The following is a 57636-nucleotide window of genomic DNA, read 5'->3' as shown; positions in this document are numbered from 1 at the left end:
TGATAAATAATAGTGAATGTTATCAGGTTAAGGGATACTCCTTTCTCAAAAAAAGGTATTCCATTGTGAACAGTTTCTAAGATCTGTGGTTCGTCATGTAAGTTGAGAGGGGTGTATCTTGGCTATAAAAGATCTTTGTATTTTTCTGTAGTCACTTTCAATGGTTCATTAGAGATAGCGCATCATTGAAAGTCAAAAAGGCTATTGCAAAGCTTATTATTATAAAAGATGTTGTTTACGTATAACTCTGACTGATGTGTAGTTTGTAACATTTGGTAAAACAGAAAAATGCCACCACATTTGGCGATGAGGATGGGATGTGAATCTTCACTCGGTGACCGCTCCTGAAGATCTGGGCAAATCGTGCATGAGGGATCCCTCAAACTTGGGATCTCAAGGAAACCACACTTCGGGAATGAAGCAGATGGACCCACCTTTGATCTGAGAGGCAGCGAGCTGAGTGGATACCACATCTCGAACTTAGTGGATACCACATCTCGAACTTAGTTTTTTTAAGAAAGAGGTGAGCGAACCACACTTGAAGTCGAGTTTTTAGATAAGCCTCTGTTACGTAGGCTCTGAGTGTGTATTCCTTTGTGAGGAGGGCACCTTGGAGGCGTAAGCAGGGCCGAATCAGTGGGGGATGATCTGAGAGTCAATCGACTCAAAGACACCTATCATTGGTCGGTTGCGGGCGACCTAGAGCTGTCCTGACACTGAATTGATCACAGTGGGGAATGGTGCGGTCTGTGGGGGTGAGGGGCCAGGGTGACTGTGTGTTCTGTGTGAAACACAGTACTTGTGAAGCCCTATTGGAAGAAGGACCTTGTTCTGAAAGTGTTTGTGTGACTGTCTAAGTGACCCTCAGAGGTGGTGAATTCCAATTATTTTAAATGTGCTAGCCAGGTATGCCCTGGGTTACTATGTGTGAGTATTTTGTTTTGGGACCACTAGGTAATATTTTGATTACATTATGGGTTTCCCTGTACATATAGACAGGGTGTGAAATCCTGTGTGGGTAATCTTTGTAGGAGTGTTCTGTGTGAGCGCGGTAGGTTGACTCTGTGTGGGTAACCTTTTAATTATGTTCTGATGTTCTGTGTGAACATCTGACCAATCCTGTGTGGGTCATCCTTAAAGTTCTGTGTGATTACCTAAGAATTTCTTACGTTTTATATGGATTCTGTGAATATATGAAAACATGATAAATTGTATGTGTGTATAATCGATTACTAGTGATATTGATGAAAGTAATGCTGAGAATATAATTAGATACAATTTAAACCACCCATTCATAGACGTATGTAGGTTTTGAATTGGTATCTTTAATGGATAATTTGATAAAGATGAGGTTTTAAGCACTATTAAACTGTCTACAAAATCTGGGCAATTGTGCTCTAGAAACTGATCGGAGTGTGTACACTTTTGGTTAATTTACTGTAACGATGTAACTCTAAATGCTTATTGGATTATCTCCGTCTGGGAACAACATTTGAAATAAAAATGTTTTATTTTTTCTTCCCAGTATGAGAGGAGTTGCGGAATTTATTGAATAAACCGTTTTCCATAAAGTTAGCGCGAAGATGGAATCTCGACGTAATTTATAATGTCGTACAAAGCCTAGGGTATCCATCAAACTAATTACCATTGCCTGATTAATGTTATGTAGTAAAGTAATTGAAATAAGTTGCATGAGAAAACAATCTACTTTTATTCAAATGCACAAGATCGGTTTCCTCGTCAATGAATGTCGATTTTACTCTTTGACTGCTAATCTATTCATTTGGCATGTGAGAATCATCACCGGAGTAACGCTTGGACCTTTAAATTAGGGCTATTTTCTGGGAATTGTCTCGGTTGTACGTGCCTGATTATACGACTATAGATAATTGTAAAGTTGGTTTATTTGCGGGGAGTCTTAGTCATTCAAATAGCATCGCTGGTGTAGTGGTAGAATTCTTGCCTGCCAAACAGGAAGCCTGAGTTCGGTTCACAGCCAATGCACTGACTAAAATTTGAGTTTCTGATTGTAATTCAACTATTGGTATGTTTTGCCTGGAAAGATACGGTCGCTAGTGTTTGTTTAAGATATAAACTGAAAGTTTTAATAGCTTATTTGGTTCAAATTGAAAGACGAATTAATTCAATTTAAATAGCGAGGCGAGTTTGATGTGACACGTCTGTTGCCTAAATGGTCTGCTGAAATAACATATTAAAAATGGGAGTCATATTTAAATAACTGAATCAAGGAAGAGACAGTTACCTAAATCTAATGAATACATTTGGCGCTTTACATGTTATTTTTAAAGTCTTGAACATTTCATAAGTGTGAAGCCGAAAGAGAAGAGAAAGTTGTAAAGTTTGGTTTTAATCTTACGATAGAGGTAAGGCAGAACGTTGTTTGAGTAGGGATTATATTTTTACCCACTGGTAAAAAAAAATAAGAGGGTTGTGTGCGTTGGGTTATGTTGGGCTGAAAGTGATTCAGGTCTGAATAGTTGAATCGTAAAAGTTTTGTGATGGTTTCTGGTTATTGATTGTTGGTTTGATTGTTGAGGTAACACCAGTGAATTTGAACAGGAAGTTAATGTATTCTAACATTATAATCTGTTTCCATTACGTGGAACAATGTCATGTAATTAAAGTGGATTGCAGTTTGAGTTTATTTGTATTTTTACAGGGACAGTGCATATTAATCACAGTTGTGTGTGTCTAATGGCAGGGTGTTCCAGACATGGGAAGCTTTCACACTGAAAGCAGATTGACTAAAGGTGCTTTTCCTTAAGGGAACTATACAGTCATCTCTCATGGTGGATCTTGTGGATTTGTTGCCATAAGGTTTGGGTTATCTGTTTAACAAAAGTACTGAGTGGAGGGGGAGCCTGGACATTTACAATCTTCAATACAAGATAGTCAGTATATTGCATAAGACTTTTTCCAACTCAGGAGCTTATGCTTTCTATAGCTACAGACTGAATGGGTTTTAATGTTGAACAGCAAGCTTGGGCCAAACTAGTCAAGTAGTATGTTAAGTGGGGGTATCATACATTTGAAATATAGTTCTGTTACCTCTGTAGTTAAAACAATTTCATATGTTTTGGAAATTAGCTAGGTTGAATTTGGTTATTTGAGGGGTTTTTTTTCATTTGCTTTTTAAAAGAGAGGTTGGAATCAAGTATGATGCCATGGTACTTAAAATCAGATACCACCTGGAGCTTTTCACCTGATACATAGACATCTGTCTCGGGGGCATCAGTTGTTCTCTTTGTGAGGAACATGCAGACTGTTTGTTTTATTGAGATGCAAATGAGTCTCTGAACAACTTTGTCATCTAAACCATTACAGTAGTGAGTTCTTGTGTAGCTTGTTGTTTGTTATTTGCATGCATTTATCACTGCATCATCGGCATACATTGGAACTTCAGACCCTGTACAGACAGAAGGAAGATCATTAATGTACGAGCTGAACAGTATTGACCTTTGGGGAATGCAAACATTGTAGATATGAGTGGAAAAAAAGTTAGTTTTGATTTTTACGCTGATGAGACAGCGCCCACTTTTGAAAGATTTTAGATTTGTTAAGAATCAGCATAGTTTTTACTAAATTTATGCAACAAGTTGAAATGATTAGATTGGTGGAAAGGGGTTATGGGTTTGTTTATTTGTTTACTGTTTATTGTTTATTTTAGGTGTTGATTTAACTTAATTAAACATTGTATTATCTGATGTGTTTGAGTAGGTTTCTTTCTTCCGGGACGGATGGAAGTAACTTAAAGTATGTATGTTAAAGGAGCCATGGGAGAACACATCTCAAACAACATTTTATTAAATGCCTGGGATTAAATATCACTTATCCTTCCTTACGCTGAGAAAGGTACTATATTTGCGACAGAGGAAAAAAAAACATTTAGATAGTAATGATACCAGGATAATTGTATCTAAGGGTAGCGTATGTTCAATTAAGCATACATATAAATTGATGTAGATTAAAACTAATGATTAATGATTTGAGGTACAGTGGAATTATCATTATTATTAGGTTTTGTTTATAGTTAACTTTTGTGTTTCTGAATCGATGTAGTATAATGAATGCTAACAAAGTGTTTTGTGTTTATTCTGGGAAAATGGGGGTGTCATTGTCTCTTTTTGAAATATTTCCTGGGACTATAATCTTGGAGAGAGTGAGTGAGATTGAGGCCGTAAACTATCCAATTTGAAAAGGGCCTGGAAGTTTTTGTGTTTTTACCTTAAGGTTTGCAAATACACACACACAACACATTTTTTATGACAATTTGTTGGTGTTTTTAAAATACTATGTTTGATTTGTTTTTTAAATTTCCTTTGGGTTTGTTGAGTTTTACATTTGTTTTAGTGCCAAGGTATCTTAAAGGGGCATGCATGCACATGGAATTTGTATGAGTTTTTATTTTCTGAGTTTTAAATAAACATGTGAATTCTTTTGATAAAGGAATGTTCTGGGAACCTGGGATACAACATGTAGGAAATGGTTGACTATTTTTTAAAGTTGTCTAATATAGTAAGAAACACTTCTTTGAAGGGTTTATATGACCCATGTGTCACGACTCCCCTTCCTGTTCGGGTGGCGCTCGGCGGTCGTCGTCACCGGCCTACTAGCTGCCACTGATCCTTTCTCCTCTTTCTGTTTATTGGTTTCACCTGTTTGTGTTTAGGCTGATTAGTCGGGCTTTATTTGCCCGCCTGCTCTGTGTGCGGAATTGTTTGTTGTAACTTGCGTGCACGTCTGTGGGTTATGTGTTTCCCATTTCGTGGGTTTTGCTGGACAGTTTAAGTCCCTGTGTTTGGGGCATTTGTTTTGTTGTGCGCTCTGTGTTTTCGTGGGGTTGGCTTATGTTTGCCGTTTTGTGCATGAAATTTTAGCACTACCCTGAACTCTCTGCTTCCTGCGCCTAACTTCTCACCCACTACACCCAGAACGTTACACTATGACCTCTATCATGACTTTCCGTTGAGGCTTTATCACCCTCATTGGAAAGCCATTTGGATAATGAATTTAAGGTCATTTGTAATACTGATTTCAAGGTCATTTGTGTAATTGATAAATATGATGGAGTTTATAGTTCTTTGCCATATTAACTAAGGGTAGGCTGCTTAACTAAGTCTATTTTCCTATGACCATATGGGTAAAATTATTTTTGTATAATTTTTTTTATTTGAATTTGATTAGGTTATTTGAAATGTTGTTTTATCTTCTGTACCAGTAGTAGATTTGTTTTATATATTACTCTCATGGAGAGTTATGTGTTAAAAATGGGGGAGGATTCAGTTCTTTGAGGTTTTGGATTGAAGTTTACACACCTTGAGTGATATGTGAAGGGGTGTATTGTTGTGTTGTTTGTTCTGTCCTATTCACGATGGGTTATAGGTCTAACTTCCTGATCCTTTGGCTCGACGATGGAGTTGACAGTGTGATGGGGAGTATAAGCCAATTTGAAAGAATAGTTTCAATAGAATGTGTTGTTATGTTTAGACATTTGTATTAAGAATAATTGGTAAAAGTAATAATTTATCATGTAGTTAATGAACTGAACTAAACTGTTGTTCTGATCTGTTCTTTTGAGGTTATCATGAAATGTGACATCAGACGGTATCTTAATGCATGGAAGAGATAATTGGACCGAACAGTGTGTGCACCTCAAAACCCCCTCTAACTGGGTGAAGAAGAGTGACAAAGGCGTTGAATAAGGCCCTGTCCGAACCACTTCTACCGAGAGAAGGGAACCAAGCCAGAAATCGGTGAACAGTATACGATCTAAACTATCAACTGCTTTTCTTTCATGTTTTTCTCAGGAGTGTGAGAGGAGTCCAAGTGGAGTGAGCATGGAGAGAAATCTGTTCTAAACTTCTCTTATGTTGCTGGTATACTGGTTGACGAATGGACAAGACATGATGGTAAATGTGAGACAATGAAATTGGGACATTATCATGGGACATCCACTTTGAACTGTAAAGCTATCTGAAGAAGAACGAAGAGGACGCCAGAAGAATCAGTGCCTGAAGTAGGGGGTTGAACAAATGTGCCCAAATATTGTTTTAGAATTTTGGGGTATCAGGTTGATTGTAGAGGTCTACACCACATAAGTGGTATAGTAATTTAGATTAAGAATGCATGGAGATACTGATCTGTATTTTAATTGTGATTTTAAAAAGTTAATCGTAGAATTATGGGATAATTATACTGGATGCTAATATAAATGAACATTCTGCCAATGTTGATGTGTGTTAAATTGAGTTTTTTACTTTGAGTGATAAGACCAATTTAAATCACTGAGCAATGTCATTCTAAATTTAGGTTGGATAATTACTTGGGTTCTAATTATGATTTTATTTGGAAAAGGAATGATTTTTAAAACTGAAGGATTGTTGTTATGAACTGAAGATGTTGATGCTATTATAAGCATTCCATGGTGAATGGAGAGGGTGAACTCTGATTTAGAGAGTGAAATTGATGCTTCTCTTGGGTCATGTTCATTAGCTACCAAGGAGATACATTTTATTTTAACTAGGAGTCATTACCTGGATTTGTACAACAGGATATGCTAATTTTAGTTTCTGGAATGGAAATAGTCATTTCCAACATACTATGCTTGGAGTGTAATAGATAAACTAAAGATTATTTTATTAAACTCCATTGTTGCATGCACTGTATTATGCATTAAACATGTGCTTTTCACTGTCTATGGAAAATATAGCTTTGAATCTCATAAAATGTATGCATTTTTTTGTTTTTCTTCGTGGGTTCATGCAGGTGACTGTGGATCCTAACCTTCCCAGACAAATTGCTAGAGTGCTTAGGAAATGTGTTGGGGATTGAAATAAGAGACCGTGCTGAGTTTCTTGGAATGAAGCTGGTCATGTGCAGGAACCCCATGCAATGAGTTATTGTTTGTGATTTTTGGTTTATGTAGAATATATGTATTTTCTATGTAAATGAATGTACTCTTAAATCTTGTAATTTTCTTTTAAATTGAGAATATTCTCAAAATGGGGGAGATGTCGTGGAAAATTGCAAGATTATGTTATAATGTTTGTATTGCATTGTAATGGTTGTTTTATTCGACAGAATAGAGTATTGTGTGTGTGTTCCACTGAGGATGGGCCTCTATGAGATAGCACTGACAGAGGAGATTTACGATGTCTTTGGGTGATAAAACCTAAAGACACACCCGGACCGAGCGGCGTGGTAACAGGCAGCGACAGCAGGAGCAGCGAAAGGAGGAATGGACATGGGAGGACGTTATGGACAGCAGGAGTATGGAGTATACGACTTGGGAGGAAATAGACAGGTGGGCGGTCGACCCAGAGAGAGTGCCGGAGCCCGCCTGGGATTCGCTGGAGCAGTGCGAAGAGGGCTATAGTAGAATGGAGTCGAAGAGAAAGACACGGCGGCGCAGAAAGAAACCCGAAAGTCAGCCCCAAAAATGTATTGGGGGGGGGGGCTCAGGGAGAGAGTGGCAGAGTCAGGAGTCAGACCTGAGCCAACTCTCCCTGTTAATCGTGAGGAGCAGCGATCAAAGGACTTCTGGACTTGGGAAGAGATATTGGACGGAAAAGGACCCTGGGCACAGCCTGGTGAATATCGACGCCCCAAAGAAGAACTGGAGGCGGCGAGAGCGGAGTGGCGCTGGTATGAAGAGGCAGCACGGCGACGCGGATGGAAGCCTGAGAGTCACCCCCAAAAATGTATTGGGGGGGGGCTCACAGGGAGTATGGCGATGCCAGGTAGGAGACCTGCGCAAACTCCCTGTGCTTACCGGGGGGCTAAAGAGACCGGGCAGGCACCGTGTTATGCTAGTGAGCGCACGGTGTCTCCAGTGCGGGTGCATAGCCCGGTACGGTGCATACCAGCTCTTCGTATTAGCCGGGCTAGAGTGGGCATCGAGCCAAGTAAGGTTGGGCAGGCTCGGTGCTCAAGAGCTCCAGTGCGCCTGCACGGTCCGGTCTATCCAGAGCCACCTCCACACACCAGTCCTCCGGTAGCAGCTCCCCGCACCAGGCTTCCTGTGCGTGTCCTCGATCCAGTACCACCAGTTCCAGCACCACGCACCAGGCCTTCAGTGCGCCTCGCCTGTTCAGCACAGCCAGAGCCATCCTTCTCTCTAGCGCTGTCGGAGCCTCCCGCCTGTTCAGCGCAGCCAGCGTTTTCCTCCTTTCCTGCGCTGTCGGAGTCTCCCGCCTGTTCAGCGCTTCCAGAGCCTTCCTCCTCTACAGCGCTGCCGGAGCCTCCTGCCTGTTCAATGCAGCCAGAGCTGCCAGTCTGCATGGAGCAGCCAGAGCTGCCAGTCTGCATGGAGCAGCCAGAGCTGTCAGTCTGCATGGAGCAGCCAGAGCTGCCAGGTTGCATGGAGCAGCCAGAGCTGCCAGTCTGCATAGAGCTGCCAGTCTGCATAGAGCAGCCAGAGATGCCAGTCTGCATGGAGCTGCCAGTCTGCATGGAGCTGCCAGTCTGCATAGAGCAGCCAGAGCTGCCAGTCTTCATGGAGCAGCCAGAGCTGTCAGCCTGCATGGAGCAGCCTGAGCTGTCAGTCTGCATGGAGCAGCCAGAGCTGCCAGTCTGCATGGAGCAGCCTGAGCTGCCAGTTTGCATGGAGCAGCCAGAGCTGTCAGTCTGCACAGAGCTACCAGTCTGCATGGAGCAGCCAGATGGGTCAGTCTGCATGGAGCAGCCAGAGCTGCCAGTCTGCATGGAGAAGCCAGAGCTGTCAATCTGCATGGAGCAGCCAGAGTTGCCAATCTACATGGAGCAGCCAGAGCTGTCAGTCTGCATGGAGCAGCCAGAGCAGCTAGATCCGCCAGTCAGCCATGATCTTCCAGATCTGCCAGTCAACCAGACTCTTCCAGATCTGCCAGTCAACCAGACTCTTCCAGATCTGCCAGTCAACCAGACTCTTCCAGATCCGCCAGCCAGCCAGGATCTGCCGGAGCCAACTACCTGCCTGAGCTTCATCTCAGTACTGGGCTTCCTCTCAGTACTGGGCTTCCTCTCAGTACTGGGCTTCCCCTCAGTACTGGGCTTCCCCTCAGTCCCGGGCTTCCCCTCAGTCCCGGGCTGCCCCTCAGTCCCGGGCTGCCCCTCAGTCCCGGGCTGCCCCTCAGTCCCGAGCTGCCCCTCAGTCCCGAGCTGCCCCTCAGTCCCGAGCTTTCCCTCAGTCCCGAGCTTCCCCTCAGTCCCGAGCTTCCCCTCAGTCCCGAGCTGCCTCAGTCACGAGCTGCCCCTCAGTCCAGTGGGGTTCTGGGTGAGGACTACGAGGTCATGGTCGGCAGCGAGGGTGGACTATCCCAGGACGCAAGGGGGAGGAACTAAGACATTTATGGAGTGGGGTCCACGTCCTGAGCCGGAGCCACCACCATGGACAGACGCCCACCCGGACCCTCCCTATGGTTTTGAGGTGCATCCTGGAGTCCGCACCCTGGGGGGGGGGGTTCTGTCACGCCTTGGTCTTAGTATTTTTGTGTTTTCTTTAATTATTTGTTCAGGCCAGGGTGTGACATGGGTTTATTGTGTTGTCGTATTGGGGTTTTTGTAGGCATTGGGATTGTGGCTGATTAGGGGTGTGTCTAGCATAGGCTTGGCTGCCTGAGGCGGTTCTCAATCAGAGTCAGGTGATTCTCGTTGTCTCTGATTGGGAACCATATTTAGGTAGCCTGGGTTTTACTGTGTATTTTGTGGGTGATTGTTCCTGTCTCTATGTAGTGTTCACCAGATAGGCTGTAATTAGGTTTTCACGTTTCGTTTGTTGTTTTTGTATTTATTTAGTTATTTCATGTATCGCTATTTTTTCATTAAAGAACATGAGTAACCACCACGCTGCATTTTGGTCCGACTCTCCTTCAACAGACGAACGCCGTTACAATATGTTGTTTAAGTATAACTCTGACTACACCTTATGGAACAGCGGCGACTGTGAATGGACACACACAGAGGTACAAACACAGGCATACACCCATAAACACTAGCACACTCACTCTACACACACATACATTGTAATATTGTTGTATGGTGGTATTATACATTTTGTATTGTAGATATGTAATAATGTATTTTGTTGTTATGTGTAATGTAAGTGCCTTAATGTGTTTGGACCCCAAGAAGAATAACTGCTGCCTTGGAAGCAGCTAAGGGAGATCCCTAATAAATTCAAATAAGTACATTGACTGAACTGTGGGCCTACTGAACCGTTATCAATTGTTTTGTTATCTATCAAATAAAAGTAGGATACACTATATTTATTACATGTAGACATTATCCAGTATCTATGCTGCAATTTTTCATGTGCCGGGGGGCTAGGGTCAGTCTGTTATATCTGGTGTAATTCTCCTGTCTTATCTGGTGTCCTATGTGAATTTACGTGGTTTTTATTTATCATCTCTTATAGTGGAGAGATGTTTCATCATGTGTTTCTAACTATCTGGCTCTTTATTACTGTAGGAATGTGCGGTTTTTAGCGATTACAACTTTATAAGGATTCTGCCTTTAATTTTCTTGGCTCTTATCATTGATTCAAATCAGGAAAAAAATGTGCGAAACATATTCTTATATTTTTCTAATCTCCGTCAGTACCAGGGGCACAAGTGTTTTCATGCAAACTTAGTATTCGTTACCTCCTATATTATTATCTATCTGTCTCTATATCAATTTAATTCAATTCAAATGGCTTTATTGGAATGGGAAACATATGTTGACATTGCCAAAGCAAGTGAAATAGATCATTAACAAAAGTGAAATAAACAATAAAAATTAACCGCAAACATTGCACTCACAAAAGTTCCAAAGGAATAGAGACATTTCAAATGTCATGTTATGGCTATATACAGTACAGTGTTGTTACATTGTGCAAATAGTTAAAGTGCTATATCCCTGTTACTGAGAGGATGCGTGCTTACTCTCATTTCACAAGATTCTGACATCTTCCTCTTTTCGGCTGATTTCTATCCTCTGTTATCATGGAGTCTTAATTTGCATGGTGCAACATGCTGAATAAGATATCTGTGAAGACATACTGCAGACCTGTTCCGTCCTACACCAAGTGTCCCAAAGGAGTATACAATGCAAAGGGAAGGGATCATTGCCGCTACCTCAATTTCCAACCAAGGTGCATGAATTGAGGAGCAAACGAAGGTAGAGATGGGTGTTGCTGAATCTCATCTCTACCAAGGGAGTATCAATTGGTAGAGCATGATGCTTGTAATGCCAGAGTTGTGGGTTCAATCTCCATGGGTAGACCAGTATGAAACACATGTACACACTCATTACTGAAGGTGAATTATTATGCAGCAGGAAATGGGAATTATTATGCAGATTATAATTAATGTAGAGGGTAATACATTTTACATAAGGGAAAATCCTGACTGAAATTTCAAAGCGGAAATTGCAAAGAGGCCTCCACATGGAACTCAAAATGGTTCTACCTGGAACCAAAAAAGGTTTTCCTGGACAGATGGACAGTCGAAGAACCGTTTTGGAACCCTTATGTCTAAGAATGTGAGATCATGAATGTCATTGAACAGATGATCTTACTCTGTCTCTCTTTCTTTCAGGAGGAAAAAGCAGAACTTAAAACTGACATACAACATCTGCAAGTCCCGCCAATTCAACATCAGTGAAGTAGAAGTGATAGTATCCCTGTAAAGATTGAGCATGGAAAGGATTTTGCCAGCTATAATCTGGAAAACAACTGCTTTAGTGTGAGGTGTGAGTGTCAAACCTCAAACCTCATGTGGGATGGTGAGTGGGATGGTGAATTAGTAAAAACAATACAATAAAGAGCAAGTTTACCTTTAAAAACATAGATCAAGATGAAAACATGGGATTAAGCTACCTGTTGCTATTTATCACCTATAAAGTCCGCACTTGAATATCTGACAGATGCTGGGATCAAAACTGTCAAATAAAGCCATTCTCTAAATCTCAGCAATAATGTGAATCATATTCTATTCATAGCATTCTCTCTCCCCCAGCTTGTGTCTGCTGTGCTGGGATCTTGTCCACTCATGGAGTCCAGGCACTGTGGGGTGTATTGTGTAATAATGGGCCCCAGATGTGGCAGCCTTTAAGGCATGAAGCACCAAACAAGCCTCGTGTCTGTCTCTCAAACGTCTCTGGATCGCAATACGATCCCAAGTATGTTTGTTCACGACAATGGAAGAAAGTATGTGTTACTGTGCACTGCATGTTTACATTTAATGTTCTAATTTCAATAAATATATCCTGTGTTTAATTTAGATGTACAATACAGATAAATGCTTGTTTTTGTTCCTGCACTGTTTTTATGTTGGAATTTGTAAAAGCTCAGGTTTCAGTACCCCCTCCGCTCTCACCCTTTCTTCTCCTCCACTCTGTTATTCTATAGCTCAGCATCGAACACATTGAAGGCAGTCTCAGTATGAAGAGGAGCTCCCACCAAGCATGCTGCTTAAGAGAGTAATGCTTTGAAGTTGAAAAAATTCCAGGAGTTTCCTGTAACAACGTTGGAGTATAATGTGAACCAGGAGCCGTGGAGTATTCCTCCTTATCCCCAGTCAAGCCAATCTGCTTGGGAGAGACATCATCACTTCAGCTGTGTGCTGCGTCTGCTTCAAGGCAGTTTCCCTGTGGATTATAAAGTGACCACCACCCCACCAAGGATGTCTAGGTTGCTCTGTGCTCTGCTTGTCCTTATGTCTCTGTGTAGTCACAGTCTAGGGGTTTCTGCCTCACAGCCAGGGAAGAGAAGACATAAGACCAGACCTCAATATAAAGAACCTGCTGGTCTCCTGGCTCCGGAGGATGATCATGGCGGAGAGGGAGACCATGAGACCAGGACAGTCCTTGACCCAGAACAGGAATTCCTGGCTGATTTTGCAGGTAAGAAGCGTTTGTGGGTAATCACGGCCCCGTCGCACAGTGACAACTACCTCCGCATGATGGAGAAACAGATTCAGGACATGGAGCAGGAGGGGCTGAACTGTCGCCTGGCTGAGAGGGACACCTTCATCGTCACCATCATCCAGAATGCCATGATGGAAGGCAGGATCCAGAAGACCACCTTCCAAGGAGAGGCCACCATGGAGAGCATTGACTCAGACATGGTCACCAAGCTGCTGCATTACCTTGAGCTGGGGGATCAAGGCTTCTCCATGCTAGTCATGAAGAAGAACCTTAGGGTGAGTGAGCGGTTCCCCTACCCTGTCCGTGTGGAGGCCATCCTAGAGGTCATTGATCAGTTCCCCTTGCGCAAGCTGGAAAAACTCACCAGGAAGGGCTCCCCTCTGAAATGTAAAATCACCAAGAAGAGGCTGATGAAGAAAAAGATTCCTGTGAAAAAGAAGGTGTTCAGTCCCCATATGCAGGGAAACGTTACCTCTGTCACCCAGAGGAATACTGTGGCCAAGAAGGCTGCACTGAAGAGCAAAATTCAGGACATTCTCAGTGGTCGCTCCAGGTTCATCATTCGAAAGACGACCACTGATTCAAAAGGAACACAAGTATTCATCGCAGGGAAGGCAAACTCCAAAGCTGTGAGAAAGGACAACCAAAAGAAAAATGGAAATGTTTTTACAGAAATAAGCACATATCCTTCTACTGTAGAGAAAAGAGAAAGAAAGACTTTAGCCAACTCTAGAGATACTAAACCAGAGAACGTTGGCGGGGGAGAAGAATCCTTGGAGAAAAGCAACTCCCCCAAAAAAGGCAAGGGAAAGAAAGATGGGAAGAAAGGGAGAGGGAGAGTGAAGAAAAACCACAGAGAAGTGAATGAGAACAATAAGAAAGCACTGATGGACTTTGTAGAGCATTTGAAGGGGAAGAGAAGACTTATGGTATGTGCTTTTATAGGTCTCTTTTAAGTATATCAAATAATCTGTTTGTTTGTGATAGATGTGTTCATCCATTTGTGATGCAGGTGATAGCCACGCCCAGTGCCAGCACACCTCAGTATGTCCAGCAGAGGGAGGAGAACGAGCTTCATTTCTGTGACCTTGCCCTGAGAAAAGTTACTACGGCAACCATCCTGAGCTCAGGGCCTGACACTACCCTCACCCTGCACCACTACCAACTTGGTACTACTATGTGTGTGTCTGTGTCTACTGACTCCATCTCCCTTAGATAGATCCTACATTGATCCTATATCATATTCTCTTCAGAACTATAGTGTCATTGTAGTCTTAAAGAGATTATCTTGTACTTTTAAAAATACTTTTTATCCAGTAGTTCTGAAAGTAGCCCTCACAAGCCAAAAGTGGAACCCGAAAATTGCATAATGCATCACATATGTGCAGATATCTATATGTGCACCATTTCATTGCTCTCTCTTTCTCGCTCTGCTGTGTGAGCATATTTCTAGCTGTCACTCAAATAGCGAGGGGCTGAAGCTCATTGACTAGAACTTGAATTTCTAGGGGGTTGGCCCATGTGGTGGAAAATGTAGGGGAAAAGGCGTAGCACAGCTTCCAGAAAACAGTCACTTTCAAACTAGGGATTTCGTAGATAGTTGAGGTAAGACAGTAATAGTGTTCATATATACATAATCTATGAGCTACACATTGACACATTCAGCCCAAAGTGGGAGGTTTCAAAAATACTTGGCAGCCGCCAAAGTTGCAGATCATGTCTTCAACAAAAAATCGAGTTCCTCTTTGGGCTTTCATACAGTAAATATACTGCATACTGCATTTCTATATTCCAGATTCTGAGACGCCATTCACCTCACTACCAGAGAAGTTTACTGACCCAGATCTCATCTCTCAACTGATGAAGCAGTATGGGATGTCCTCTAAGGTTTTCTCTATGACTATGACTGACTATGACCTGAAACCCAATGTAAGCATAATCTCTATCTTGCCAGTGATTATTTGATAACACAGATCACTTTCCTCAGAAAAGTGTATACATTTTTCTTGTACTTAACATGCCAATTATAAATGCAGCATGTGGTATTTGTATCCTAATTATTTATATCCATTTTAGAAAGTATTTGATGTACCTCCACCCTCATCTGCATTGATGGAATATGTTGACACCTTTCCATCGCGACGATCTGAAATGGAGAGAGAGAGAAAAACTCCACTGGCCTGCTCCAAATCCCAAGAACAGGGCGGGGCATTGTTGAGGTATGTGATTAAGACTACACAGTATCTGTAATGACACCATAGTACTTAAAAACTTTAAAGCTGCAAAAAAGCATTGTAGTACTTGGCAGCATGTAGCCTAGTTGTTAAGAGTGTTGGGCCAATAAACAAAAGGTTGTTGGTTCAAATACCCTTACCGACTAGGTGAAAAATCTGTCGATGTTCCCTTGAGCAAGGCACTTAACTCGAATTGTTCTGCATTAAATGATTAACTAAAATGTAAAGGAAGTGGTTATAGTGCTTTATAATGCAGTGCACAGATAATAATGTTTCAAGTGTAGCATACAGATAATAATAGAGCCATTTATCCCCACCAGGTTCATGTCTAAAAGGAGACTGCTGATCATCTCTACTCCATCTGAGGACGACTACTCCTTCCAACAGCAGCTCCAGGGGCTGAGAGGACAGGCCTGTCCCATGGGTTAGTATTAGGCTCCCTGTTAAACATCTCCAACCAGACTAGTCTAAAAGTTATTGTGGGTTAACCTCAGCAACATTATGCTATTATCACAATAGTTCTCAGTCACAAGTAATGGAAGAATAATTACTAAATTCTTACATTTCATTGTTGGTCTTTCCAACAGGCGTCCGTCATTTTGCCTTGTTGAAGTTGATCGGAACAGGACCAACCGCCTCAGGCACTGTGGAACTGTTTCCACTCAATGGTGAGTTGTTTTGTTTTCTCTAAAGATGATACTGTGTACTGACACAATGTCAACAGTTAATGTCAACATGTCATGCATTCTGTGTTGTTGGGCAGGAAATGGAATCCAACTCCCTTTGAATGATCTAACCATTCCTATACACAGACCTTTTCCAAGAGATATGGTACAGAAAAACAATCTGTCTATGCTGCCCTACCAAGCAAAAAGGCAGTAACTGCTCATTTGGTCGAAAATTAGTTAATGTCATTTTTGCGACATTAAATACATGCTTAATCATGTGGACAAGTATATCCTTTATTGTATTGTGTTCTGGAGACATTTTGGTTTATGCTAGCAGTAATTGCATAAAGTTACTGTGAAACCAGGGTAAATAAAAGCCTTTTTTTCAGTTCAACGCTATGAGCAGTTACTGTCTTTTTGCTTGGTAGGGCAGTATGTTCTTCTGTCATGTCCCACACTGATTCATACTCACTCTAATATATCGACTCTGGATTGATAATTTGACCAGTTCTGTCATTTCTTGATTTCTTGTTTAGATTGATTTATTATTTGTATTGTATTTGATAGATGTCCTCCTTCACTGTTGGAGCTAGTAGCATAAGCATTTAGCTGCACCTGCTATAACAGCTGCAAATCTTTGTACGTGACCAATCAACTATGATTTGATTTATTAACAGTCAAATGGTGATGGCAATAATGGGGAAATAGCATGACAAACACCTTTCCTTTATCCTTGACAGGAAAGAGCCAAGCGGAGAACGAGCCTTTGTCACGGGACGTGGTCACTGGTCTCCAGGACCAGCTGAAGATCAACCGGGAGTACTTCAGTATGCTGGTGGTGGGGAAGGACGGGGACGTGAAAGCCTGGTTCCCCTCGCCCATGTGGTCTCTGGCCAACATCTATGACCTGGTGGACTCCATGGAGCTGCGGCAGCAAGAAGAGAAGCTGCAGAGGACTTTAGGTATTCACTGCCCTGAGGACACTGGCGGTAGTTACCAAGGTTATGATGAGGAAGCAGATTACCACAGGTCAGAGGAGTAAAGGACAGTAAACAGCCCAAAGGCCTCAAAGACCCCATGGCAGCCAGCTCAAATGAATGGTTGTGGGTAAAAGTTTGACACAATAACAGATTGAACCATGAAGGGCTTTTTATTTTAAATGTTTTTGCAAACATTTATCAGAGGCGTGGCATTTGTAGTTAGAAATGGCCGACATTACATAAAATGATCTACAATTGAAGAGTTGCATTCCAAAACGCTGTATTTCCATTTTCAGAAATGTTGGTAAATTAGCTTTTATTGTTTAATGTAATATCAAATCATGACATGGGGTTGTTCAATAACAAACATGTATTTGTTTAAAATCTATCACTTGATCCTTTCAGAGAGGCAAATAATCATGTTTTTTCACAAAACGCTATATACCGGCCTCACTCTCAGAGAAATAAGTTGTACTGGTTTTACACAGTGAAATGTTACAAATAACTACATTTGTAATAAAGAACAATACAAATTATACATTTATTTGAAATTTTTAAATGTATAATTCACTACAGTAATATGAGATCTGTATGGAAAACATTTACATTTGACATTTTAGTCATTTAGCAGATGTTCTTATCCAGAGTGACTTACAGTTAGTGCATTCATCTTAAAATAGCTAGGTGAGACAAGCACATATCACAGTCAGATATACAGGATACAAACTTTCCATTCCAGCTAAACAATGGACATATACTGTTTTACCCCCAAATAAAGAATCTAACATCAATAAATAAAAATCAGAGAACAGTAATATTTTACACACATTATGGTACCCATAAGCAATCATTGCTGATTAAAAAACACAAATGCAAAAAATTGATGGATGTAACGTTTTGGAAATAAACTCTTCAAATACTTAATATGTTTCTTGAAATTAAAAAAAGGTTTGTTTTTATAATTGTGATGTTGACATCTGTTTCTTTCAAAATTACAGACGTGGAAAGCTGTAAAAAAGAAAGTAATGAAAAACTATGCCTGAAGGTGTGCTTCAACAACTCCCCTATCACACATGTCTACATTGTCATGGAAAATAACTCCAACTCTTACAGTTTGTTATAGACTAATATCCAGGTAGTAGGATCGGAATTGGTTTGACAAGAGAAGGTCAGGTCATTAGCTGTAAGCTAATAGTAATCTGTGTTTCATCGTGACCTACAGATGTAAGATCTTAATTTAATCACCCTGTTGTAGGTGAACTTTTCTGCATTGCAGGAAATGCAAAACGTATAATGTATTCAAGGATTAAAAAGGCTTCTGATTTTTGTAATTCCCACTTTCAGACTTGACTTTCCCTTGTGAGAAATGTATCAACCCCTACAAAAATGTCCATTAGTTATAACCCTGTTGCGTCAGGATTATTTTCCTGCTGTAGCAAACTGGCTCAAATTAAGATCCTACATCAGTAAACATATAATAGGAATAAGATGGGTCTAAGAAATGTGGTTGTACAGTATTTGACCTGGATTTTGGGCTGTTGTTTTTCTGCTATGCTGGGAGCAATTAAAGTAGGATTTGTGGGGAGAAAAAAACATGTGTTCAGCAGCTTTGAAATGGACGCTGATAACTAGGTGCAGCACATAGTAAAAAAGAAAGTTACAGCACGCCGGGAAAAATTTGCAGTAATAACTGTCAAAGACAGACCTTCATCTTTCCATTATTTCAGTTTGGACAAATCAGTTGTTCATTTCAGATCAATCTATTTCATTAAAGATCTTGGCTAGGTACTATCTAAAATTTCACACAGCATTCATCCAGACACTTTTCATTTCATTTCCACAGGCTCTTTCAACAATGACAACAACAACATCAACCCTTCATTCACATATTGGCGAGCCCTCAGATTTGACTGTATTGGCCAGTGGACTTTCTGTCTTTGTGTCTCTGATCCTCTTGTCACATAATACAGTCAATTGTATTACAGGGTTTTGTATACTAGTCCATGACGTACACTACCGGTCAAAAGTTTAAGAACACCTACTCATTCAAGGGTTTCTCTTTATTTGTACTATTTTCTACATTGTAAATAATAGTGAAGACATCAAAATGATGAAATAGCACATATGGAATCATGTAGTAACCAAAAAATTGTTAAACAATTATACATATATTTTCCATTTGAGATTCTTCAAATAGCCACCCTTTGTCTTGACATCTTTGCACACTGTTGGTATTCTCTCAACCAGCTTCATGAGGTAGTCACCTGCAATCCATTTCAATTAACAGGTGTGCTTGTTAAAAGATCATTTGTGGAATTTCTTTCCTTCTTAATGCATTTGAGCCAATCAGTATTTTTGTGATAAGGTAGGGGGTATACAGAAGATAGCCCTATTTGGTAAAAGACCAAGTCCATATTATGGTGAGAACAGCTCAAATAAGCAGGGAAACAACAGTCCATCATTACTTTCAGACATGAAGGTCAGTCAATCCGGAAAATGTCAAGAACTTTGAAAGTTTCTTCAAGTGCATTGGCAAAAACCATGAAGCGCTATGATGAAACTGACTCTCATGAGGCCCGCCACAGGAATGGAAGACCCAGAGTTACCTCTGCTGCAGAGGATAAGTTCATTAGAGTTACCAGCCTCAGAAATTTCAGCCCAAATAAATGCTTCACAGAGTTCAAGTAGCAGACACATCTCAACATCAACTGTTCAGAGGAGACTGTGTAAATCAGGCCTTCATGGTCAAATCACTTAACCAGCATGGCTACCACAGCATTCTCAGGCGATACACCATCCCATCTGGTTTGGGCTTAGTGAGACAATCATTTGTTTTTCAACAGGACAATGACCCCTGTGTAAGGGCTATTTTACCAAGGAGGAGAGTGATGGAGTGCTGCATCAGATGACCTGGCCTCCACAATCCCCCGACCTCAACAAAATTGAGATGGTTTGGGATGAGTTGGACCGCAGAGTGAAGGAAAAGCAGCCAACAAGTGCTCAGCATACGTGGGAACTCCTTCAAGACTGTTGGAAAAGCATTCTAGGTGAAGCTGATTGAGAGAATGCCGGGAGTGTGCAAAGCTGTCATCACAGCAAAAGGGGGCTATTTCAAGAATCTAAAAAAATATATATATTTTGATTTGTTTAACACTTTTTTGGTTACTACATTAATCCATATGTGTTATTTCATAGTTTTGATGTCTTCACTATTATTCCACAATGTTGAAAATAGTACAAATAAAGAAAAACCCTTGAATGAGTAGGTGTTCTAAAATCTTTGACCGGTAGTGTACGTCCAGAGGAGGAGACTGACATACTTATGCCTCAACAGGAGAAGTTGTTAAAAGCACACAGACACTGAGATCACAAATGCTTACACACACACACACACACACACACACGATCACTGTCTCTCACACACAAACATTCAGTACACACAGAGGAACTCATTCACATGCACAAACAAAGACACTCCTCTACCCAAGGGCCACCAGCCCACGTACAGACTAGATAGATACCCTGGGCGCTGACTGTACCCACTATGGTGAGTACCAGACTTGCAATCATATCATTGTGAGTTGGGACCCTGAGAAGTAAATGGTACTGTATCTTTATTAGCTACTGTATAACTAGCTCCAACTTTGAAAGTTTATTTGCCATGTGCACAGGATACAACAGGTGTAAAACAGTACAGTGAACAGGAGGGTGCTGAGGGGAGAACCTAGACCACTCCAGTATCCCTGTACATTGAGTACAGGCAATGGCACTGACCTACATATACTTGCATTCTCATGTTTCTTTAACTCTCATCGTTGTTCTTGTATAGTTTTTATTCAGACTTATTTAAAAAAATGTTATCTATGTTATCTAAGTTATTATCTATGTTATTATTATCATTGCATTGTTGGAAAGATCTCTCAAGGTTAGAATTCCACTGTACCACAGGAGGTTGTAGGCACCTTTAATTGTGGAGAATGGCTCATAATAACGGCCTGAACGGAGCAAATGGAATGGCATCAAACACCTGTAAACAATGTTTTTGATGTATTTGATACCATGCCACTAATTCCACTCCAGTCATTACCATGAGCCCATTCTTCACAATTAAGGTGCCAACAACCCCCTGCCCAATATCCTGGCATTTGGGACTGCCTCAGCCAAACCCAGTCAGCCTCCTAGGTTCAACTTGGAAAAGTTCAAGAAGGGCATAGAGGCTTGTACCGATGGTAAGTGTTCTATCTCAAACATAACTAATAAGTCACATGAGGCCAAAATCTGACAACTGAGAGACAGATTAGAGCTGTTGAATTTGCTTTACAGCACAGTGTTGCTTTATATAAGCTCTGTTACATAAAGAATAAGTGAAGTTAAACACGGAGCTGCCCTGTAATTTAACGTCAAAATGTAAAACCAAAGATGCAGAAATGAATGCTTCCCCTAAATAAGTTCCCTCTAGTTTCTCTTTTTTCTTCCTCCTTTCTACAGCTGATGTTTGCACCCTAACTGGGAAGTTCGTCTTTAAACAGGCACATATTCAAGTGAAAGGTTTCAGGTTTGGATCCACATGGGGATATGGTTTTGACTAAAGACAGATTTCAGCATGGTTTGCATGCATTACTGTTAGTCAGCAGAGAGAAGAATCCAATGTGAATTCCACACTCCCCCTGGTGAGAATGTAGGCCAAAGCTGTTACAGACACTATTTATCGATTTGAGTAATGATTGTTGCCTACATGCAGGTTGAAAATCAACATATTCAGTAACCAGGTATCCAATAGTACAAGGGTCATCTCAAACTCTGCTATTCTCCCTTTCAACTACAGAATAACATCCACAGAACAAGTTGGACTGAGACTTGATTCAAATAAAATAATTTGTATTTGTCACATAGTTTTGCACATGTTATTGCGGGTGTAGAAAAATGCTTGTATTCAATCACTATATGTAGGTGATTTGAAAATGAACATGTTCATGCAATTTCCTTCTTTACTGTATGCGTGAGGAGGTCATCTAAAGGCCTGTATTGTCTCCCCTGAAGGTCCTGCTGGGTTAAAGAAGGGATCTGTTCCCCCAACCCCTGCCTCTCACCCCATGGCCCCTAGCCTGCCCCCGCGACCACCAGAAGCCATGTGAGTGCCGGACTCTGAGGACGATATTTGAGAATACCACTACTGGCATTGAAGTACATCACAGGAGGCTGCTGAGGGGAGGACGGCTCATAGTAATGGCCAGAACAGAGCTAATGGAATGGAATCAAACCCATGGAAACCATGTTTGATACCATTCCACACCAGCCATTACCATGAGCCCGTCCTTCCCAGTAAAATGCACATACGGCTCTAGAGACACACTGTACTTGCTTCAGAGCATAGAAAGAGCACACCTTCCCTTTCACAAATCCCTGTTTTTTTGTTTAGATCCTACTATTCATTATTTCCTTCAGTAACTTTCACAGTTGAATCCCACTGGGCACACAGTGGTTGAATCAACGTTGTTTCCACATCATTTCAAATAAATTACAGTGAACCAACATGGAATCGACATTGAATTGATGTCTATGCCCAGTTGGATACTTGTCCACTGATCTTATTTCCATTGTGTTGTGCTGAGTCATTTTGGCCAGTTGACTGACTTTGTGACTCTGCCTCCAGAATCCAACCTGACCCAGAAGAGAACTATGATGATGTTACGTACGCCTCTAGGAAGAGGGAACGCAACACCCTGCTAGAATTCAACTCTCCGTAGAGTGAAAAAGGTATGGGATTGTGGGTGCGAGTAAGGATGACAAAAGCAGAGAATTTATTCCTTCACAAGGTAAAATTGGGGAAAAGGGGCTGTAACAGAACCAAAGCAAAGAAAGTAAATGTCAAAGCCTTCTCTCCTACCTTACCTGTCTACCCACTACTTACCTAACCTACCCTCTCCTACCTTACCTGCCTGCCCACTACTTACCTAACCTACCCTCTCCTACCTTACCTGTCTGCCCACTACTTACCTAACCTGTCGACCCACTACTTACCTAACCTACCTTACCTGTCGACCCACTACTTACCTAACCTACCCTCTCCTACCTTACCTGTCTGCCCACTACTTACCTAACCTAACCTCTCCTACCTTACCTGCCTGCCCACTACTTACCTAACCTACCCTCTCCTACCTTACCTGCCTGCCCACTACTTACCTGTCTACCCACTACTTACCTAACCTATCCTACCTTACCTGCCCACTACTTACCTAACCTCTTCTACCTGCCCACTACTTACCTAACCTACCCACTCCTACCTTACCTGTCTACCCACTACTTACCTAACCTCTCCTACCTTACCTGCCTGCCCACTACTTACCTAACCTACCCTCTCCTACATTACCTGCCTGCCCACTACTTACCTAACCTACCCTCTCCTACATTACCTGCCTGCCCACTACTTACCTAACCTACCTACCCACTACTTACCTAACCTACCCTCTCCTACATTACCTGCCTGCCCACTACTTACCTAACCTACCTACCCACTACTTACCTAACCTACCCTCTCCTAACCTGTCTACCCACTTACCTAACCTAACCTCTCCTACCTTACCTGCTTACTCACTACTTACCTAACCTACCCTCTCCTACATTACCTGCCTGCCCACTACTTACCTAACCTACCTACCCACTACTTACCTAACCTACCCTCTCCTAACCTGTCTACCCACTACTTACCTGTCTACCCACTACTTACCTAACCTCTCCTACCTTACCTGCTTACTCACTACTTACCTATCCTCTCCTACCTTACCTGCCTACTCACTACTTACCTAAACCCTCTCCTACCTTACCTGCCTACCCACTACTTACCTAACCTACCCTCTCCTACCTACCCGCCTACCCACTACTTACCTAACCTCTCCTACCTTACCTGCCTGCCCACTACTTACCTAACCTACCCTCTGCTACATTACCTGCCTGCCCACTACTTACCTAACCTACCTACCCACTACTTACCTAACCTACCTACCCACTACTTACCTAACCTACCCTCGCCTACCTTACCTGCCTGCCCACTACTTGCCTAACCTCTCCTACCTTACCTGCCTACCCACTACTTACCTAACCTACCCTCTCCTACCTACCCGCCTACCCACTACTTACCTAACCTACCCTCTCCTACCTACCCGCCTACCCACTACTTACCTAACCTACCCTCTCCTACCTACCCACTACTTACCTACCCTCTGCTACATTACCTGCCTGCCCACTACTTACCTAACCTACCTACCCACTACTTACCTAACCTACCCTCGCCTACCTTACCTGCCTGCCCACTACTTACCTAACCTACCCTCTGCTACCTTACCTGCCTGCCCACTACTTACCTAACCTACCTACCCACTGCTACATTACCTGCCTGCCCACTACTTACCTAACCTACCTACCCACTACTTACCTAACCTACCCTCGCCTACCTTACCTGCCTGCCCACTACTTACCTAACCTACCTACCCACTACTTACCTAACCTCTCCTACCTTACCTGCCTGCCCACTACTTACCTAACCTACCTACCCACTACTTACCTAACCTACCCTCTCCTACATTACCTGCCTGCCCACTACTTACCTAACCTACCCTCTCCTACATTACCTGCCCGCCCACTACTTACCTAACCTCTCCTACCTTACCTGCCCACTACTTACCTAACCTCTCCTACCTTACCTGCCCACTACTTACCTAACCTACCCTCTTCTACCTGCCCACTACTTACCTAACCTACCCACTCCTACATTACCTGTCTACCCACCACTTACCTAACCTACCCTCTCCTACCTTACCTGCTTACCCACTACTTACCACCTGGTGCGCTAACCAAAATACAGGGGTGGTCCGCCCAGGTCTTATCTAGTGTGTATAGACAGTAAATACTACGGCCAGTTATGTATGCCTGCAGGCCTCTTGCCTAAGCACTCCCTTGGGGGCGGGGGGGTTGCGGCAGACGTGCCTTCCCCCTGGGAACAAAAACAGAATACAAACGGAAGTAAACGATTTCAATAATCAAAAACACACATACCTTAATTGCAGTGGCTAAAAGTACTTAACAATAACATTAAACTCACTCTCACTCTCATCTCTCTCAGGCCATTCTCACTCTCACTCTCATCTCTCACTCTCACTAACCAAAATACAGGACATAAACCTCAGCTCTCTGTAGCAACAGATGTTTTAAATGAGTTTTGCTTATATAGAAGGAGTCTGTAATGGGATACAGCTGTATCCACTGAAGAGGGGGCAGGGTCAGCACCTTTATTAGCAAAAAGGGCTGACCAATCAGCTGCGTTGGGGGAATTTCAGGAAGCCATCCTGTCAAACACACATACAAAAAAAAAAAACACAACACAGAAACTGGGAACGTAACAGATTATATGGGGTTAATGAACAGCCCTCCAACCCCTCCAGTATTCTGACTGCATCTTTTCATCCAATAGACAGTGAAAGTGATGAAATGTATGAAGATCTTGATGAAAGATGGTGATGTAAAAGATTCCCTGCCAAGTTTTATTCAGTGTCGGTGTGTGTTTTCAAAACCAATCTGTGAAATGTGTAACAGGCTTTAGACATAGAGACAGAGGACTAACTATAGCGCCCAAAAGCTGATGAGATGTCTGAGACAAGTCTATAGTTTTGACATATAAAACACTGCCCTCTAGTAGCATTAACACCACTGACACTTATTTATTATCAGGGGGCATTGTTGGAATCAAGGAGCAGGAGAGGAGAGAGAGAGGGAGGAGAAAAGACGTCAGGAGTGTGGAAAGACAGAACAGAAAGAATATGGGACAAAATAATAAGAGACCAAAAGGAAATTCAAAGTAAGTGTTCCCAAAAGCCTGCTGTTCAGTAGTTCCCCAGATCTTGTTGTATTGTAGAATCCATCTAGACTATAGAGAGAATAAAGTAGACTGATTTATGACCCTATGTCCGGATGACGCGTACATACCCAAATATCAGTATCCACTGACCCGCCCTGGGCGAGGGTGCAACCGCCAGAACATCCTGTTCCTGTTGTCACGTGTTAGAGGGTGTGTTAATTTATATCTATATTGCATCTATACCTTTTTGGGGGGCGGGGTTGCGGCAGAGCGCATTATAAATAAAGCCCAGAACAACACATGCGGCCCCAGAACACTAAACAAGATTTTAAAAATAAAACCCAGAACATTAAACAGAAAAGTATGTCTCCTAGGCCAATTCTCGGGGTACTATGCATCTCTTGTCACGAACCCAATGATAAAAGCATTGAGGACGTTTTGTGTGAGGCCCCTGAATGTTTTAAATGAGTTTTGGATACGAGTGATGGACATATGTCTTACATATTCCAACCTGAGGATTCTACTGTTAAGATATTCACAGACAGCGGCCCCAAACACCTTTATCATGCAAAACCCGGGAGTTTTTCTCCTGCGCTGCGTATGAGAGAATGGCTTAAGATAAGGCTAGCGCTCTGTCAAATTGAACAGGCCCTGAGCGGTACAACCCTGCCAGGATGTGTAATGGAAGAACTTGTGTGCGGCGCAGTGATTTGAAGGCCCTAAGAATCGCTTCAATAGCGTATAGCCCCAACTCTAAAGTGACAATTTTAGCATGTGAACAATTTGAAAGTACAAATGCGACGAAGTCTGTCAGTTCATATGTATTTTCCAAAGCCTGCAAGGATGTAAACTTTTTATGCCAGTGTTTAGCTTTAAATGTATTGATTACCCTATATACATAACCCTGATGAATAAGCTGGACAGCCTTTTCCAAAACGTGAACAATTAAGGCGCTGACTGTTAAACAGCCTTAAAACATACCCAGGATCTACATGCCAGACGTTTGATCTAACCCTGGAGTGAAAACTTACAGAGCCTTAATCGGAGAGTGTGTGGGATATGTGTGGGATATCCTGAGCCACTTTAAACAATGCATGTCTTATATGGGTGAATTGGAGACGGATGGGGTTCAGGGCTAATATGCCCCTTTATCTGTAATAAATGAATAGTAAAAAGTTAAATTAATTATAACATGTTTTACACTGTATGTACTAAATATAATGAATTAAATAAATGGTTTTAAAGAGGTATCTCGCCTTATCGAAGGGGCTCTGTCTTTTAGATCTATCATCATGCATGTCTCTGAGAAAAATAATTTCGGAAAAGATGTGTGACAGTAGTTTTTGTGAGGGCGTCTGCGTAGATTAGTGTCGGTGTGTGTGTTTCAAAACAAAGGGGGTGGGGGTGTGTGTTCAACAAAGCCATGGCATTTGCACTAAAAGGCTCTATTTCTTTCTGTCAAGATATCTGGCTACCCCCAATCAAAAAAGTGTGTGGGGTTGTGTTTGTGCGACTCTTCAAATGGGCACTTTCGACTCATTTACCACACAAGCCTTTCAAATACGTATTTATCTCATCCCCAAGGACGTGGGGGGCTAAAACGTCAAACACCTCGGCAGAATATATCTTGTCTAGACAACCTCCTACAGTTTAAAACATATGTTATTTGTAATCAGTGCATATACAAACGGCCTCCCACCCAGGTCCATAAATTTATATCAGACACTCCCCAAAGCTGCTACCCATGATGTTGTAGGAAATCAAAAGGAAATACAGGCAGACAATATGTCGTGACAACCACCTGTGGTTTGGGGGTCTCTAAACATTCAGAGGTCCTGCCACCCGAAAAAACTGTCATCCCCGCTCTGTAAGATCATTACAGAATATCTCTCCTTTGAGACAAGTCCGCGGAGCGAGGCTAGTGAAACAGATACTATCCCCTCTGTACGAATGGCCAAAAGCTTAACTCCAGACACCAGGCCAACAGCCCAGAACAGCTAAAAGATCATCCGTGAATCCGTCCTAATGGAGCTTTCTGAAGGTGAGTTAGTGAAAATAACTAAGTGAAAATAATATATTTCATTTGAAGGCTAGGTATTTTCAGGGAATGGTATGGATATTATTGATATTATTGGAATATTAAACCGGCGTGATATGGGTTTTTAAACGGGGGGCAATGATTTTTTAGGAAATATGTCAAATGCACGTATTCTTATAATTTAAAATGTATATATAAATCGGATAAATATATGTTAATATTATCTAATGTTTGTAGGGTATCCATCCGTTACGCAGTTGCTCAGGGGAATAAATGATCTGGAACAGCCTTTGTTAGAAGGGGGTTCAGAGGAGCAAAACGCATGCAGCCAGTCCCCATCACGTTATTGTAGACGTAAGTCCAAGAATAAAATACCCCTCCCACCCCCTCGCTCCATATTCCAGACCCAAACAAGCAATGCACAACTCGTGCGCAAGTACATTGAGCAGAATCACCCCAGACCAAAAAGTGTTACTGGGCAGGGAACTTACTGCTTCAAGAAACGGCGCTCCATGGACACGGTATGAAGCCATTATATATATATTAACATATATACTGCTCAAAAAAATAAAGGGAACACTAAAATAACACATCCTAGATCTGAATGAATGAAATATTCTTATTAAATACTTTTTTCTTTACATAGTTGAATGTGCTGACAACAAAATCACAGGAAAATTATCAATGGAAATCAAATTTATCAACCCATGGAGATCTGGATTTGGAATCACACTCAAAATTAAAAGTGGAAAACCACACTACAGGCTGATCCAACTTTGATGTAATGTCCTTAAAACAAGTCAAAATGAGGCTCAGTAGTGTGTGTGGCCTCCACGTGCCTGTATGACCTCCCTACAACGCCTGGGCATGCTCCTGATGAGGTGGCGGATGGTCTCCTGAGGGATCTCCTCCCAGACCTGGGCTAAAGCATCCGCCAAGTCCTGGACAGTCTGTGGTGCAACGTGGCGTTGGTGGATGGAGCGAGACATGATGTCCCAGATGTGCTCAATTGGATTCAGATCTCTGGAACGGGCGGGCCAGTCCATAGCATCAATGCCTTCCTCTTGCAGGAACTGCTGACACACTCCAGCCAAATGAGGTCTAGCATTGTCTTGCATTAGGAGGAACCCAGGGCCAACCGCACCAGCATATGGTCTCACAAGGGGTCTAAGGATCTCATCTCGGTAACTAATGGCAGTCAGGCTACCTCTGGCGAGCACATGGAGGGCTGTGCGGTCCCCCAAAGAAATGCCACCCCACACCATGACTGACCCACTGCCAAACCGGTCATGCTGGGGGATGTTTCAGGCAGCAGAACGTTCTCCACGGCGTCTCCAGACTCTGTCACGTCTGTCACATGTGCTCAGTGTGAACCTGCTTTCATCTGTGAAGAGCACAGGGCGCCAGTGGCAAATTTGCCAATCTTGGTGTTCTCTGGCAAATGCCAAATGTCCTGCACGGTGTTGGGCTGTAAGTACAACCCCCACCTGTGGACGTCGGGCCCTCATACCACCCTCATGGAGTCTGTTTCTGACCGTATGAGCAGACAGGTGCACATTTGTGGCCTGCTGGAGGTCATTTTGCAGGGCTCTGGCAGTGCTCCCCCTGCTCCTCCTTGCACAAAGGTGGAGGTAGCGGTCCTGCTGCTGGGTTGTTGCCCTCCTACGGCCTCCTCCACGTCTCCTGATGTACTGGCCTGTCTCCTGGTAGCGCCTCCATGCTCTGGACACTACGCTGACAGACACAGCAAACCTTCTTGCCACAGCTCTCATTGATGTGCCATCCTGGATGAGCTGCACTCCCTGAGCCACTTGTGTGGGTTGTAGACTCTGTCTCATGCTACCACTAGAGTGAAAGCACCGCCAGTATTCAAAAGTGACCAAAACATCAGCCAGGAAGCATAGGAACTGAGAAGTGGTATGTGGTCACCACCTGCAGAACCACTCCTTTATTGGGGGTGTCTTGCTAATTGCCTATAATTTCCACCTGTTGTCTATTCCATTTGCACAACAGCATGTGAAATTTATTGTCAATCAGTGTTGCTTCCTAAGTGGACAGTTTGATTTCACAGAAGTGTGATTGACTTGGAGTTACATTGTGTTGTTTAAGTGTTCCCTTTCATTTTTTTGAGCAGTGTATATTATTAGATATACATATTTAATTATTTATACATTTTTTTGATGATTGAATATGTTAAAACAATGACAAATAATGTTTTTTCAGACTCCAACGAGACGTGCCCGGCAGAATCTGAAATACCTGGTGAAAAAAGTCAAGAGCCCCTGGTTTGCGCGATTCGTCAGAACAGCCCTCGTCAAAAAAGCAGAGGTAATTTAATTATGTATTGTTAATATATAGTATTATACCTGAAATGTATTTGACATTTTGTATAATTTAAAAAAAAATCATTAAAAAAAAACGTAAAGGTAATTTTCATTTTAAAGGTAATCTTGTTGTTAATCCCACCAAAGTGTCCGATTTTAAATAGGCTTTTCAGCGAAAGCACTACAAATGATTATGTTAGGTCTCCACCAAACCACAATAAGCACAGCCATTTTCCAGCGAAATATAGCATTCACAAAAAGCATCTTCATCAGATGACACTCATAGGACTTCATGTTACACAATACACGCATGTTATTTTTGATAAAGTTCATATTTATATTTAAAAATTAGATTCACTAGTTCCAAAAACATCAAGTGATTTTGCATAGCCACATTATTTCAACAGAAATACTCATCATAAATGTAGATGATAATACAAGTTATACACATGGAATTATAGATATACCTCTCCTTAATGCAACCGCTGTGTCAGATTTCAAAAAAAGTTTACGGAAAAAGCAACACATGCAATAATCTGAGACGGTGCTCAGAACAGAAGCCAAATTAGCCGCCATTTTGGAGTCAACAGAAACCAGAAAATAAATGATAAATGTTTCCTTACCTTTGATGAACTTCATCAGAATGCAGTCCTAGGAATCACAGGTCCACAATAAATGAATTTGTTCGAAAATGTCCGTTATTTATGTCCAATTAGCTACTTTGGTTAGCGCGTTTGGTAAACAATTCCAAAGTCACAAAGCATGTCCACTATAACGTGACAAAATGTCCAAAAGTTCCGTAACAGTCAGTAGAAACATTTCAAACGATGTACTGAATCAATCTTTAGAATGTTGCATACATATCTTGAATAACGTTCCAACCGGAGAATTAGAATGACTTCAGATGACCGGTGGAATGCAAGTCCTTCCCCTGTGAAAGCGCTTGGTGAATGCATGGTCAACTCGTGGCAGTGGTGACTATTTCCTGTGTCATTCGACCCCCCTTCACATTAGTGTCATCAGACAAAGTTCTATTGACTGTTGATATCTAGTGCAGAAGACCTCACACATGAGCATGCGGAGGATTTCGGCTCACCGGACATTCACAATGAAACAACGAAACCAGAGGATTTCATCATTTTAAATGACATTTCAGAGGTAGACGGCCTGTTATTATGGGAGGCGGCCAACCTTATTGATTCCTCCAATTCTTTGGTGGAAACACCCAAACCTGAAATAGAACAAGCTAGGTTTTTTACAGCCTTTTCCAGGGCTCTAAAATCCCGAAAGGTTTTGCTCCACAAACGAATGGGGGCTTTACTCGAGCGACAATACCACCAGGATCTATCCTTCTGGCATAGAATAATGCCACGTTTGTTAAACAGCAATCCGATTAAAAAACGCAAATACAGGCTCTAAAAACATATAGGTAACATGTATCCTTCTAGAATACCACAAGAACACACATCATTAATTATCCAAATGGCTGAGCCAACAGACATAATTGAGACAGTTGAAACCCTGTTATCCCAGATGCCGCCCGAACTCCAAGCTATAATTAACCATATGAATCAGGCTGGGGTAACAGACATAATGAAGATAGATGAAACCCTGTTATCCCAGATACCGCCCGAACTCATAGAAATGATTAATCGTATGAAAGAGTCAGGGGCGACCGATGAAAACCTGTTAACCCAGATCCCGGACGCCCGCATATCGTTAATTAACCAGATGAATGAGAGTCTAAGATCTTCCACACCGGACCCCCCACAAACCCTGCCATTAACGCCCATGTCCGAAGAGTCTGAAATGCAATACGATGTTTTTGAGGAATTGGAAAATGTTCTAATATATCAGGAGGGAGATGGTATTGATAGAAGTGTCCGGGTTGTGTACCGAAATAAATTCAGCAATACAGAGATTCGACAATTTTTCATTTTCACATGGGTGAATCAGAATCTTGACTATGTGGTGTTTTATGTGATGATACTGGATACTCTGAATGAACTGTTTGACAGGGCAAGAGATTATGGCAAACCTCATGATGTCTTTGTCACGAGAATTATGTTCTCAATGTCCATAAACCCAATTGAATTAATTACTCAGCCTGAAACCCAGAACTTGTAAGAAACTGGTTGAAATGAATCAGACGGAGGACCAGCTACAATAGTCAGAAAATGTATTTACGAGAGCACACTAGCCTGTTGTACAAAACAATTCATTTTATACTGGCTTCTCACGCACACATTCACACAAACATACGCTCACACATTCACACAAACATACGCACACACATACTTCCACACAAAACAGAAGTTATCCTACGCACATACTGTCTCACTACTCAGCCGACAGAGATTAGGGAGACCTTGTCCTTGAGATGTCCCGTTCACAGTCTGTGTTTTTTCACGGGAACGTTCTGGCGTGCACAGTACAAGGACCTTCATTTTATAGCGACACTATAATAGTCATATTGTTTGACTGACTAAAACTACACACATCATTATTAATTATAATTTTATGATTCTAGTCAATTTCTACAATTATATGGTTTCTGAGTGGAGTATTCTAATCATTCCTTTAAAGCTAAATTCCATCAACAGTCGGAAATTTGTGGAGATAGCCTGCATAACACTATCTCTTATTTTACCCAATGGCGAAGCAGATCTTGAACAATTTATACCTCTGCTGGAACTACTTGTTCAGTCAAATTTATCCGTCATAGCCGATAGGACCCTCGAGCTTGTAGTGCAAATAATACGTTAAACCCTGGGTGGCGGGGGTCAGAGAAGGAAACCAGATAGCCTAATGCAATCAGAAATCATAAGCAATAAAAGGGCATATCTCATAAACGTTCACAATCCTGGTAATAAGCTATGCTTTGCAATAGGCCTAGCACATTTACTCAACCCTGGGTGTGCAGATCTAGCGGCGTTACACAAGGCTAGAGAGCTCCAAACGGCCGTGGGTCTGGGTATACAGGATGCGGTGGCTTTCTCGGACATAGTCAAATTTGAAAACTCTCTGAACATCAAGATTGTGGTTTTGTACCACAGTAGACCTTATGCAGCTCTCTTGAAATTCCAAAACAACCCCCAACCTCATCCTCAGATTCTGTACTTTTATGTGCAAAACGCCCACTATTATGCTATTACCAACATCACCGCGTTTTTAGGTGCACCATATGTGTGTCCATCCTGCCATACCAGCTACACCCGAAATGGGGGGCACTCGTGCCATTATAACTGTTCAGTATGTCTGGATGAAAATTGTCCGATGCAGCCCTTAAACCTGACACCCTGTGCGGATTGTCACCGCACATGTCGTTCGGCCTACTGTTACGAAAAACACAATATTGAAACATGGCACCCCAAGACCTGTAAATCTGTAAGCAGTTGTGACATTAACAAGAAATGTCCAAAATGCCATTGCAATTACAACCTTAAAATAGATAGCCCTAAAACTCATGTGTGTGGAATCATACATTGCCCAATCTGTAAAGGGCCTTTGAAAAGCAGAGACGCTGAAGTGGTTCAAGAAGTGCCACACGAATGTTATATTCAGGCCTTGGCTGAAGATGAACATTCAGAGAAATACATATTTTATGATTTTGAGACAAATCAGCAATCAGGGGTTCATTTGCCTATTTTTGTATCTATCATGACTTTCAAGGGTGAAAAGTGGTCGGCAGAGGGGCCCAATTGTGCACTGCTCTTTCTAAAACACTTTAGAAAACCCCAGTACAGAAACTTCACGTTTATAGCGTACAATTCTAGAGCCTATGACTCCTACCTTCTTCTGAACCCCTTGATACAGCAATGCGTTGCATCCAGTGTCATAGCACAAGGTAGTAAAATCTTGTGTTTTGTAGACCCCGCCTTCAACCAGAGATACATTGACAGTTTAAGCTTCTTACCCATGAGATTGGCTCAGAGGCCTTGGGGTTTGAAAACTCTGTGAAAGGTTGGTTTCCCCACTTCTTCATATCTGAGGAGAATCTACATTATATTGGTTCTTATCCCAGCCCCGAAATGTACGGGTGTGATCAAATGTCTCCCAAAGAGGGAGAGAGATTCATGACGTGGTACGAGACAGTAAGACATAGCACCTTTGATCTCCATAAAGAGATGGAATCATACTGTGACAATGATGTGGTTATACTTCGTGAAGGATGCCTCAGATTCAGAGAAGAGGTAATCAAAGATGCAGGCATTGACCCCTGGAGTTGTACAACTATTGCATCGACATGCATGAAAACCTATCGTACACACTTTCTACCTATAGCATCAATAGCTATCTCCTCGCCTGACAACTACCGACTCCAATTCAAGTCATACTCTAGTGGGTCCATTCAATGGTTGGAGTACTTGGCCCAGGATAAAGACATTTTTATTTAACATGCTTTGAATAGGGGTGAGAAGGCGTTTGGGTCTTATCATGTAGATGGCTACACACAGATTGACGGTGTTGAGACCGTGTTTGAGTACAACGGTTGTTTCTTCCACGGTTGAACATCTTGCTTTGTTCCCCAGGCCACGTGTGTCCTAACCCAAAAGACTTTTGGGGAAATGTGCTAAGAGTTTCAAGACAAATTTGATTCTTTACAGGCTACTTACAGGTTAAAAGTGAATGTGATGTGGGAGCAGGAATGGATCGCAATCAAAAAGTCTGATCCTCATGTTCGAGCCTTCCTTTCCAGCTTTGACACACCAGAACCCTTGGAACCACGACAAACTTGTATGGAGGCCGTACCAATGCTTTGACATTGAGGCATGTAGCACAACCCGACGAGACAATAGGATATGTCGATTTTACATCCCTTTATCCTCATGCTATCCTAAGGGGCATCCTGAAATTATTCACCGCGACTTTGACTTACCCCAAAACTATTTTGGTCTGATCAAAGCAACTGTCTACCCTCCTAGGGGTTGTTTATACCAGTATTGCCTTGCAAGGGACCTCATGGAAAACTTTTCTTTCCCCTTTGTCGCACCTGCAGTGAAAACAACAACCAGGAAAACCCTTGTGATCACTCAGATCAAGAAAGAGCCCTGATAGGTGTATGGGTCACAGTTGAATTCTCTAAGGCTCTTGATGGGGTATCGTGTGGTCAAAATCTTTGAAGTGTGGAACTTTTCCAGCAAATCAGACACTCTTTTTAAAGAGTACATCAAGACCTTCTTGAGCAAGCAAATGGCTTCAGGCTATCCTGCATCGGTCACAGATCAAGAGAGCAAAGACAAGTACATTCAAGACAACTTCTTGACCCTGACAGAATAGAGGTCAACAAAACCAAAAGAAATATGTCGAAATTGTACTTAAACTCGCTTTGGGGGAAGCTTTCGCAGAGATGCAATATGCTAACAATGTCGATCATTAAAGACCCCAAAGAATTTTGGGAATTTGTTTTTTTCTGACCAATTTTTCATTCTTGAGTCAAGACATTGCCCTGGTGCAATGGAGGTGTAACAAGAAGTGGGTTCTACCCCCGGGTAATGTAAATGTGTTTCTTGCAGCATTTACCACGGCCTATGGCCAACTTGAACTGTACACCCTCATGGAGCAGCTTTAGAGGTGGGTTCTTTACCACGACACAGACTCTGTGGTCTATGTAAGCAAACAGGGTGATTGGAACCCCCCACTTAGCAACTATCTGGGTGGTTTAACGAGTGAACACGGATATGGTGACCATATCACAGAATGGTCCTCCTGTGGTCCCAAAAGCTATGCTTTTAGGACTAAAGACAATCACGTGGTGTTGAAAGCCAAAGGCGTGACTCAAAACGATGAAAATGCCCCACGTGTGAACTTGGAATCAATCACACGCTTGGTTGAGGGGTTCATAAACGACCAGAATAGTGTCTTGGAGATTTTGAGCTCCTACAAAAAAATTGTTAAGGATAAAAAGGGCTTTGATCTAAGGAATTCCCCACTTACTAAAAGATTCAGGGTAGTCTATGACAAGAGACTGCTTTTGCCTGACGGGACCACATTGCCCTTTGGCTACTGACTTATGCTACAAGCTCCAGTGTGTCTTAAAGCTTAAACTATCTCCACCCGGCACAACCAGAAGAGGAGTGGCCACCCCTCAGAGCCTGCTTCCTCTCTAGGTTTCTTCCTAGGTTCCTGCCTTTCTAGGGAGTTTTTCCTAGCCACCTTTCTTCTACATCTGTCACGATGTTCGTAATAATGATGGTCGGACCAAGGCACAGCTTGAGTATAGTTCCACATCTTTTAATGAATAAGTGAAACTGAAAACAAAATAACCAAACTTACAAAGACCCGTGACTACGTAGTGTTCAAACACACTATACATAAACAATATCCCATAACGTAGTGTTCAAACACACTATACATAAACAATATCCCATAACGTAGTGTTCAAACACACTATACATAAACACTATCCCATAACGTAGTGTTCAAACACACTATACATAAACACTATCCCATAACGTAGTGTTCAAACACACTATACATAAACACTATCCCATAACGTAGTGTTCAAACACACTATACATAAACACTATCCCATAACGTAGTGCTCAAACACACTATACATAAACACTATCCCATAACGTAGTGTTCAAACACACTATACATAAACACTATCCCATAACGTAGTGCTCAAACACACTATACATAAACAATATCCCATAACCCACAGGTGGACAAAATGCTACTTAAGTATGATCCCCAATTAGAGACAACGATAACCAGCTGCCTCTAATTGGGAATCATACAAATCAGCAACATAGAAAATCAAACCTAGAACCCCACATAGAAAATATAAACTAGAACAAAAAACCCTAGTCACACCCTGACCTACTTTACCATAGAAAACCTGTATTTTCTATGGTCAGGACGTGACAACATCTGCATTGCTTGCTGTTTGGGGTTTTAGGCTGGGATTCTATATTGCACTTTGCGATCACTTTGATCAGCTGCCACTGATCTTTTCCTCCCCCTCCTTGTCTGTTTATTAGTTACACCTGTTGTTAATTAGGTTTATTAGTTAACAAGTCCAATACCTCAAATGAAAGATAAACATCTTGTTCATCTACCCATCATGTCCGATTAAAAAAAAAAAAATGTTTTACAGCGAAAACACAATATATATTTATGTTAGACCACCACCAAATCAAAGGGAAAACGCGGCCATTTTTTCCAGCCAAAGATGGAGTCACAAAAGCAGGATTAGAGATAAAATGAATTACTAACCTTTTGAAAATCTTCATCAGATGACACTCATATGACATGTTATACACAATACATTTATGTTTTGTTCGATAATATGCATATTTATATCCACAAATCTCAGTTTACATTGACGCCATGTTCAGAACTGCCTCCAAAATATTCGGAGGAATTATAGAAAGCTACGCCAGATAAAACAGACATACTCATTATAAACTTTGACTAAAGATACATGTTCTACATATAATTAAAGATACACTGGTTCTTAATGCAACCGCTGTGTCAGATTTTTTTTAAACGTTACGGAAAAAGCCTAACATTGCAATAATCTGAGACAGCGCTCAGACGTAAAAGTATTTCTCCGCCATGTTGGAGTCAACAGAAATACAAAATTACAACATAAATATTCCCTTACCTTTGATGATCTTTCATCAGAATGTAGTGCAAGGAGTCCTAGTTCCACAATAAATCGTTGTTTTGTTCCATAATGTCCAATACTAGTGTCCAATTAGCTGCATTTGCTATCACTTTCAGCTCACGTGCCCAAAAACTGACTGCTGGTCCAGGATAACTCGCACGAAAACTTCAAAAAGATATATTCCAGGTCGAATAAACTGGTCAAACTAAGTAGAGAATCAATCTTCAGGATGTTATTATCATATATATCCAATAACGTTCCAACCGGATCATACGTTTTCAGCTGCAGCCAAATGGAACGGTGGTGGCACCCACAGAGAAATGCGCCACAGGAAAATGGCATTCTGTCAGGACACTGACTATTTCCCCTCCCATTCGGCCAAAGTTCACAGCAAATGCTCCATTCCACTTTCTACTGAATGAGGACATCTAGTGGAAGGCGTAGGAAGTGCTACCAGATCCATATCTTGTTGGGAAAGGAGGGGGCGATGACGTCAAAGTTGCCCCACATTCAGAATTTCACTTCTTGTTTGGAAGATTGCCTGCCCTATGAGTTCTGTTATACTCACGGACATAATTCAAACAGTTTTAGAAACTTCAGAGGAGTGTTTTCTATCCAATAGTAATAATAATATGCATATATTAGCAATCTAGGACAGAGTAGGATGCAGTTCACTATGGGCATGCAATTCATCCAAAGTGAAAATACTGCCCCCTATCCTCAACAGGTTTTATGGGGCATTTGTTTTGAGTGGCGTCTGTTTTCACCTGGTTGGTGAATAAAGAAGTAGCGCTACTCTGAACTCTCTGTCTCCTGCGTCTGACTCCTTCCTCCACTACACCCCGGGCATTACACATATTATGCAGCCTTTGGCCCTGCAGGATTGCTGGAGGATATGTAGTTGGTTGTGCAGGATTTTCAAAATTTCTGTAGGACTAGTCATACTCATGCAAGAGACACCTGCACAATTCCTTCACAAAGAATCACAGGAAACCTGCAGAAGCTTTTGTAAGCTACTTTTTGTAAACTGCTTAATGAAAAAATTATGCGAAACATATTCGTATATTCTTATTTTCTCCATCAGTACCAGGGGCACAAGTGTTTTCATGGAAACTTAGTATTCTTTACCTCCTATTTTATTGTCTGTCTGTCACTATATCAATTGAATTCAATTCAAATGGCTTTATTGGAATGGGAAACATATGTTGACATTGCCAAATCATGTGAAATAGATAATTAACAAAAGTGAAATAAACAGTCAAAATTAACCACAAACATTACACTCACAAAAGTTCCAAAGGAATAGAGACATTTCAAATGTCATGTTATGGCTATATACAGTACAGTGTTGTTACATTGTGCAAATAGTTAAAGTGCTATATTCCTGTTACTGAGAGGATGCGTGCTTACTCTCATTTCACAAGATTCTGACATCTTCCTCTTTTCGGCTGATTTCTATCCTCTGTTATCATGGAGTCTTAATTTGCATGGTGCAACATGCTGAATAAGATATCTGTGAAGACATACTGCAGACCTGTTCCGTCCTACACCAAGTGTCCCAAAGGAGTGTACAATGCAAAGGGAAGGCTGCACTAAAGAGCAAAATTCAGGACATTCTCAGCGGTCGCTCCAGGCTCGTCATTTGTAGACGACCACTGATTCGACCACTGTAGTCAATTAATAGCATTCTCACAAAGGTGTTCCTTTTGTCCAGGTGTGAAAGGGCAGTGCAGAGTGCAATAGAGACTGCATCATTTGTGGATCTGTTGGAGCAGTATGCAATTGGAGTGGGTCTAGTGTTTCTGGGATAATGGTGTTGATGTTAGCCATGACCAGCCTTTCTAAGCACTTCATGGCTACAGACGTGAGTGCTACAGGTCTGTAGTCATTTAGGCAGGTTACATTAGTGTTCTTGGGCACAGGGACTATGGTGGTCTGCTTGAAACATGTTGGTATTACAGACTCAGACAGTGAGAGGCTGAAAATGTCAGTGAAGAAACCTGCCAATTGGTCAGCGTATGCTCAGAGTACACGTCCTGGTAATCCATCTGGCCCTGCGGCCTTGTGAGTGTTGACCTGTTTAAAGGTCTTACTCACTCCGGTACTCACAAGCGGTACCGGAGTACCAAGTCTAGGACAAAAAGGCTTCTCAACAGTTTTTACCCCCAGGCCATAAAACTCCTGAACAGGTAACCAAATGGTTACCTGGACTTTTGCATTGTGTGCCCCCTCCCAACCCCTCTTTTACGCTGCTGCTACTCTCTGTTTATCTTATATGCATATTCACTTTAACTATACATTCATGTATATACTACCTCAATTGGCCCACCAACCAGTGCTCCCGCACATTGGCTAACTGGGCTATCTGCATTGTGTCCCACCACCCGCCAACTCCTCTTTTTACGCAACTGCTACTCTCTGTTCATCATATATTTATTTATTTATTTTACCTTTATTTAACCAGGCAAGTCAGTTAAGAACAAATTGTTATTTTCAATGACAGCCTAGGAACAGTGGGTTAACTGCCTTGTTCAGGGGCAGAACGACAGATTTGTCAGCTCAGGGGTTTGAACTTGCAACCTAGTCCAACGCTCTAACCACTAGGCTACCCTGCCGCATAGTCACTTTAACCATGTCTACATGCACATACTACCTCAATAAGCCTGACTAACCGGTGTCTTGCTACTCTTATTTTCAAATGTCTTTTTACTGTTGTTTTATTTCTTTACACACACACACATACTTTTTTTTCTCCACACTATTGGTTAGAGCCTGTAAGTAAGCATTTCACTGTAAGGTCTACACCTGTTGTATTCGGCACACTGATTTGATTTGGAAAATAAATCCAACTCTTACAGTTTGTTATAGACTAACGTTAATATCCAGGTAGTAGGATAGGAATTGGTTTGACAACAGAAGGTCAGGTGATTAGCTGTAAAATAATAGGAATATGTGTTTCATGCAAACCTACAGATGTAGGATCTTAATTTAATCACCCTGTTGCAGGTAAACTTTCCTGCAATGTGGGGAATGGAAAGGAAATAGAAATGGGGAGAAACCTCTAAATGTATTCAAGGTTTAAAAAGGCTTCTGAAGTTTGTAATTTCCAATGATTTTCCCTTGTGAAAAATGTATCCACCTCTACACAAATGTCTAAGACATTTCATTATTTCTTTAATCCGAAAAATTTCTAGAGCTTTGAAAGTTTCTTCAAGTGCAGTCGCAAAAACCATCAAGCTCTATGATGAAACTGGCTCTCATGAGGACCACCACAGGAATGGAAGACCCAGAGTTCATTTGAGTTACTAGCCTCAGAAATGGCAACTCAAATAAATGCTTCACAGATTTCAAGTAACAGACACGTCTCAACATTAACTGTTCAGAGGAGACTGTGAATCAGGCCTTCATGGTCAAATTGTTGCAAAGAAACCACTTTCTTAAGGAAACCAATAAGAAGAAGAGAGAAACATGAGCAATGGACATTAGACAGGTGGAAATTTGTCCTTTGGTCTGGAGTCCAAATTGGAGATGTTTGGTTCCAACCGCCGTGTCTTTGTGAGACGCGTTGTGGGTAAACGGATTATCTCTGCATGTGTTTTTCCCATTGTAAAGCATAGAGGAGGTATTATGGTGTGGGGGGTTCTTTGATGGTGACACTGTTTGTGATTTATTTAGAATTCAAGGCAAGCTTAACCAGCATGGCTACCACAGCATTCTGCAGCATTCTGCAGATACACCATCCCATCTGGTTTGGGCTTAGTGGGACTATCATTTGTTTTTCAACAGGACAATGACCCAACACACCTCTAGGCTGTGTAAGGGCTATTTTACCAAGAAAGAGAGTGATGGAGTGATGTATCAGATGACCAGGCCGCCACAATCCCCCGACCTCAATCAAATTGAGATGGTTTGGGATGAGTCGGACCACAGAGTGAAGGAAAATATGGTTAATATGTAATGAAATTAATTATATGTACACATGAAGACAATTGAAAGGGTGAAATGAGAAACGTCATTGTTTGCCAACTGATCGACTTTGATACCAAACTAATGGGGATTATAGATTGAATAACCATTCACTGTTTGTATTCTTTCATGATTTATGATAAATAGTTATGAGCCTAAATGACTCACGGATGATTACTATTGACTTCTTAATGAACTGGATTGTTGACTTCACTATTTATGTTAATCATGAATGATTGTTATGATATGATCTTTGTGATGATGAATTTGATCGGATACATGTTATTTGTTTCCTTAGTGATGCAGCACAGACTACTCAGTAAATATACCACTTTATGGTTAAAGGAATTCCTGCCTCAGTCTCGTCTATTCCTCTGTCACCTGACACTTTGATTTAACACCTCACTGTCAGTCATCCTACCTGTCCAGCTACCCACACAGATTCCACTAATCTTTCAGATGGCTACTTTGAAGAATACAAATATAAAATATATTTTGATTTAACACTTTTTTGGTTACTACATGATTCCATATATGTTTTTTCATAGTTTTGATGTCTTCACTATTATTCTACAATGTAGAAAATAGTAAAAATAAAGAAAAACCCTTGAATTAGTAGCTGTTCTAAAACTTTTGACTGGTAGTCCAGAGGAGGAGAGAGGCCGTATTTAACATGACAAACATTACAGTAGACATGTGACACTGGTGGTTCAGTGGAGATGGAAACAGCAGTGGGGCTGCTTGGAATAGGCAAATACAGGAGATGAATAGAAAGTGATAAGGCTGCTGTACTTATGACTCAATAGGAGTCCCTCTGCAGAGAGGGGAAGTTGTTAAAAGCACACACACTGAGGTCACAATTGCTTACACACACACACACACACACACACACACACACACACACACACACACACACACACACACACACACACACACACACACACAGAGGAACTCATTCACATGCACAAACAAAGACTCTCCCCTACCCAAGGACCACCAGCCCACGTACAGACTGGATAGATTCCCTGGGCGCTGACTGTTCCCACTATGGTGAGTACCAGACTTACAGTAAATGGTACTGTATCTTTATTAGCTACTGTATAACTAGCTTCATGTTTCAAGTTTATTTGCCACGTGCACAGGATACAACAAGTGTAAAAGAGTACAGTAAACATGAGGCTGCTGAGGGGAGAACGGCTCATAATAACGGCCGGAATGGAGCAAATGGACTGGCATCAAACACCTGGAAACCATGTGCTTGCTGTATTTGATACCATGCCACTTATTCCACACTAGTCATTACCATGAGCCCATTCTCCACAATTAAGGTGCCAACATCCTACTGTGGTACAGTAATATTCTAACCTTGAGAGATCTTTCCAACAGTGCAATGATAATCATAACTTAGATAATATAGATAAAATGTTAAAAAGTCTGACTAAAAAACACACAAGAACTGCAATGAGAGTTAAAGAAACATGAGAATGCAAGTATATACAGGTCAGTGCCAGGTGGGTTTATACATAAAAAGTGAATGTTAGTAGGATATACATGTAACGGCAGAACATTTCAGTTGGGGAAGCTTTACTGTTTGTTTACCGTCCTTGTTGTACAACGTAGTGTAGTGGCAGGTAGGAGCAGGAGTTTTGTAAATATATACAATTCTATTTGAATTTTCTTTGTTATACGGTGCCCTGTTTTCTTTGCACATTTTTCTTGGAAGTTTTATGAAAGCGCTATGAGACGGAGATTAGAAAAGTTTGTTGATGTCTTTTGTTTTTTTCTTATTAGAGTAGCTCTTAACCTCTGCATTAGAGAAGTACTTGTTCAAAGCAGTTTTGCTAAACAGGGTTGTGGCAGTCTGGATTGTGTAATACAGCCTTTTCAACTTGAAACCTTTGGTTCCTCTTTGCTGTTACTCAAGACATGTTATCCTTTATTGAGCTATAAGAACAACATCTAAGACACTGACATCTCCTTAGCGTGTCAGGAGGTTAGTTATTTTGTTGAAAAAATAATTAATACTAAGTAATCTTAATTACAACAGCCTACTTTTTTTCACCCATGGATTTTGCTCAAGGCCATGTCATACCAAAATAATTCCCAGCTCACAGCCAACTCACCTCATGTATCAAAAAAGTCAATGTGTTGCTGTAGAACCTCTGTTATTGGCTGTAATTTACTCCTGCTAGACATGCAGCACATCTCTTGTGAGGTGACTATAGACAGAAGGATGCTGAAAAAACCTTCTTTAATGTCTTTGTGACACATACAGTAGCCGTTAGACAAGTAAAACCCACTGTGTCTGTCATAAAGTCATAAACATGAGATAGCATTGTCACACAGTCTTTAGCACATCCATAACAGACAGACACACATTCCCCTTTAGATCTTTGTTGAATAATGATTAGCTTCCAAATGGCTACATTTGTAAGGGACATGAACTAGTTAGTGGCAAGAAAAAGTATGTGAACCTTTTGGAAATACCTGGATTTCTGCATAAAATGGTCATAAAATTTGATCTTCATCTAGGTCACAACAATAGACCAGCAAAGTCTGCTTAAACTAATAACAAACAATTATAGGTTTTCATGTCTTTATTGAACACACCGTGTAAACATTTACAGTGCAGGGTGGAAAAAGTATGTGAACCTTTGGATTTAATAACTGGTTGACCCTCCTTTGGCAACAATAACCTCAACCAAATGTTTTCTGTTGCGGATCAGACCTGCACAACGGTCAGGAGGAATTTTGGACCATTGCCCTTTACAAAACTGTTTCAGTTCAGCAATATTCTTGGGATGTCTGGTGTGAACTGCTCTCGTGAGGTCATGCCACAGCTTCTCAAATCGGGTTGAGGTCAGGACTGGGCCACTCCAGAAGACGTATTTTCTTCTGTTGAAGCCATTTTGTTGTTGATTTACTTCTGCGTTTTGGGTCGTTGTCCTGTTGCGCCACCCAACTTCTGTTGAGCGTCAATTGGCGGACAGATAAGCCTAACATTCTCCTGCAAAATGTCCTTAATAGACTTGGGAATTCATTTTTCCGTCAATGATAGCAAGTTGTCCAGGCCCTGAGGCAGCAAAGCAGCCCCAAACCCTGATGCTCCCTCCTCCATACTTTACAGTTGGGAAGAGGTTTTGATGTTGGTGTACTGTGCCTTTTTTTCTCCACACTGTGTTGTGTGTTCCTACCAAACAACTCAACTGTAGTTTCATCTGTCCACAGAACATCCAGGTGCACTTTTGGGAACTTCAGACGTGCAGACATTTTTTCTTTGGACAGCAGTGGCTTCTTCCGTGGTGCCCTCCCATGTTTTACATATCGTAGACTCGTCAACAGATATGTTAGCATGTTCCAAATATTCTGTAAGTCTTTAGCTGATACTAGAATTCTTCTTAACCTCATTGTGCATTCTGCACTCTATCCTTGCAATCATCTTCGCAGGATGGCCACTCCTACGGAGAATAGCAACAGTGCTGAACTTTCTCCATTTATAGACAATTTGTCTTACTGTGGACTGATGAATATCAAGGCTTTTAGAGATACTTTTGTAACCTTTTCCAGCTTTATGCAAGTCAACCATTCTTAGGTCTTCTGAGATCTCTTTTGTTCAAGGCATGGTTCACATCAGGCAATGCTTCTTGTGAATAGTAAACTCAAATCGTGTGAGTTTTTTATAGGGCAAGGCAGCTCTAACCAACATCTCCAATCTCGTCTCATTGATTGAACCTCCAGGTTAGCTGACTCCTGGCTCCAATTAGCTTTTGGAGAAGTCATTAGCCTAGGGTTTGACATATTTCTTCCAACCTACACTGTGAATGCTTAAATGATGTATACAATATAGACAAGAAAAATACAATAATGTGTGTTATTAGTTTAAGCACAACATTTTTGTCTATTGTTGTGACTTAGATGAGGAGCAGATCAAATTTGATGACCAATTGTTGGGGATGAATCAGAATAGTTGGGTAACATAGATAAGATGTTTTATTTTCATTATATGCTTGTGAGTTACTTCTCATTTAGAATGTATCTTGTTGTACTATAGTGGTGGCCATTTGCAGTTATGCTTTCTCTGTCCAGGGTTCAGTTACTTGGGACGCAGAGAGGGGAGAGGTCAGGCTTGTCTTCATATGTAAACATATATTTTAAACCATGTGAAGGGATGATTGAGGGGGAACCAATTATCTCTTGGCTCCACAATGTCTGTGTGCCAGTCACTGTGTCTCTGTGATCTTGTCCAGGAGGGGTGTATTTGATATATGCTAGTGGATGAGGTTTTGTTTTTGGTCCTGAGTGGTACCAAGAGCGAGATAAGAACATAGTTTAGGAGACAAAGCTGAACAATAATTTATAGCCAATGCTGTCTGGCTATGTGTGTCTTTGCTATAAATGATCTCAGTTGCAATGTGTAAGGACTCTCAGAGAATTCATTTATAGACACTGAATTGATCTGAGAGTCGAAGGGTTGTGATGGAGCTCAAAATAATTAAAGATGGACTTTATGATAACTCTGACTTGTGTGTGGTTTGGTCTCATGATTTGGTAAATACAGGAAATTTCCACTACACAATTTATCCAGAAATCCAGATAATTCCAAAGGGTTCACATACGTTTTCTTACCACTGTAAGTGGATTCCAGCTGAAGTGGATTCCGTGTCGTTTCTGGGGGGAAACTACGGAGTTGAGCAATAGTCATGCATGCTCACCAATGATGCAAAAGGTAGTGTTTAGCTAATGATTGAACATGTCACGTGCATTGACTGCTTTAAGCAGAACCAGTGGGAATGATATTCAGATACCTAATAAGTAATCTCCCTCTGTGGCTGTGTTACAAGTTGTTGCTCTTTATATGGCATGACACAATTTATTAGGCTATTTGTGTATTCATTAAATACAATACATTGTGAAACAAGTGTTAACATGTTTCATTAATTGATTAGTTGATGCCACTTCTTCTGGACACTTCTGCCCCCCTAGCTGTCTCAATTGTCTGTCCAAGTTCAACAAAAGCACAGTGTGTTCCTCCCTGGCCAGGGGGCCGTCAGCCTTGTGCAATAGGAATGTCTGTCCTCCGGACTTATCAGCACTTCCTCATGATAGGTTGCTCTGTCTCAATTCAAACAAACCTCATTAATGTGAGATGTGGTGCTACAAGAGGAAAGCCATCCACCACTTATCCCTTATTGTCAACAACATGGAGCATACAGTAGTCTTTTACTGCAGCTATCACTAGAGCAGCTTATAACAGATGCATGTTCAAAACCTCACACCAGAGTAGAGTTCCTATGGTACCTATGGTACCTGTTCACACAGACAGAACACAAATAAACAGATTTTTTGTCATTTGCATCTTGAGCATGGAAATACAGGATTAACAAGAGACTACAGCTACAACAACAATGTAGGCGGACACAGAAGTTAAAGAACTCTTTCACCATAGTGTGGTAATCTGGTTATTTGGGCCATCTTAGGTCATCGTAATTATATTTTTAACAACGAGCCATTCAATATATTGTTTTTGTCAAATAGTAAGTAGCAGAACCAATATCGTTAGACCTCCTATATTGACTATGAAAAACAAAGCAAAGCATGGGTTAATCAAGTAATGTGAGCACAAAACACCTATGTGTCCACTTCCTGTTTAGCACCATGACTTTGTTGCATTTCCTGTGTGATCTGTCACACACTGGGTCCTGAGGGTCTAAGTGCTCTTAGTACCTCAAGACACAAAGAGGTAAGTGAATCATTGTTGGCTTACTTCAGTGAGATTGAAGTGGCTAAAAATACCAACATGGTGCAAACACAGTATAGTTTACTCAGGGTTCGGTCGTAAGGCTTAGGATCCTTTTTAGAGTCCGTCCATTGAGTTTCATCAATCTGAGCTGTAAAATCATAGAGCAACCTTTCTCTTAGATGTTGTGATTGGTTTGGAATGAGTAGCTGTACGTGTGGAAGTTGGAGTCATTTCTAAATGTCAGTTATTGAACAATTGTTACAACCTCCAGCTTTCTCCCCCCTGGATCCCACCCCTTTCTCCCCCTTTCTCTCCCTCTCTTCTTTCTCTAGGTCCCTCGTTAAATGTGCCTGTGCATGTATAGTAGATACATTTTCAATGGTGGTTAATGAATCAATAATGCAATATTGATGTGAATGACATTAAATGTTTCCGTCTTCCTCAAATTCATATTTATTAGGGGAAACTCCTGAGAGTGTATACATAAAGCACACTTCCTCCTCAGTAGTCTTTCTCTGTTTCCTGCCAGCAGGACAACACGTCTGATGTGAAGGCCATCATGGCTCGCTTCAACACGGGGGGAAATGCTACAGAGGGTATCTCCTCAGAACGTCCAAAAGCTACAGTGCACTCCACCTTGTCTTCAGGACCCCCCATCCAGCCTAAGAAACCTGCCCTGGAGACCAGCCTCTCAGGCAGCGCAGCCTCCACCGCGCCCAAACTCAACTTCCTCAAGAGCACCATCTCCACCAAGAGCGCTCCAGAAGTCAGGGACTTTCCCAAAATCAAAGTGATCCCTAGTAAGTTTGGAAACGCCCAAGAGGACAGCAAACCCTCCTTTGTCAAACAGTACCCCTTTAAACTCAAACCACCTGGCCCAGAGATATCCCAGGATGCTGAGGTCAAAAGCCCTTTGCCCAAACTCCCTCTCCAGAAGCCATCTCTGAGCTTGACCTCGTCTGACACCAAGTCTGCCTTTCCCAAACCTCCCCTGGGTGTGGCCAAACCCTCCTGGGTCAAAGACAGCAGCCCCAAACCTGACGATAGTGAGGGTAACTCGAACTCCATCCCACCCAAAATACCCCCTTCCAAAAAAAACATAATCTCCATTGCAAAGATGAGTCTACAGACAGAGGATAGTGTGGATGGAGCAATGGATTCTACAACCAAACCACTGGGAGCAGCTTCTATCCTCAAACCCTCCAACTTCAGGACTGCACAGAACATGTTCAATAGAGGAGATACCCTATCTGAGAATGGGGTAAAGGAAATAACCAAACTTCCCCTCACTTCCAGCGACTCTTGTCTTCCTATACCTACAGCCAGTAAGAAACCCAGCTTCATTAAGAAGCCCCTGGGTCCCACCTCCCCAGTCGTGGGGGTGAGCAACAGTAGCCCGTCCCCCCCCAAATTGAACCCCATGCCCAATTTCCTGGCAATAGGGACTGCGCCAGCCAAACCCAACCGGCCTCCTAGGGTGACCTTGGATAAGTTCAAGAAGGGCACAGAGGCTAGTACCGAGGGTAAGTGTTCTATCTCAAACGTAACTAATAAGTTACATACCGCCAAATCCATCAATAGTGAAGATGCTTCTGCTGTGGTTTTCTAAACATGCTGCAGTTGTTCAGACTTTCCGTCTTGCACACAGACCAGAGGGGTTTATGTGGTTGTATGCTCCACTGATCAGAACCCCCAGAGACGGGTAGTAGAGGACACACAGACACACACACAGGCAGGCAACTTGCATGTACACACGCGCACACACACACACACACACACACACACACACACACAGGCAGGCAGGCAACTTGCATGCACACACGCACATGCATGCATACGTAGAGTACACACTCACTCACACACTCGGCTGCATCATAGGTCTTCATCACAAACCACAAGACAGAATCTGACAACTGAGAGACAGATTAGAGCTGTTGAATTTGCTTTACAGCACAGTGTGTTGCTTTATATAAGCTCTGTTACATAAAGAATAAGTGAAGTTAAACACAGAGCTGCCCTGTAATTTAACGTCAAAATGTAAAACCAAAGATGCAGAAATGAATGCTTCCCCTAAATAAGTTCCATCTAGTTTCTCTTTTTTCTTCCTCCTTTCTACAGCTGATGTTTGCACCCTAACTGGGAAGTTCGTCTTTAAACAGGCACATATTCAAGTGAAAGGTTTCAGGTTTGGATCCACATGGGGATATGGTTTTGACTAAAGACAGATTTCAGCATGGTTTGCATGCATTACTGTTAGTCAGCAGAGAGAAGAATCCAATGTGAATTCCACACTCCCCCTGGTGAGAATGTAGGCCAAAGCTGTTACAGACACTATTTATCGATTTGAGTAATGATTGTTGCCTACATGCAGGTTGAAAATCAACATATTCAGTAACCAGGTATCCAAGAGTACAAGGGTCATCTCAAACTCTGCTATTCTCCCTTTCAACTACAGAATAACATCCACATAAGAAGCAGGACTGATGCTTTATTCAAATAAAAGTACATTTTATTTGTCACATACAGACAGTGGCGTTTCTAGCTTGCATAGATCCCTGGGCGAATGGATGGATGCCCCCCCCCCAAAAAAAGCACCATTCTGCACTAACTGCATTATTTATTCAGACATTTGGAACAACACAAATAAATAATGAGAACATTTAAAACTATATAAATGTAAAAACATTTACAAAAATAAGACTCATAAATATCAAAAATAAGTAACAAAGACCAATTGAAACGAATGTGTTGATTTGGCACTCGAGCATCAATACATTACCCCTCCCCCAATACTGTCAACCAAGAGTCAAGACTAAACTAATTCACCTTGGTGGTGTGCAGACTGGTTTTATATTATTCTTAACGATTTCACACAAACCAGAAAGAAATGCATCAATATGTCGGTGAAACTATATATTCACAGTATTATGAATGAATTGTGGTTTATTTGGTAGCATTTTGTAGTGTGACTGATTTTACTAATTGCATTAGTACTGTACAAAGTTAGAGGTGCGCAATTTGATAGATTCCTCCGCTCCCCCTAGCTCAGGCTTCCAGTGGGGAGACCTGAGGTAAACCTACCCCCGCCCCCTTCCCCATCTCGTACTTGTGAGTGGGAGACCTTCCCAGGCAGTAGCCTGCCTAGCTCACAAACTAGAATCAGTGCGCCCACTCCGGCAAGGTTAATTGACCAAAAAGTCCCACACGGTGACATGATATCATTGATGTGACGTGCAAATGATCGATTGAAAACTAATCGCGCAAATGTCACCATTCCGCCCTGGGCGGCTGCCCATGTCACCTATACCTAAATCAGCCACTGCATACACATGTTTAGCAGATGTTATTGTGGGTGTAGCAAAATATTCAATCACTATATGCAGCTGATTTGAAAATTAACATGTTCATGCAATTTCCTTCTTCACTGTATGTGTGAGGTGGTCCTCTAAAGGCCTGTATTGTCTCCCTTGAAGGTCCTGCTGGGTTAAAGAAGGGATCTGTTCCCCCAAACCCTGCCTCTCACCCCAGTAACCATATGGCCCCACCTCTGCCCTCTCACCCCATGGCCCCTAGCCTGCCCCCGCGACCACCAGAAGCCATGTGAGTACCGGACTCTGATAATCAGAGGGGAGTCGTATGAAAACCGGACAATATTAGAAAATACCACTACTGGCATTGAAGTACATCACAGGAGGCTGCTGAGGGGAGGACGGCTCATAGCAATGGCCAGAACAGAGCTAATGGAATGGAATCAAACCCATGGAAACCATGTTTGATGTATTTGATACCATTCCACACCAGCTGTTACCATGAGCCCGTCCTCCCCAATTAAGTTGTCACCAACCTCCTGTGAAGTACATACATAATTAAAATGCACATACGGCTCTAGAGACACACTGCAATTGCTTCAGAGCATAGAAAGAGCACACCTTCCCTTTCACAAATCCCTGTTTTTTGTTTAGATCCTACTATTCATTATTTCCTTCAGTAACTTTCAAAGTAGAATCCCACTTGGCACACACTGGTTGAATCAATGTTGTTTCCACATCATTTCAATGAAATTACAATGAATCAACATGGAATCGACGTTGAACTGACGTCTATGCCCAGTGGCATACTTGTCCACTGATCTTATTTCCATTGTGATGTGGTGGGTCATTTTGGCCAGTTGACTGACTTTGTGTCTCTGCTTCCAGAATCCAACCTGACCCAGATGAGAACTATGATGATGTGGGGTTAATGAACAATCCTCCACCCCCTCCCTCTGGAGGACCTCCTAGTCAAAAGACTAAGGTGAATTGTTTTCCTAATTCCTCATTTGTCCAATTTAGGGCTATGTATTTGATTAAATACCACCATACAGGCATACAGTATTCTGATTGCATCTTTTTCATCCAATAGGACAGTGAGAGTGATGAAATGTATGAAGATCTTGACAAAAGATGGTGAGAAAGATTCCCTCCAAGTTCTATTCATCTTTTTCTATTGTACCAATCTGTGAAATGTGGAACAGGTTTTAGACATAGAGACAGAGGACTCTATAGCCCCCAAAAGCTGATGAGATGTCTGAGACAAGTCTATAGTTTTGTATAAAACACTGCCCTCTAGTGAGCATTAACACCACTGACACTTATTTATAATCAGGGGGGCAGTGGAATCAAAGGAGCAAGAGAAGAAGAGAGAGAGAGAGGAGAAAAAACGTCAGGAGGTGGAAAAGACAGAACAGAAAGAACGTGAGAGGAAAGAACAAGAGGCCAAAAAGAAATTCAAAGTAAGTGTTTGCAAAAGCCTGTTGTTTGGTAGTTCCCCTAGATCTTGCTGTATTGTAGAGTCCATCCAGTATACTATTTATGAAGTGAATGTGTTTACTCTCCATCTTCTATCATGTATTTATGTTTCCTTTTGTGGCAGCTGACTGGTCCACTGAAGGTCATCCACAGGGTCCAGGCCAGAGTGGACAGTAAAGGGAGTAAGACGGACCTGGGGCTGAAGCAGGGAGAGTCTATTGACATCATTCGTGTTTTGGACAACCCAGAAGGACGCTGGCTAGGGAGGTCACAGGACGGCTCCTGTAAGTGACAGCTGTCTCCTCCTCCTCCTTCTCCTTCTCGCTCCTATTCCAGGTTACTTTTCTCCCTAACATCCTTTTGACTACTTCCGGCGCCGACAGAGATGGCCGCCTCGCTTCGCGTTCCTAGGAAACTATGCAGTTTTTTGTTTTTTTACGTGTTATTTCTTACACTAGTACCCCAGGTCATCTTAGGTTTCATTACATACAGCCGAGAAGAACTACTGAATATAAGATTAGCGTCAACTCACCATCAGTACGACCAAGAATATGTTTTTTGCGATGCGGATCCTGTGTTCTGCCTTACAACCAGTGTAACGGTGTTTACGGACATATTCAATCAATCCCTATACCAGTCTGCTGTTCCCACATGCTTCAAGAGGGCCACCATTGTTCCTGTTCCCAAGAAAGCTAAGGTAACTGAGCTAAACGACTACCGCCCCGTAGCACTCACATCCGTCATCATGAAGTGCTTTGAGAGACTAGTCAAGGACCATATCACCTCCACCCTACCTGACACCCTTGACCCACTCCAATTTGCTTACCGCCCAAATAGGTCCACAGACGATGCAATCTCAACCACACTGCACACTGCCCTAACCCATCTGGACAAGAGGAATACCTATGTGAGAATGCTGTTCATCGACTACAGCTCGGCATTCAACACCATAGTACCCTCCAAGCTCGTCATCAAGCTCGAGACCCTGGGTCTCGACCCCGCCCTGTGCAACTGGGTACTGGACTTCCTGACGGGCCGCCCCCAGGTGGTGAGGGTAGGCAACAACATCTCCTCCCCGCTGATCCTCAACACTGGGGCCCCACAAGGGTGCGTTCTGAGCCCTCTCCTGTACTCCCTGTTCACCCACGACAGCGTGGCCATGCACGCCTCCAACTCAATCATCAAGTTTGCGGACGACACAACAGTGGTAGGCTTGATTACCAATAACGACGAGACGGCCTACAGGGAGGAGGTGAGGGCCCTCGGAGTGTGGTGTCAGGAAAATAACCTCACACTCAACGTCAACAAAACTAAGGAGATGATTGTGGACTTCAGGAAACAGCAGAGGGAACACCCCCCCATCCACATCGATGGAACAGTAGTGGAGAGGGTAGCAAGTTTTAAGTTCCTCGGCATACACATCACAGACAAACTGAATTGGTCCACTCACACAGACAGCATCGTGAGGAAGGCGCAGCAGCGCCTCTTCAACCTCAGGAGGCTGAAGAAATTCGGCTTGTCACCAAAAGCACTCACAAACTTCTACAGATGCACAATCGAGAGCATCCTGGCGGGCTGTATCACCGCCTGGTATGGCAACTGCACCGCCCTCAACCGTAAGGCTCTCCAGAGGGTAGTGAGGTCTGCACAACGCATCACCGGGGGCAAACTACCTGCCCTCCAGGACACCTACACCACCCGATGCTACAGGAAGGCCATAAAGATCATCAAGGACATCAACCACCCGAGCCACTGCCTGTTCACCCCGCTGTCATCCAGAAGGCGAGGTCAGTACAGGTGCATCAAAGCTGGGACCGAGAGACTGTAAAACAGCTTCTATCTCAAGGCCATCAGACTGTTAAACAGCCACCACTAACATTGAGTGGCTACTGCCAACACACTGTCAATGACACTGACTCTACTCCAGCCACTTTAATCATGGGAATTGATGGGAAATGATGTAAATATATCACTAGCCACTTTAAACAATGCTACCTTATATAATGTTACTTACCCTACATTATTCATCTCATATGCATACGTAGATACTGTACTCTATATCATCGACTGCATCCTTATGTAATACATGTATCACTAGCCACTTTAACTACGCCACTTGGTTTACATACTCATCTCATATGTATATACTGTACTCGATATCATCTACTGTATCTTGCCTATGCTGCTCTGTACCATCACTCATTCACATATCCTTATGTACATATTCTTTATCCCCTTACACTGTGTATAAGACAGTCGTTTTTTTGGAATTGTTAGTTAGATTACTTGTTCGTTATTACTGCATTGTCGGAACTAGAAGCACAAGCATTTCGCTACACTCGCATTAACATCTGCTAACCATGTGTATGTGACAAATAAAATTTGATTTGATTTGACTGTTCTTTATGTGCAAGACTAACATGTGCTCTGTATATTTGCAGATGGCTATGTGAAGACTGAGTCTGTTGAGATTGACTTTGACACCCTGAAGAGTCAGGGTGTGTCTATATCCAGTCATATGGAGCATGAACCGGAGGTGTACGATGATGTGGCCTTTCAGAATGACCCCAGCAGGTAAAATGGCTCTCGATCCTGCTGACACTGTAAAAAATATTTGAGACAAATAACCATTGGAAAGACATGAATATATTGTAATGCACTGCATGAATTTCTTTCTGTCTTTTGATTGTGTAATTATGTGATCCAATGGAATGATGTCCTCCTCATTCCAGTGGGATTAAGAGTGCAGGAAGTAAGTTTCAAATGACCAAAACGTAATATTGAAACTGAACAACACAATATGGCAATGTGGTCACAAATTCCTTTAGTTAAATCTAGATTACATTTTTATCTTGGTCATTGCTAGTGGTTCTTCCTTCCCCTCCTGATGAGGATAGTGACATATATGATGATCTTGACGATTCAAGCTTCGACGTCAGGTGAGAATATCTTTTTGCACAATGATGGTGTAGATTCATTGGTGTGCATTCATCTGTGAGTGTATATTTTCTATGCATGTGTCTGTGTAAGTATGTGAATAAGTATGTATGTGCAGCCCTAGCCCCTCAGACTCCAGATCCCCTCCTAAACCTCGCTCTTGGATGTTTCTTAACCCCAAATATCAAAGCACCAATCAGGAGGGACTGAAGGGATTCATTACCTCACTACTGAATAATTTAATGAAATCATACTTACATCATCAGTGCTTGACTTGGACTGAAATAGATGCTAGTACTCATGTTGTGTCCCGGTACCATTAATATTTAGGTGCAGGAGCTCCACAATACCATTGAGCTAATATTCTATAAGAGGAACAGGAGCTCAAGCAGTAGAAAGTTTGGGGTAACAGTACTTAGCTTTGGTGAACTCCTGCCCAAGTCAAGCACTGTAAATCATTAAATAAATACTTATTTTACATCCTTTAATGAATGAACAACCTTCCCCATTTCTGTCTACACATCTACTGTAGATGCACTCACTTACAATGTTCTATGTACAGGTGTTAAAAAATAACTCTAATCATAGTTCAATTGGTTGTGATTTGTTGACCTGTTTTTGTTTTATTATTGCTAGATTCTCTGTATTGATATGTGTCCTTTTGCTTACAATGAACCCACAATCAATAAAATCAACTTGCACCAGACATAACATGGACTAATATTTTAATTCTGTTTTTGTCATTTTCAGAGTATCCCCACCTTCCCAGTTTGACCAGACAGGAAATACTGGTAACTTAATATGATTAATATGCAGAGTGACTATGTGTGTTCTGTGTCAGTGGCATTACATTACTGAATAATAGAATTTTGAAAGTACTGTTAACTTCCCTTCCATTTCAATGTGTTCTTGATGTTATTTCTCTGTATCTTTTGTTGTTCTAAAAATTATCTTCTGAAGTCAGTGATTCAGATATTTATGATGATGTTGACACCACTAACTTCCATCTGCCTCCACCTATTAGCAGGTAATGACAGAGAGAGTATTTTTTTTAATTTTTACCAGTGTTTAAACAAAGTCGCTGTAATTACATAAGAATGTCCTTATCATCCACTGGGAAGCATTTTGATAATGTCCCGTTTTTCTCTCTTCAGTCTCCCACTAAGTAAAACCAAGGGTAAGGCTGAGGACAAAGATCCTAAAAAGCTAAAGAAATTTGAAAAGGAAGAGAAGGAATTCAGAAAGAAGTTCAAGGTAATTTGGCTATCACAATTTAAGTTTATAATTTTACATTTTTTGTACATTCATTCGACCCACAAACCTGACCTCTCATTCCTATAGTATAATGGGGAAATCCAGGTACTCTATCAGGTGACCATTGTTTCCACCTTGGCGAATAAGAAGTGGAGCAGTAAAGATCTGTTGTTGAGACCTGGGGAGACTCTGGATGTCATCGTGAAGCCTGTAGACAACAAACTCATCTGCAGAAACGAGGAGGGCAAGTGTGAGTAACAATGAATCCTCAGTGTGATACATAGGCGTTCTGCAATAAAACAAATCTGCAAGGGAACTAACTTCAATGATCTCTCCCCATCTCTCTCTCCGTCAGTCGGCTACGTCTTGACCAGCCATATTGTAGTAGAGTAAGTAGAACACAAAAACAGATAATACAAAATCACATCCATAAATACACATAATATACTGTATAGTATGTAATTAACAGTTTACTAAACTGCAGAGAAAAATGCTTGGATATGAAATACCCAGAATTTGATACCAATCATCTGTTTTGCTTTTACAGAGATGCTGATATCTATGATGACATTAGTGATGGTATGTTTCAGACCTGACATGCAATGGCATTTAATAATAAATATCATAATATATGCTAAATCAGAAGATCAAGAAATCAACTCTATCAATTTTATTCTTGCAATATGGTGCTGATATGTTTTTCTTGTCTGATCTTTTTTTTTCAAATGTCAGTCATCTCTAGTAATAGCTGTCATTTCTTTGCAGGTTGCATCTATGACAACGACTGAACACTGTCTACAAAGTGATGCGATATTTGTATTTTGGGAGTTTCTTGTTTATATCAACAACCTTTATCTGATTTACTGTGATTATTTTGAGGTGAAGTGGTTTTCATTCAAGAACAACACAGTCCACAGACACTTTCTCCCTTTATGAATAACTGTGACTTTGCATTGAATAGGCCTAAATGACATACAATGTTACGTTTTTATATTGAAAGTGTATTTCAATGCTTATATTCTATATTCAACAAGAGATATTACAATTCTGATTGAAAACAAAGGTGCAATGATGATACATTTTCATCAAAAAAAATATTAACAATTTGATGCCAAATATAGCATGTCTGATCAGTTGTCATGTGGTTGGCTGGTTCTCACCTGACAGGTGAGTTATGTCATATTGTAGACCTACTGAAAGTAAGAGTCAGTGATGTGCAGTTCGCAAACGATTTGTTATTTTTTAACTACTCTTTTTACTGACTCGATAATCATAATTAGTTTGACTGAGTGACTTGTTCATTTTAGTTCTTTGCTAGACCTGCTTGTGCTGGCAG

At 41.7% G+C, this 57636-nt stretch overlaps 2 protein-coding genes and 1 long non-coding RNA gene across 6 annotated transcripts; all 3 read left to right on the top strand.

Moving 5' to 3' along the window:
• The first annotated feature begins 12389 nt into the window (after positions 1-12389).
• On the top strand, positions 12390-17324 carry ccdc80l2 (coiled-coil domain containing 80 like 2). The gene is made up of 7 exons (XM_024431137.2): positions 12390-13835; positions 13919-14075; positions 14702-14835; positions 14983-15125; positions 15461-15564; positions 15728-15808; positions 16549-17324. Exons 1-7 carry the CDS (start codon positions 12663-12665, stop codon positions 16848-16850), a joined length of 2094 nt encoding a protein of 697 aa, XP_024286905.1. The 5' UTR covers positions 12390-12662; the 3' UTR covers positions 16851-17324.
• A 2766-nt stretch (positions 17325-20090) lies between these two features.
• On the top strand, positions 20091-22674 carry LOC112257513. Of its 2 annotated transcripts, XR_006084047.1 has the most exons (4): positions 20091-20335; positions 20901-21017; positions 21829-21919; positions 22442-22674. It is a non-coding gene; the product is annotated as an uncharacterized LOC112257513 (long non-coding RNA). The 2 variants fall into 2 exon arrangements; XR_002954587.2 differs by having other exon boundaries at positions 20901-21919.
• Positions 22675-42472: 19798 nt separating this feature from the next.
• Positions 42473-57420, top strand: LOC112257511 (FYN-binding protein 1). Of its 3 annotated transcripts, none has more exons than XM_024431136.2 (17): positions 42473-42632; positions 47852-48845; positions 50796-50922; positions 51519-51615; positions 51724-51767; positions 51967-52093; positions 52234-52393; positions 54551-54683; positions 54842-54861; positions 54976-55048; positions 55797-55837; positions 56007-56073; positions 56201-56300; positions 56406-56550; positions 56656-56689; positions 56848-56879; positions 57066-57420. In XM_024431136.2, the coding sequence occupies exons 1-17, from the start codon at positions 42630-42632 to the stop codon at positions 57086-57088; spliced, it is 2220 nt and encodes a 739-aa protein (XP_024286904.1). In that variant the 5' UTR covers positions 42473-42629; the 3' UTR covers positions 57089-57420. The 3 variants fall into 3 exon arrangements, with proteins under 3 accessions (XP_024286904.1, XP_024286903.1, XP_024286902.1); XM_024431135.2 differs by having other exon boundaries at positions 42475-42632; positions 47855-48845; positions 56388-56550; XM_024431134.2 differs by having other exon boundaries at positions 42475-42632; positions 56388-56550.
• Positions 57421-57636: the final 216 nt, after the last annotated feature.

Source organism: Oncorhynchus tshawytscha, linkage group LG09 (assembly GCF_018296145.1).
Source record: "Oncorhynchus tshawytscha isolate Ot180627B linkage group LG09, Otsh_v2.0, whole genome shotgun sequence".
Classification (NCBI taxonomy): domain Eukaryota; kingdom Metazoa; phylum Chordata; class Actinopteri; order Salmoniformes; family Salmonidae; genus Oncorhynchus; species Oncorhynchus tshawytscha.
Note: the sequence above shows the minus strand (reverse complement) of the source record. Positions and strands in the feature narration are given on the sequence as shown.

Excerpts from the sequence above, each read along its gene's own strand:
- LOC112257511 (XM_024431134.2), top strand. Across the intron at positions 51,616-51,723 it reads CTCCTAGTCAAAAGACTAAG|GACAGTGAGAGTGATGAAAT; the intron begins GTGAATTGTTTT and ends TTCATCCAATAG. Across the intron at positions 56,690-56,847 it reads ACCAGCCATATTGTAGTAGA|AGATGCTGATATCTATGATG; the intron begins GTAAGTAGAACA and ends TTGCTTTTACAG.
- ccdc80l2 (XM_024431137.2), top strand. The coding sequence starts at position 12,663 with ATGTCTAGGTTGCTCTGTGCTCTGCTTGTCCTTATGTCTCTGTGTAGT. Across the intron at positions 15,126-15,460 it reads CAGGGCGGGGCATTGTTGAG|GTTCATGTCTAAAAGGAGAC; the intron begins GTATGTGATTAA and ends TATCCCCACCAG. Across the intron at positions 15,809-16,548 it reads GGAACTGTTTCCACTCAATG|GAAAGAGCCAAGCGGAGAAC; the intron begins GTGAGTTGTTTT and ends TATCCTTGACAG.